A 67,748-nucleotide genomic window follows, 5' to 3' on the forward strand; every position below is an offset into this window, starting at 1 on the left:
AATCCAGTTAGTATCATCAGGGAATCCCAGAGACCAGACGATTCTGGTACTTGTTCTTTGCCTGATGCTGAGGTGTTACTGGGAGGGGGTGAGAGGATTCTGTCCTACCAGAGTCATCCTCTCGCCAGGACACAAGAACAGACGGGCAATGGAGTTACGCTGACTGATGAAGATAAAGGAGCTGGTAGCAGAAGGGAGGAAAGGGACCCTAACCTTCTGTCCGGTGGTACTGGCTGTCTGCTTGGAGGGGGATTATGTGGGAATCTGCCTGATGGGCCAGAAGTGATCCTGGGTGTAGGTGAAACCCAGGAGCTGGTTGTAGCTCAAGGGAGCAGTGCCCCTGTGGAGCCAGACAGGGGTGAGTTATTGTTTGGGGGAGCTCTTGAGGAAGAGAATTTCCCTGAAACTTATCCTGACCCGTCTGTGGGGCCTGCAGAAAATGGGAGTGAGGTGAAGGAAAGTGAACAGGAAAGGTGCTTGTCTGTAAGAGCCAGAGCAGCCCTTTGCCTGCGGAGAAGTTTGTTTCAGCTCCTGATGGCCAGGACCTGCCTGAGTGTGAAACCACTGGCTGTGCTCTGCAAGGGTCCAAAGCAGGCAGTGTAAAAGTTTCTCAGGAATTGGAAGCTGGTGCAAGTAAAGTAAAAACTATCAGGGAATGTGAGCAGCCCTGTGAGAACCAAGTAAAACAGCTGCACAGCCAATCTCTGTAGGATGCAGGAGAGCGCCAGCAATTCCCCATCTCCAGATGGTGGAAACACTTATATTCTCATACTGGATTCGACTTCTGATTCCATAGGGAGGCAGTAGTTGGAGGTGGAAGGACGAAGGAGCTGTGGGCCTGGTGGGCCAGTAAGGGATAAACAGGGATTCCTTCATGTGGATTCTGCGTCTGGGACTCACAAAACAACTCTCAGAAAGCCGTTTGGTTTGTCTCCCTGAGATCATCAATGGCCCAGCTCTTGTTAGAAGGGAGGGCACAGCCAGAGAGATCAGATTTCCACCCCAGGGGGCAAGGGAGAAGATTAGAACTTGATGGTGCTAAGAAAGGCCTCAGCCATTTATCCCCAAAATACCAGATTCTCAAGGAGGTTACACAAAAGTTGTGGTCTACCAAAGAGCAACGTAAATGTGCAGTTGCAATGGGTTTGTTCTGTTACTCACGCTGACTGCTGTAACCAAGGGGTGCTGCTACCAAAGCTGTAGAATTGTACCATGCACTGAATGTTTGAAAAGAGCCATGTGACATGATGACATTGATGTAGAAGCATAAATTGTATGCTAAAGGAGTCTGTAACTCTGAAATGTCACCATTGTTCCCTGTAACTAGTCTTGCAACCTCTCACATGAGACGGAACATTCCAAACCTATTGTGTGGCATGGAAGGGGAAACTGAGGCACACAACCATTGTGGTGGTCTGGCTAAATGCCAAGGACGGAAGCATTTGTACCTTCCGTTACTGGACTGTAACTGAATTCCAGACATTGGCTGGAGCAGCTGTATGGACTGGTGGTCAGATGGGGCAGGACCCAGACCACAAAAGACCTGTTTGATCTGTTGGTGCTGCAGCATCTGTATGGGCTCTGCCCGCCCGACTTGAGAACGTCGCTGACGGACCGGGGCCGAAGCAGCGAGACCAACCAACCCAAGGGAACTAAAGGAACTTGCCTGGCTGCATCACATGAAAAGGGCCAAGACCAAGCTCCTGACTTGGAGCCTCCCCCAGCAGGACTATGACGTGGAGGTGGTGCACATCGAGGGGAGAACAGAGGGTACAGCTGATGCCCTGTCACAAGGGGAGAGTCCCGAACTTCCCCAGGTCACCAGTTGAGTGACCCCGCTCAGTTCGGTCTGGAAGGGGGGAGAGATGTGATGGAGTGGGGGATACCTGTGTGTGTGTGGGGCTCACACAGGGTGTGGGGCTCCTGCTGAGGGTAACCTTGATGACCAGGTAACACCTTTGTACTGCAGACAAAGGAGGAGGTGGAGCCTGAGGGGTTTGAATTGGAACTGGGAGTTGGAAGCAGTTAGTCTGGGCTGAGGGAGAGAGACAAAGGAGGGGGCCAGGCCCCAGCTCTGGGGGCCCCTCGGGGCCTCCTCTCCCCAACATGGATTGGACTGGCTGTCTCTGCCTGCTGCACTAACTCCTCTGTACGATGCTGTGTCCTGTCGGCTAATAAACCTGCTGTTTTCCTGCTGAGTGAGAGACTCTCCTGCCTGCGGACAGGGTGCAGAGCTTGGGAGACCCCAGAACCCCATCACACAGGCCCAGGCTTCTGAGCACGCACGCGATGGCGAGGCACCCGCTCCGGTCGCCCGACCCCTTTTGGGGCAGTCTGCCTTCGGCACATTCCCACATGACGCCCAACCTCCTGGCGTGCGGATTGGACTCGGGTGGGGCTGATCCTTTGTTCAGCCCATGGCCACCTGGCTGGGGGGTGACCACACCTCGTCCTGTGGCTCCCAGCACGACAACCTGCCTCATGCAAGCCCAGGACCATGCTCAGAGTGTCACACACCGGTACCGCAATCCCTCCACATGCACCACCACGAGTTGTGCTTAACTTGCATCAACCTGAGGTCAAATCCCGCCCCCCCCGCCCCCTGGCTCGTCCTCCCTCCATGGCCTGCCCCCCAGGTCAGCACCCCCTGCTCCGGTTCATTCACTCTCTCTCTCACTCTCACACACACACACACACACACACACACACACACACAGCCCCAGCTCAGCTCCGCAGACACACACACACACAGAGCCCCAGCCCCAGCCCCAGCCCAGCTCCACACACACACACACACACACACACAGAGCCCCAGCGCCAGCCCAGCTCAGCTCCACACACACAAAGCCCCAGCTCAGCTACACACACACACACAGAGCCCCAGCGCCAGCCCAGCTCAGCTCCACACACACACAGAGCCCCAGCGCCAGCCCAGCTCAGCTCCACACACACAGAGCCCCAGCGCCAGCCCAGCTCCACACACACAGAGCCCCAGCGCCAGCCCAGCTCCACACACACACACACACACACACACAGAGCCCCAGCCCCAGCCCCAGCCCAGCTCAGCTCCACACACACAGAGCCCCAGCTCAGCTCAGCTCCACACACACACACACACACACACACAGAGCCCCAGCTCAGCTCAGCTCAGCTCCACACACACACACACACACGGCTCTGTCTCAACTCCACCCGACTCTTCAGACCCAGCCCCGCCCCAGCTCCAGGCCATACTTGTGGACAGGCGCTCCAGGTGCTCCTACTGCCTCCCCGGCTACAGACCGTGTGTTCCACCGGGGAGAAAAGTCCCCCCCCCCCCCCCCCCCGAGTGACACAAGGGTGCGTTGGAAGACACCCCTTGCATAACTCGAGGGACTAGTGCATCCCAGCAGCACAAACAAAGTCAGTGAACCACCAGCCGTCATGAGACACCTCACCTGGCCCGCCCGGCGCAAGGGTTGGTGCCCATTCAGGCCAGAAGTTACAGCCGGGTCTTGGAAGTTCCTGTAACAAGCCAATAACACCACATACACCCCTGCAAAAAACTGACGCAGGAAGGGAAGCCAGTAACACCACTGAGTGCATCTCAGGGCCCCCCCAGAGCTGTAGTACCCGCTCTGGGGTACTACAGACTAAGCCAATATCAGTGTTAAACTGGAACGGGTTATGAAACAGGCTTCACCGCTGCTCTAACGCTATCAGTGCTGCCCGTCACACAGCCAACACAACCCTCGGCTAGAACAATAGCAGACTGGCTCTGCTTTGGCAGCACGGTTGCCACGTCTTAGGGGACTACGCCTGCAGGTCTGGGTGTTTATTCTTAAAGCAAACAGTTACGGCTTGGCCCCCGTCGCATTTCGCTGCCCTTCCATATGGCATTAGCCTGTGCAGGCTGCATGGGGCTCAGAATAGGGCTTCCCCCTCTTGCACACATGCAGCACCCGGTGCAACAGGGCCCTGATCCTGGCCAGGGCTACTAAAAGCTGAAGGAGAGGGACGTCTAGTAACAGCGGCAGAGCCGGCCTGGAAGACAGGACCTCTCATCGCTGCTGCGACTCACCTACATGAAGCACAGGCCCAGCTGCTGTCTGGGTGGGGAGGGTCAGTGCTCAGCCACAGCACGGCTGTGGGGCAGGGGTGATCTTCCACTGCTGGAGAAAGAGGCTCCTTCTCCCCTGACCTGCATTCCCTGCAAGCTGAGCACTTGGGTGCCCACCCCGGAAAGAGTCAAATTCTGCCCAGATGAATGGCAGAGCGTCCACAGCCAGCAGCGCGCACGTGTGTGGGTGGGTGGTGCACATCCACACAGGCCTTGGTGCATGTAACAAAATTTATTCTCCCCATGGAACAGGAAAAAAAATAGAGGGGATGCTGCCCCTGACCCACCACCGCTGCAGGGTGGAGAAGGAGCGGGCCAGAGGGCCCTGTTACACAGCACCACAGTAGGGGTTAGCAAATCAGACAAGAGCTTGTGCCCCAAGGCCAGTGTCCTGCACCCCGCACAGCCAGCTGCCAGGAACCGTGAGCCTCCATCGCCATCTGGCGGATGAAGGTCACATTGCTGCACCCGAGGAAAACCTCTTCCTGCATCCATGCCCACTGTACCCCAGCTGGGAGCCCTGGCACCTTGGTCTTTGGCGGTAACAGCCGGACCTCGACAACTTACGAGCGGGTGCTTCTCCGGGACGGGCTGCTGCTATTGGCTCCCCGGCCGCAACTCCAGACACCAGCCAGCTCCAAAAGCAGCCTTCTGAGCCACAAGGAGATGGACACAGACCCGGCCTCCGCTGGCCGGGGGCTGAGCCAAGGCATGGCGACTCCCTCTACAAGGGCAAAGGGCCGTGGAGCCAGCCAGAGCAGGGCTGCAGTTAAACGCACCCAGAGAGACGCGCTTTCTGCCAGCAGCATGTTTTACTACTGGTGGTGTACAGCTGCACACACCCGGATGGACGTAACAAAATTTATTCTGCACTTGGAAGGGGAAAAAAGGGGCAGGTAACGCCGCCCTGACCACCACCACTGCAGAGCGGAGAAGGAGACAGCCAAGGAAGCAGCACAGTAGGGGGTTAGCAAGGGCAGTTGCCAGGCTCGCTGCGTGATTAACTGGCTGGTCCTCCTCCCAGGCTACCCCCTCCCCGGTCACTGCCTTGTCACAGGAAAAGGGGGCACTGTGGGGCAGGTGGCACGGCTTGCCAGGGCTCTGGGCAGTACCTGCTGTGCCCTGTGACTCCCCAGAGGAAGTGCCATTAAGGCTACTAGGTGCTTTTGGCAGCCAAGTATTTCAGTTGGTTGATCTCCCGGCGCTCTGGCTCAGCCGCTAAGCTGGGACCGGCTCCCCCGTTAACGCCTGGCTGGCCCCTGCCCAGGAACGCGTCAAAGGCAGAACTGGCCCCAGTGCTAGCCAGGTGGCACCAGGCACTCGCCTGCTTCCAGGGGAGACAGACTTCTTGCCACAGCCGCTGGTGTGGTCGTGCTCCCCTGACTGTGCCTCACCGCCTCCCCTGGCCTCGCAGTGCCAGGCCCTGAGCCTGGCCTCCGACGCAGCCAGGTGGGCGGTGACGGCACCGGGCACGCCTGGAGCCGTGGTACCCAGAGGTCCAGGGACCCACACAACTGCTGGATGCACTTGATCGTCAGCTGCAGTGTATCTTCTTTGGGGAAGACGTCTCTCACGCTGGTTCACCTCCAGCTGCCACCCTGTCGCCTGCGGGCTGCTGTTGCCCGACTCACAGCTGGGTCTGCAGGACGGAGCTTTCCTGAGGGCAACAGACTGGTCCATCCGCTCTGCTACCTCAGGCTCTCCCTTGGGGCGCTGCTCAGGGATGCAGCCACCGGGAGGGACTGAGCCCTGGGGGAGAGCGTACTCCCCCACAGGCCACACACGCAACCGGGCCAGCCAGCCCCGGAACATGGCCCCGAGCTCAGCCCCCAGCAGCTCCAGCCCAGGGACTGCTCCCTCCTGTGCCCAGCACACAGCCAGGTATCCACTGCCATGAGGCTCCCTGCTAAGCAGCCGCCAGGCCTGGTCCTTTGCTGGATTGGGGGGCACCATGCCCCCCTTCCCCCTTCTGCATCCTAGCACCCACGCGTAGCCCATTCTGCCTTGGGTGGTTCCCTAGGGTTGAGCCTACAGCCTCCCTGCTCCTCCAGCAGCCTGAGGTCCTGGGGCTTCATAGCCACTCACCCCTTCAGACCAGCCTGCAGCTTCAGGCCCACCCATGCCCTGCCTCGAGGCTGGGGCCTCCCCGGCCACATTCCAGCACAGCCCCGAAGCAGGCAGCACCGGGGAAACTGGTCTCAGCACCCCGACAGCATTTCTGGAGGCCGCCTTTGCTCCAGCCACCAGCATGCGGCAGGCTGGACAGCACCACTGGCTTTGGGCCTCCGGGTGAGCCCCGCACCACACGAGCTCTGCAACAGGTGCAGCTCTGCCGGGGGACAGGACAGGACTTGGCCAGGGCTGTGGCTGTGGCCTGCCAGGTGGGGCAGCAGCTGGACTGCAACACCTCACGCTCCCTGTGCGGGGAAGGGGAGCAGCTGAAGGAGACCTTACGTCTGCAGGGGGGTGGGGAGGGGACATGGGGAGTTACAGGAGAGACTCTGCCGTGTACCCAGGTGCAGCTCCAGGGGGCTGGGCCACCCCCCCCCCCCATGCATTCGCCAGCCTTGGCTTGCCTGGAGTGGAGGTGGCAGAGCCGGCTGGATGCACTCCCTGCTCAGGAGGGAGGAACTGGGAGCAGCGCTGCTGTAACCAGGGGGGCAGCCTGGTCCCCTTGTGCCGCATGGAGAGCGCCTGGGTCTGGCTGCACTCACTGGCTGAGGTTCAAGGTCCAGGGCTGCAGGACCAGGCTGCTTCCAGGGGCACAGAGGGAAGGCTCAGCACACGGGGGACCCTGCTCCAGCCACCCAAAGTCTCTGACCCAGCTGCCCGGCCCTGCTGGCGAGGGGCGGGAGGGGAGAACTTCCTGCCCCCTTGGGATGCATTTAGGACAGACGCGTACTCCCCCACAGGCCACACACGCAACCGGGCCGGCCAGCAGCCCCGGAACATGGCCCCCAGCTCAGCCCCCAGCAGCTCCAGCCCGGGGATTGCTCCCTCCTGTGCCCAGCACAGCCTGCCAGGGCACACAGCCAGGTATCCACTGCCCTGCCCGGCTGGGCCACGAGGCTCCCTGCTGGGCCCAGCACAGAGCAGGCTGGCGGGAGGGTTGCGCAGGGAAGGGGCTCAGAGCTGTATCACAGGGCAGCAAACTTGGGCCCTGCTGAGTGACTGCGGGGGGGCGCGAAGCTGCTCAGCCCCTATGCAGCACATTCCAGCCCCCACTACCCGCCCCAGGCTGGGCTAGGGAGAGTTCCTTAAAGCTGGCAGACATGTGCGCAGGGCTCAGCCCAGCCTGGGCCGGGGTTAGGACCACCAGGCACCAGCGTCTTGAGGGCAGTCCACTTCCCTGCAGCCCCAGCCTGCCCACACCAGCCGCTCCCCCTCCCCTGGACTAGCCAGGACCCTGCCCAACCTCCCCTGCTGCCTGACACCCCCGAGCCGGCTCAGGGAAGGCACTGGGTGAAGGGAACAGTGGGGGCAGGAAGATAACTGGCCTCAGCTCCAGCCCCAAGCCTGCCGTGCCCAGGAGCTGAGTCAGAGGGGCTAATTCCCACCCCAGTGGGGGGCAGCCAGAGGGGCGTGTGCTGGTGGTACATCCAACTGCAGGGGAGGGTCTGGGCCCTTTCCAAGGGGGTCCCAGGCCTCAGCTGGCTGCCCAGCTCTGCCCCGGGGAGCTGGCACTGCTCAGGGGCACCAGCACCAGCCCTTCCTTGGCCACGAGAGCTGCCCTGCCTTTGGGCCTGGCTCACTCAGGCTGCGACGGGGCCCCACCCTTCCACTGCTCTTACCCCTCCAAACCCCTTCATGTCTTATCCCTCCCTCCCCCCCGACAGCAGTTCCCACGCCCCACCCAGCTACTAACCAGCTCCATAAGGGTTCAGAGCCTGCCCCACACTAGTCCACGATCCCTCCGGCCCCCGGACCAGCAGCAAGGTCTCCACAGCCAGCGGGGGGGGCCACACCAAACCCCACCCAGCCAGGGACAAGCCCTCATAGCTCAACGTCACACGAGTACAAAACCCCAGCTGGCAGTACTCTCCCTCCAAGACCCTGGGCTCCACAGCCCCAGCCAGGTGGTCAAGCACCAGTATCCCCTACAGGGGAAGAACCCTAGGGCCCAGGCCACAGCCCATACCTTGCCCCCCCACCAGCAAGCCCCCCACTCTCTCCCCACTGCCCAAGTGCACACACCAGCCAGGGTAACAGCCGGAGGCAGCTGCCCAGGACAGCAATCCCACACGGCTCCCTGGGACTGCCACCACTGCCAAGGAAGGGGCTTTGCTCAGCTGTCCAGAGGTTCAGCCTCCCCCCACACAACATCCCCCAGAGGCCTCCAGCCACACCAGGCTTTGCCTCACCCAGAGCTCACCAGCCCAGACCGCCCCAGGGCTCTGAAGGCCATAGCAGAGACCCAGGAAACCCCACACATTGAATGAGTGAGGCCCTCTGTGCTGAACGGGAGTGGGGTGGACAGCCACCACCAGGCCCCACAGGCAGTGCCCCCCGCCTCCCCAGGCAGCAGGGGGTGGAGGGCCCAGAGCCAGCAAAGGCCCTGGGCCCAAGACAGGCAGCTTGGGGGTGAGATTTAATGCCCAGTGTTACGCCAGGTCAGCCTAGATGTCCACGCGCCCATTCCAGGCTGTACACTCAACCTCTCATCACCCCAGCCCTCACACAGAGCCGTGGCAGCCCAGTGGGTCAAGCCCCCTCCCCACGGCTGGTGAAGCTTCCTGCCCCCTAGTAAAAACAGCAGCCAGTCCTTTGGGGAGCCCGGCTTCCCCAGGGCGGCGTCCGCCCCACAGCCTTTAGTCTTCACTGCACTTCTGAGCCACGGTCAGGTCCCGGATCTCCCTGCAGCCCAGGTCCACAAGTGCCTCTCTTCGGACTCCTGCCAGCACCGCTGACAGCTTGGGATCCTTCGGCCCCGAGCAGAGCGACGGTTAGGGGGCCGCAGCAGAGCCTTCACCCAACAGCACCAGCCCCAGGCGGCCTGTCACTCGCCCAGTCCTAGCCAGCCCGGAAGCACCGAGCCTGGAGCCACTCGCAGGGCCAGGATCCGAGAGGGGTACACGCGGTGTTATTTACCAATGTTCTTTTATTTCCAGTTTAAGGTGAAAAGATGCCTTTAAATCTTCAATTAAATACTCCATAAAGAAAAGCAAAAAAAAAAAAAAAAAAAAATTATTTACAAATTCACGTGACCGGTAATTGAATCCTTGTTTTAATAATTATGCGTGCGGCTCGTTAACATCCGGCGCTCTATAAATACAGGGGATGCAGATGAAGCCACCGCTCATTAGCTCGCACAATTGTGGCCTTAAACGGGGGGAGGGGGAAGGGGGGGAACAAAAGAGCTGCATAGCCACCCCGGCGCAGAGGGGGCTGGAAGCCCAGCCCGGAACGGCCCTGGCAGCTCCCCAGCCGATCTCAGAGATGGGAGGTTTGGGGGGCGGGGAGGAGGGGGCTGAAATGATTTTTTGGAAAATAAAAAACCATCCGGCAGGTTTGTGGTGCAGGCGGTGATCCGGGGACGGGGGGCGGGAGAGCAGAGTCCTGTCCCCAAACCAAATGTAGAAGTTTATATATATATAATCTCTCTATATTTCAGCAATAAATGGGGGGGGGGGAGACGGCCCCCCCACAGACACAAGTTTCTGGTGCTTTGCACCCTGCAGAGTTTGGCCCCGTCACTGCCATCAATCCGGGCGTCCCTGCGCTGGGGCTGAGCAGAGCCCTGGCAGCTGTGCCTGCCTCCTTCAGCATCAATTTATTATCAGACACAAACCAATACAGGCCTCGAAAAACAAACAGAAGGAAAGGAAGGAGTCCAGGAGGCAGGGCGGCTCCCCGCAGCCTCTTAGCACGAGTCCGGGCCTCAGGGCGGCCGGCGGGGCCTGGCCCTGCCGCTCAGTTGTTGTCCGACTCGTCCTCGGCTTCCCGCAGCCAGGTGAAGAAGGCTGTCACTGACTTGAGGGCCACGCCCTTGCCCTGCTGCTCGGCCGGGTCCTTGCTTGACTCCCACTTGTAGAAGGCTTCCTCCTTGATGACGTCCTCGTCGTACAAGGCATCGAAGAACATTCGGAGCAGGTCTGCGGGGAGGGCGAGAGAGGGGATCAGGGGGACGCAGGAATGGCCGTCTCCGCCCCCAGCTGCCCGACCCCTCTCCCCCAGCCCTGCCACCTCCCTGGAGACCCCAGCCCCCACCGGGCCAGCAGCCGGGCCCCGGACACTCACTGGGTGGCTGATCCAGCTTCACCACCAGGGCCTGTAGGGCGTACAGCGCCTGCAGCTCCTTCTGCTCCTCGCTCACGTACTTCTGCAGCAGCTTGGCCCTGTTCTTGATCACTCCCGTGTCCACCCGGAAAGGGTTCTCGACTGTGGGGGAGGGCAGCGAGTGAGAGAGGCAGGGGGCGGGGCCCCAGACTGCCTCCTCCCACCCCGCGGACGCAACAGGCGGAAAATGGCCAAGGAGTGGGATTCCCCACTGCATATGGCACCAGTCCCTCGCCTCCCAGCTGCCAGAGTTCTGGCAGGCTCAGGCTACCCCGGGGGACCAGGCTGGGTCCCAGAAGAGCCTCTCCCCTCCCACTAGGCAGGACTGCCTCCTCCCCCACTTACAGACAATGGCCGAATGGCACACTGAGGTCATCAGGGCTCTGACGAAGACATTGGAGGAGACCTGCTGCTCGCTCAGGTTGGCCTGGTGGGGAGAGAACACTTCAGACCCTCCGCAGGAGGAGACACCTGCCCCCACCCCAAACAGCAGCAGTGACCCTGGAACAGCAGGAACCCTGCCCCGCTCCCCTGGTCTCCCACTGGCAGAGACTGCATCTGGAGTACCCTGGGGCATCCCACCCTGCTCCCCTGCTGGAAGAACCTGGGCCTGGAGTACCCTGGAGCCCCCTGCACTGTCCCCCACACTGGCAGCCTGGGCCTGAAGCAAGACGCCTGCTAATATTTCTAGCCCCCAGGCAGAATAAGTTTTGTGGTGTGCACCACCACAGACACGCTGGCGGCGGCAGGGGCTCTGCTAATCTGGGCAGCACCTGACTCCCTCCTGGGTGGCCGCCCGCGTGCTCAGCTTCCAGGGAATCCTGGCCAGAAGTACCCAGAGGCTCCCCCTGGCCTTCCTCCCCCGGATAGTCTGTCCCAGCGTAGCCCTGGCCAATGGTCCTGCCACCAATCTCCTGGGACAGAGACCCGGGGGCAACTGGCTCACCTCGATCCAGTCGTATATTCTTTGGTTGTTAGAGTTCTCCTTCAGCAGCTTCTCCAGCTGCTTGCACAGCTCCTCGGCCGTCAGCTCCTTGCGGCTGGGCGTGTCCGAGCTGTCCCCCATCGTGTACTCCACTTTCTGGGGTGGGAGAAGGCAGTGAGGGGGTGCTGCACCCCGAGAAGCAAGGCTGGGGGATCCGGCCTGCAATGGGGCACCCTGGACCGCTCCCTGCCGGACCCACAGGCAGCCGGTGCCCCTGCCCACAGCCCTTCCCCTCCTCAGGCCCACAGGGGCTTCAGTCCCACTCACCTGCTCTGTGACAAACTTGTTCACATCCTGGTCCTCGGGCAGGAACTCTTTCCAGCTCAGGCCACCCTCTCGCCACAGTGTCCCGGCCTTCTTGTGGCTCTGCAAGGGAACGGGTGGGGGGCGCTCGCTTGTCATCAGGCTTCCCAGGCAGGGAGGAGATGGGCGCAGACCCTCAGCTCCTTCTGTGCCCACAGCCGGACGCGTCCCTGTGTGATGCAGCCGGGGGCTGCGCGGCAGAGGCCTGCTGGGGAGGGCCCAGAGCCAGGACCCATTCGTCCAGCGGTGCAGCCTCCGGGCCGAATGGCCCCACAGCAGCACGGAGCAGGGAACCAGGGCCGGGGCGGGGGGGAGACTGGATGAAGGCCCCGTCCCAGTGCTGAGGGATGGGGAATCAAAGCCACACCCCAACGCCAGATGGGAGGTGCCAAGCTGGGGTTGGGGTCAAGGCCGCACACTGGAGCCCCACAGGAGACGGGGGCTGGGGGGGTGCTGCGCCACAGCCCACGAGTAACACACAGACCCAACCCTCCCTGCCTGGGGCATGGCCCAGGGCCCAGCTGGCCATCACTCACCATTCCCTTGCATAGCAAGCCCAGGATCTCCAGCAGGAGGGTGCTGGCCTTGCCAATGGGCACCAGGGGCTTGGCGACCTCTCTGCAGGGCACAAAGACAGGGGTCAGCCCTCCGAGGCAGCCAGCCCTGCACCGGGGGCAGGGCCCCGCAGCTAGCGGCACAGGGACAGCTCACCTGAAGAGCTCCTCCATGGGGATGCCCCCCTCCCGCAGGATGGGGGTGATCAGCTCAGCCAGGTAGAGCCAGATGTGCGGGATGTCAATCTCCATGTCCTCAGCAATCTCCAGAATCTCCTGCACCCTGCGGGTGGCAGAGGCCGGGCAGCTCAGAGCTGGCAGCCCCAGGGCGCTGCCAGCTCAAGGGGGCAAACCCCACCTCCACCTCCACCCCGGGACCAGCCAGGCTCCCAGCCCAGGGGTCAGTAACCAAAGAGCAAGAGCAGCCGTTTCTTTTCTGCATTCAAACGCAATATGCGCCAGTGCCGCGCCGCAGGCGAATACAAAAGGGTCCTTCACAGAGAACCTCAAACCAGGCTTTGGGTAACCCCTGGTTTCTGAACTGAGCACGCCCCCAGTGCACTGCCCGCGTTAAAGGGGAGCTCGCCAACGCTGCGAGATCACCTCGCGTTCGCCATTTAGAGGAGCTGTTCATCGCCAGGCTTTTAGATGTGCCCGTTTACCAAAAATAATCCGAAGCCCCTCCCCCACTTTGCAATTGTAGCGTCGGGAGCCACAAAGAAGCCCTTAAAGAGCTGGGTGCTGCTCCGAGCTCCAGGCTGCAGACCCCTTTCCCAGCCCCAGGGGTGGGCAGGAAGTTTGGTCGAGGGCCCCACTAGTACGGTACTGATGGAGGAGGTGCGGGGTCTGGATGAGGCTGGGTGTGGGGACAGGGAGGAAGCTCGGGTGAGGGAGGTGGTTATGGCCTGGGATGCAGGAGGGGGGTTAGGACCGGGAGGGGTGCGGTGGGGGGTGCAGGGGCTGGAAGAGGGACATGAACCAAGTTGGGGTGCAGAGGATTTGGGCTGCGACTGGAGGCCGGTGCTTCTGGCCAACAGGAGCTGCCAGGGTTGTGCTGGGGGCGTGGCCAGGATGGACACGCCCCCACCTCCACTGCCAATGGGCACGTGCGGCGCAGCCAAGCGCTGGCCCCAGAGCAACGTGTGGGGCACGGCAGGCTGGGCCCAGAGTCTAGTGATGGGCCAGCTCTAGCCTGGGGGCAGGGCCGGGGCTCCAAGCCACCTGGGCACGGCCAGACTTCTCCCCAGCCGGGGCCGGGGCCCCGTACCCTTTGTAGTACTGCTCCTTGGCCAGGCTGCCGGCCTTCACCAGCTGGTACAGCAGCAGCCCCATGTGCTCACGGGCGATCATGCTCCTCTCCAGGGTCGACTCGATGCCGTTCCGCACGAAGAGGTGGAGCTGGGAGGGGCAGCCCAGCTCCTGCACGCACTGCAGCGCCTCCTGTGGGGCGAGAGAGGGCTCAGCCCGGCCCTGGCCCCAGCCTGCCCGCCCCCCCCCACCGCAGCACCCCCTGGAGGGGGCTCAGCACCACCCCAGTCCCGTCTCCCCCCAGCAGCGCCTCCTGCCGGGCCCCAGTTCTCACCTTCATGTCGTTGATATGCAGGTACTCCTCAATGATGGCCTTGGACTTCTTCTCCAGCTCCTCCTCCGTCAGCGCTGGCTTCGGCGGGGCAGCGGCAGGGGGCACCGGCTCTCGCTTAGCTGCGGGGAGGGAGAGACCCCATGGGCATGGCTGGGCGGGGGTGGAGGGCACCGCCCAGCCCGGCCCCACGGCTCACCTGGCTCCCTGCTCCTGTCCCGCTCCTCCGTCATACTGGCCACCTTCCGGACGGCCTCCTGGGCTCCCTGCCTCTCGCGCTCCCGGCTCCTGTCCTCCGGCTCCTTGCTGTAGCTCCTCTTGGTGACAGGGGGCCTGTTCCTGTCCACTCGCTCCCCCCTGTCGGGGCGCTCCAAGCGCTCGCCCCTCTCCGGCCGCTCCCCTCGCTCGCCGGCCTTCTCCGACCGGTCCCGGCTGGAGCTGCTCCTGCGGGCGGGGCCCAGGTGACGCACCCCCGTACCCGAGCACCCCCTGCGGGTGACTGCACGAGCCACGGCCCCCCCACGGCCCCATCCCCTGCAGCTCTAGCGCCTCCGGGGAGCCAGCTGGAAGACCCCCGCCTCTGCAGCTTGGATTGTCTGAGACGCCCGGACCCTGAGAACAGCACTCCCCGCCCATCCCGCCCGGCTTCACCCAGGAGCCGCTCGCACCCCAAGGCTGAGGGAGTGGCACCAGCAGGGGGCAGAGTCTCCAGCCAGCACCCCCCGGCTCTAGGCCTCTCCAGAGCACAGCGCCGGCCTGGGACTGCAGGCCAAGCGCATCCCCCTCGCTGGGCGTTGGGGCGGGGGCTGCCCCCGGGGCTGAGCACAGCCAGGGCAGATCACCTGGAACTTGCAGCCGAACGGGCTCGGGGGCGGGAGGGACTCACCTCTGCACCACGCGCCGGGAATCCAGGCTCTCTGCTGGCGTCGACTGCTGCAGGGCTGAGAAGCGATTCAAGGTGCTGGTGGCTGGCCGGGCAGCATCAGCAGCTGGGTGGAGAGCAGAGGAGTCAGCGCCAGGGCACGGCCGGCATCACCCCCCTACCCCCGTCCGATGCAGGCCGCCCAAGCACCAACCCCTCGCTGCCCCCCCAGCCCGGAGCCAGCAGGCTCTGCCTGCGTACCTGAGTCAGCAGGCTTGGCACCAGAGCCCCCGCTGCTGCCCTTCCCCCAGCTCAGACGCCCGCCAGGCGCGAAGAGCTGATTATTGGAGTCAATGGAGCCAGGCTGCAAAGAGAGAAACCAAGATGGAGTTGGCTTAAGTTGTTCCTTGGCTAGTCTCCCACCGCGGGCGAGAGCCGGCAGACGCCGGGGCCGAGGAGGCCCACAACAGGGCTCAGACCTCCGCAGGCAACGGCCTCGCCAGACAGACAGTGTCTACCCGGAGCCGGGCTTGCAGAACCACGCTGCTCGTCCAGGATCTGCTGCTGCTGCTGCCGCCGACGGGCAGGAACCCGTGCCTCCGAATCAAGCCAGCCTTAGATCCCGAGGCAAAGCCGCTGCATTGAGCCCTGCTCTAATCCCTTGGCGGCAGCAGCTTGCTAAGAGTGGAATAGCCCAGCCAATGCTGCAGCTGGCTCACTATTCTTTTACCGGCAGGAGCCTAGACAGGGCACAGGACCCAGGCCTGGCTCTCAAGGCGCTCCCTAGCAGGGCAGGTAATGCCAACACTCAGAGTTGCAGAGCTAACACCCGTTGGGCTGAGTAGGGCAATTGACCGGTCTCCTGGCCTGCAATTCCAGCTGTCTGCAGACATCTGCGTTGGTTATCCATGAACAGCTTTTCAAAGCTCTACAACGGTTAAGGACAAGGGCCGTTCACAGGAACCCAGGGCAACACCCACGTCCCCCTCACACGCACTTACCTTTGTGATCTTGGTTATCCGGCTGGTGTCAATGGGTCGGTTGCCCTTGCTGATCGGGACAGTGTTCCAGCCGTCATCTGCAACTTGGCTCGCTCGCCCACCTGCATGGTACACGGACAGGTAAGACGTCTCCGGCTGCCCACCTCCAGCACCACGGAGAGATAAAGACCCACTACACAGGGCAGAGCCACGACCTTCAGGTACCTCCCGGACCAAGTACACAGATGTCCCACACACAGGACCGTGCTTCTCAGTGGGTGCGTGGCTTGCTGGGGTGAGGCCTGTTAGCCACCGCCCAGAGCTTCAGCTGGGTGTGCGGAGATGGGGAACCCTTCAAACTGGCCCACAAATGCGACAGGCCTGGGGCTGCTGGGTCAGAAGCGCCCCCGCCATCCCAGCCTTCAGCACAGTTTGCCCACAGCCCCGGCCAGGTCTGGTCACTCTGCAAGGTGCTCCCAGGCCTCACCTCCTGAAGAGGAGCCAGGCGGCCCTCGCCTCTTGTCCTGCTTCGACATTAGCTGCTGCACTTTGATGTGCTCCCGGTGCTCCTCCATCTCCGCCTCCTTGTGGATCTGGTCGATGGTCTTAGGGCCCTGGTCCCCTCGTCGCGGCACCCAGCTATTCTGCAAAGCACGTGGGGGATGGAGACCAGGGTTACAGTTGCTGCGTGAGGGACCGTCGGTCAGGCTGTCTACTCACTGCCTTACTCACCCAAGCAGGACTGGCAAGGCCCAGCAGGGCACAAATCTCCAGTATCCTGCTTCCCCACCAGGGGCTCGCCCAGCACAGACACAGCCCCACCCACATCCTGCCTGGGCTCCCTGTCTTCAGGGCCAGGGCCCACTGCCCAGCACTGATTTCCCAAACCTCCAAGCTCTGCTCTCCTGCCCAGGCAGCCTCCTGCCCTCCTCCCAGCCTGGGTACCGGGGGCAAACTGCTCACACATTCCCGAGGGGGGCTACTTGGTGTGGCCTCGGGGAGACCAGCCATCAGCGACCAAGGGGGCTCAGGTCTGTGTGCTCGAGGGCCACAGCGCTGCTCTCGCACCAAGCCCGACTGTCAGGGTCTGCAGCAGCCTTTGGCGCAGAGAGGTTCAGAATCAGGAGCCTCCCTGCATCGAGCAGCTGCCAGAAGGAACCACAGCCCAGGCTCAGCCCAGGGCAGAGGCCACAGAGCTGGCTACGCCCAACCATGTTGGAACCCCGACGACAGGGGATCAGAGGTCCCGGGACGGACCTGGATTCCAAAGTATACCAGGAAGAGGGCGGGGCACACCCCTTACCCGGCAGCGGCATGCGTCTCTCCAAGGGGCAGGGCTAGATCTTGGAGCAGGGATGCGGGGACGTTCTCTACCCACTAGGGCCTTGCCCCCATCTATCCTTAGCACACAGCGGTGGGGCTGGCACCCCCTGCCCAGGGCCACAGGTATTTTACCCCACCAGGTCCCACCTGCCTATCCGGGGCGAAGCCGGCACCTTACCCGCCTGAGATCTATCACATCCTGCAGCATGAAGCGAATTCGAGAGGATGTTTTCTTCTCCTTAATGATCTTCTCCATCTGGTTGAAGTACTGATCCATCCTGGGCTGCAGGAGGGGAGGCAGTCACCGTCACCGTCACCACCACGCACTCCCCACGCCAGGCACAGAAGCCTCTCAGGGCCTCACCGCGCCGCGCCCCGCCCATGCCTGCCAGGGCACCGATTGCCTGGGCGGTTGCTCACCCCCCTCCTGGGGAGCAGGAGTGAATGGGAAGCAGGGAAACATTCAGGCTGGACAGGCCCCACTGCTCACAGACTCCCCCCACACAAACCCCCTAACCCTTTCCAACACCGCTGCAGGCAGCAGCTGCACCCTCCCTGCAACCGGGCGCTGGATAAGCATGGCACAGGAGAGCAACTCCCGATGTCCTACAGCCCTAGGGGCTCCTGGTCCCCGACCTACAGGGCACAGAGCGGCTGCTACCTTGGCCTTCTCGAAGTCCAGGTCCTTGCCGATGGTGGTGAGCAGGCGGCACAGGCACTCGAGCGACTCCTCGTCGTGGTTTTTGAGCAGCTTCACCACGCAGTCGTGCATGATGGCCTCCGTCAGCATCTTCAGCTTGAAGAGCTCCCCAATGAACTTGATGTTCCCCAGGGAACGCCGCCGGGCCTTGTCTCGGGCCTCGTCCAGCTCCTCCTTCAGGCGGGTCTTCTCCTCCGGCTGCGGGGAGGGGAGGAGGGTTTACACAGGGCAGCCCAACCTCAGTCACCCCTCCCAGCGAGACGGGGCGCTGACCTCGGCCCCTGCCCCTGGGAACAGCCCCACTCACAGTAGCAGCCTCGTCCATCTCCTTCTGCTTCTTCTCAAAGATCTCATCGTCATCCTTGTCCTTCTCAAACTCCTTCTGGCAGCGGTTCAGCAGCAGCTTGCGGAAGTTCACAGTCACTGTCGGCTTGTCAGTCGTGGGGACTTTCAGCTGCAGGGAGGGACGGGCGCAAAGATGAGGGGGAGACACTGGCCTGGCACCCACTGCTAGCACGGCCCCAGGCCAACACAGGGAGGGGCACCAGCTCCGCCCTACACATGGGCCTGGCACCTGAGCCATTAGCGCTGGGAGCCAGGACTCGTGGGGTCCATCCACAGCGCGGCCGCCTCACAACCCCACCCCGGCGCCTCTGTTCCCCCTGCAGGTTAGAGCAAATCCCTGCTCGCAGTGGCGGGGAGGTGCCCAGGCCCTCAGGGCACTCACCCCCATAAGGCAACGGCACATGTTGGCATAGGCGACGGAGAAGTTGGGCTCGGAGATGGCCTTCTCGAAGATGAGGTCAATGACTCCCTTGAGGCGCTCCTCTGTGTCGATGGACAGCTCGGTGACCTGCTTCATCAGCTGCTGGAACATCTGTGGCGTCAGCTTGTTCAGGATGCTGCGCACGCGCCGGAAGAGGTCCTGCAGGGACGCCCCAGACAGTCAGAGAGAGCCGACGCCGTCCGCCCCAGAGCCCCTGCAGCCAGGGGCCGCCTCGCTCCCCACGTGAAGCCCAGCCGTCCCCTACAGACGCCCCCTGCAAAGCCCGGCAGCCCCACACGGCCGCATGCTGCGCCCTTCCCTCCACAAGGCACCTGCACTCCAGACTGCCTCCCTCCCCCCACAGAGGCCCCACCCATGGCCACCTTCCGCAAAGCCCAGCAGCCCCTGGCAGCCCACAAGCCCAGCCCAGCGAGGGGGCTCAGCCCACGCTCCTCCCTACCTGCGTCTTGATATTGTCGGGGTCCTCCTCCTCGGCGGCCCGCTTGCTGCTAGGCTTCCAGGCCTTCTCCGCCTTGTTGAGTTTGATGTCCTCGTTCAGGGAGACGGTAGCAATGATTTTCCGGGGCTCCTTCCTCTGGCTCTGCTGCGAGCGGCGGGGCCCCAACCCGGCGGGCTAAGGAGGAAGGAGGGGAGACGTCAACGTTTTCCTTCCCTTCGGCCCCAGCCCGCTCTCCGGCGGCCCCAGGGCTTACACCCCCGGCAGCAGGGCCATATCCAGCCCGCAAGCTGGGGCTCCCCAGGGGAGAACAAGCCAGCTGGGCCAACGGCAGCACTGCCATAGGCTCCTGGGCCTGCTCAGATCCTCAGTTCCATCAGGGAGCATCAGTGGCCCAGACACGATGGCACTAACAGGAGCTCATCATGCAGGCGGGTGGGGAGGCAGCCGAGGTGGGCGACCCTCGAAGCACTTACGGGTCCCCGGCTGCCCATGGCTGGCCGGCCCAGGTTGGCAAAGGAAGGGGTGAAGTCAGGGCCACAGTTCATCCCGCTCAGGCGGATCGGGTCGAGCGGCCGCAGCGGCGTTTTGTTCACCTACAACGAGAAGCGGGGAAAAGCCACTGAGGATTCCCAGACTGCAGGGCTAAGGCAGAGTCAGGCCCCGCCCACCGCAGCTCTGGCCTCAGCGTGTCCCAGGGGAGCAGGGTCGCTGTGTGCCAGGATGGGCGCCGACGCGAGCTCATGCGCCCAACAGGCTCAAGGACACAGGCTCTGGCTGGGCCCTGTGGCAGGTAGCTGCATCCAGCCAGGGAAATGACCAGATCGCACTGCCCAGAGAATGGCCTGTCTGGGTGGGGCCCAACGCCCAGCGTCGTCTTCCGACAGCGGCTGGTGCCGGGGCCCCCGAGGGAGTGAACAGAACTACAGGGTGAGCGGGAGAAGAACTTCCTTTTGCTTTAAGCCTGCTGCCTATCAACACCGTTTGGTGGCTCCGAGCTTTTGAGCTCACATATGGGGAGATACACATCTCACAGAACTGGAAGGGACCCTCAGGAGGTCATCAAGTCCACTCCCCTGCCTTCTTGGCAGAACCAAGTGCCCACACCCCCTTTTTAAAGCCATTTGCCCCAGAGCCCTAAATGGCCCCCCCAAGGATTGAACTCACAACTCTGGGTTTAGCAGGCCAATGCCGGAACCACTGCGCTATCCCTCCCGGGCCAGTTTATTTGCTCTAGGCCCTTACAAAACCTCCTCAAAAGACTGAACTCACAACACGGGGTTTAGCAGGCCAGTGTTCAAACCACTCAGCTAGCCCTCACGAGCAGATTACTTTCTCCACCTCATTCAGTTTTATAGCTCAATAACATTTGACACCCCCCGCCGCCACCGTCTCTTTCACGCCAAAAAGCCTCAGTCTTCACAGCCAAACCACCCCCAACACCAGTGGTTCCCAACCTTTTCACTCCCCTCAACCATTCACGGACACCACCACGCAAAGCCAATTCCAGCTGCTACGTACGCTTCGTCACATGAAAAAGGAAAGCGCAATGCAGATTTGCAGACAGCCATCAACAGCATTGTCGGAAGAGACTGAATTTAAAAATAAGGGATTGCAACTTTGCCAATTATCAAAAGCTTACTTTCTACGGCCTCTCCTTTCGCGGACCCCCTGCAATGCCCTCACAGGCCCCCAGCACAGGAACCGCTGCCCTAGATAATTTTTGTTGCTCTTTTCTAATTCCCCTCTATCTCCGAGAGGAGCTGATCCCATCTGCACACAAGACCCAAGCTGCAGGGATACCAGGGGTGTATACAGAGGCCACATGAAATTTTCTGCCTTATCTATCCCTTTCTTGACGATTCCTGACATGGTGCGTTTTGACTGCTGCTGTATGTTGAGCGGATGTTTTCAGAATATTATCCAGTGACTCCAAAATCTCTTGATTTGATAACTAATTGAGGCCTGGTCATTTTATACGTACAGCTGGGATTGTCTTCCCCATGGTGCATTGCTGTGCATTTAACAGACAACAGACAGAGCGTTGCTGTGCTTTACACACAGTGCCCCAGAGAGGGTCAGAAGCAGCAAGGCTCTGCCCGCTCCAGAGCTGGCACTCTTCCCAGCTGCGCAGCACCACGTGCCAGGCATGAGCCAGATGACAGCTCCTTGGTTATCTGGTCTGTGCCACTCCCAGTGCCCACCCACCTCCCAAATTACTTGGGTCTCCTGCTCTGGCCTAGCAGAGCCCCCAGAGCAGGGATTCCCAACCTATGGGTCAGGACCCAAACATGGGTCACCATTAGATTTTCTAAGGGTCGCCAGCTGGGCAGCTCCAAGCTGCACGTGGCTCCTGCCACTGCTCATTCATCCAGCTCTCAGGTCCCTGCCCTGCCGTGCTGAAACGGAACTCAGTTGAATTGGTTTAACAGCTGGCAGGAGGGAGACGGCCATTGAACCAGCTAAACTGAAGCCCGTTTCAGCAGGGAACTGCCCTGCTGCAGGCAGGAAAAGGGATCGGCCTGGCAAAGGAGCAGGAGCAGCAGCGGCAGTGTGCGGTGCTTGTGTGAGGTAGGTGGGGGGGGGGGTGGCTTGGGGCTGAGGGGGTTTAAGCTAGGGGGCGGGGTCGTGCATTTTTCACAGGAGAGAACCTCCCCTTGCCCCCATTTTGAATGGCCTTGGGGCACAAAGTCTTACCAACTTGTCAGACCGGGGCCCCGTCTCGAAAAGGTCGGGAACTGCTGCCCCAGGGAGACCAGGCACGAACAAGGAGCTTCCAGAAGCCCTTACCCACCCGACAACACACCGCCGCCGCCAGAAACGCCCACAGAGCCCAGGTCCTCACCAGTCTGGTGGTGGCACTGACCTTGTCCAGCACCACATCGCTGATCTGTGGCAGCCCCTCGGGTTTCTGCATGCTGGCAAAGATGAACTGGAAGCCCAGCAGGAATTCCCGGTCATATCTCTTCTTCTCCTCGGGGTTCAGGGGCTTCCATTGGTCTGGGCGGGGGAAAGAAGGGCGCCCTGAAAACCACGTCCCCCCTCCCGCCACCCGTGGGACAGACAAGGCCAGACAGCAGAGCAGGACAAGGAGGGAAGAGCAGCTCCCCATGCAGGCACTGAGGGGTACCAGCCCCAGGGGATCTCTAGGGTGGGAAAGGCGCTGCCAGCCTCTGCCCACCACCCGGCTGCCAGGGCATGTGGCGAGTCCCGCCCAACGTTGCAGGCACAGACCTCGCGCTCTGGCACTGGCCCAGCCTAGCTGGGGGCTCGACCACGGGGCAGCGGAGGGGCAGCTAACGGGCAACGGGTGCGGGCCCCACGGCATGCTGGGACCCGCCGCCTACGAAAGGCGCAGGCAGCTGCACGCTTAGCTCCTGGCGAGTGGTCACCAAGGCTGCCGAATGGCCCAACCTGCAGCACCTGCTGGGCTAGGGGGACACGAGTGGACCTGCCCCATCCCCCTCCGGTCTGTGCAAGGGGGAGTCTCTGCAGAGGCCGCAAGCCAGGACGGTGACCGAAGGGAAGCGAAAGCCAAGAGCAGAGAGAACGTGGGCTCCCAGCCCCCCGCCCGCTCAGACCCTCAGTGCCACCACCGAGTGCCCGGGGCGGGACTCATCACAGAAGGCTGGGCCAGCCCGAGCGTGAGGAGGAAGCAATGAAGACAACACCTACTTTGGCTGAAGGAAGGCTCACCTTCCTTGTACTGGTACTTCTGATCTGCGGCCTTGACCTTCTCTGGATCCAGCTTGTCCTCCTTCTCCTCCCAGGTCTCGTCTGGCTCCTCCGGGGCCGCCTCCTTGGGCTCAGGGACCGGGGCGGAGGCTGGGGGCTTGTTCTCCACCTCAGAGGTGCCATCGCTGACCTGCGGCTGCCAAGGAAAGGAGGCAGTGAGAAGACACGAGCGAGGAGCCCAGTTCCAGCCCAAGGCCCCGTACCCGTACACACAGGGTACCCCAGTGCAGAGGGAGAGCCCGGCATGTAACTACCCCATGCCCTGAGCCCCAGCCCTAGAAACCACCCACCCTGCTGCAACTCAGATCCTCAGTTCCATCAGGGAGCATCAGTGGCCCAGACACGATGGCACTAACAGGAGCTCATCACAGTGGGCTGCAGCACGGGGCGGGGGGCGCAGGCAGCAGCACGGGGCGGGGGGCGCAGGCAGCAGCACGGGGCGGGGGGCGCAGGCAGCAGCACGGGGCGGGGGGCGCAGGCTGCACACCCACCTCCTTAAAGGCATCCAGCAGGTCGCCCACGGCTTCCTTCTTGTTGAGCTCCTTCATCTTCCGCTTCCTCTTTGGCACCTGCACAGGCACTGGAGGGAAGCGGCAGAAAGTGAGAGCCCAGGCCTCCAAAGGGGGAAAAGGACACGGGCCTCGCCCATCTTACGCCCGGGGCCACGGCGGCTACTCCCCCCCCCCGCCCGCCATCAGCAGGGCGCAGGGGTCTCTCGCGCCTCCTCCCGCAGCCCCCAGCCTCGCCCTCCCCACTCCCACACCTTGCGGGGCCATCCCCGAGCTCTGGGACAGAGGTGCGTCCAGCGGGGAACTCTGCTCCTGCGCCTCCAGGGGCTCCTCGGCCTCCTCCTCTTCCTCCTGCTCCTGCTCTGGCTCCGGCTCCTCCTCTTCCTCCTCCTCCTCCTCCTCCTCCGCAGGCGGGGAGGCCAGCAGAGGCAGCTCCTCTGCCTTAACCTCCTCAGGTTCTGAGATGGGGCTGATGTCCGAAGCCAGCTGCTCCTCTGGCTCAGCCTCCTGCCAGCCGGGTGCCCCCGGCCCGTTGGGCAGCGCCAGCTCCTTGGGCTGGGCAATGGGAGACTCCACAACCGGCTCTGGCCGGCACGCGGGCGGCTCGGCCGCTGGCTCCGGCGCTTCCTCCAAGATGCCGTTGGATTCAAGAACGGCTTCGCTGGAGGCCTCTTCCTGGGGCGGCGGCGGGGGGCTGGGGGAGGCGGCAGGCTTGGCTGGCAGCTCCTCCTCCAGGGGCGCCTCCTCTGGGAGTACCAGCTCCACCGGCATCACCTCCACGGGCACCGCAACCTCCTGTGTTTCTATCAACTCCGCCTGGGCTAGCGGTGCCAGGACCGGGCTGGCAGCTGGCTCCTCCTGGGGCTCTGTGTCCAAGGCAGGGGCTTCCTTGGGCTGCTCCATGCCCCCCAGCACTGTAGTGGTGGCTCTAAGAGGTTCATGTGCATCTGTGGGAGCCTCGTCCAGCTCCTCTTTAGTGTCCACTTCCACCGGGCTCTCCATCGGCACCAGCGTCACCGTGGCCAGCAGCATCGGCTCCCCCTCGGCAATCAGGGGAGGCGGGGGAGAGGGGGACGCAGATTTACTTGGCTCTAGGAAGGCGGGTTTACTTACAGCCGGGACGGACTTTGAGCGGTCATCTGCAAAGGCAGGAGACAGGGCGTTAGTGGTGCCCAGGGAAAGGGCGAAGTTGAGGTCAGGGGGTGGGATTGGGTACCAGCTGGCTGCCACAGAGAAGGGAAGGGCACGAGGCCACAGGCAGCGTTCCCCATCAGCTGAGTGCTTGGGCAGCCAGCCAGGAGAGAGTCAGGTGCCACCCAGCTGATTAGCAGAGCGCCCCCCCGCCGGGAGCCTGTGTGCACATGCCTTGGCGCACATAAAATTTATTCCACCCATGGATGGACTAAAGTAGAGGGAACAGGGGAAGCCAAGGCTGCTTCACCTGGCCGTGCTTCCAACGAAGGCGCCCGCAAGAGAAGCGGAAAGAGTGTGGAGGACATGGCACCACGAGATGGGGCAGGAGAGCAGAGGGCAAAGGATGGGGCTGCTCCCACTGGAGCAAGGAGGCTTCAGCACACAAAGCTGAGCTGCTAACGAATACACCCTACGCTGGGGCGCAGCACACCAGAGACCCAGCACCGGAGCGTAGCTGGGAATCCCCAGTACGGCGGCAGGACCAGGTCACCACACAAGAACCGCCAAGCTGGGTCCCACCAGGGCCTGATGTCCTGTCTCCAACAGTCACCCACACGGCAGCCTCAGGGGAGCTCTCCTGCCTCTGATGATCATACCCGCAGCCTGGGACCACATCTCTCACCATCCTGGCTAAAACCAGCAATGGGTCTACCCTCCGGTTCCTTACTGAACCAGTTACACCCTTGGCCATCACAACATCCCCTGGCAATGAGTTCCCCAGGTTAACAGTCCAAAGTGGGACACACTGCCTCTTGCCCGTATCGAACCTGCTGCTGTGTAGCCGTTTCAGCAGGTGATCCCTTGGTTTTCTTGCAGTGCGTGGAAGGGCAAGTAATCCTTCCCTACCTAGCTCCTCCAGCCACGATTTTATAAACCTCGGGCTCATCATCCCCTCCTCCTCTTCACCATCTTTCTCTCCGAGGTCCAAGCCTTTTAGTCTCCCCTCGAATGAATCCTGTTCCATACCCTCTGCATTTTTCCCTTCCACTCTGCCCTGTGGGGACAGCACTCCAGGGAATTACACTTTCTGCCTCACTGTCGAGCCCTCTCCTAAAAGTTCCCAACTCTTCTCCTTTTTCACACCCTGCTGCGCACTGCGCAGCCATTCAAAAGAACCGTCTCGGGTGACCCCAAGATCTCTCTCTAATGGGAGCACCAAGGGCACCGGCTCCCTTTGAAAAGCAGAACAGCACTGTGGTGCAGGAGCACAGGCACGGCTGGGGCTGTTTTTTCAATGGGCGTTAGCTGACACGTACGCATTTTAATCGGACATTTTGTGGCCCAGTCACCCACTTTTGTGAGCTCCTCCTATTCCTTCCCCATTAGTTTTGGGCTTAACTCTTTGGGACCATTTCGCAGGGTCTGGAAAGTTTGCTGTTTCCCTCTTTGTGCCTGTTTCCAAATCATTATAGGTCCTGGGGTCCCTGCTGTTCACCCCCACCCACTGTGAACATGGACCGTTTACTTCCATCATTTGCTTCCTATCTTCCAACCAGTTAATGATCCATGAGAGGACCCTCCCTCTTATCCCACTGCTAGCCTCCTTCAGAGCCTTTGGTGTGGGACTTTGACAAAGGCTCTCAAAATCCAGGTACCAACTGGGTCACCCATACCGCCACAAAGAATTCCAATAGATTGGAGAGGCATGATTTTCCTTCATAAAAGATATACTGCCTCTTCCCCCAACAAACCATGTTCATGTGTGTCAGGCAATTCCCAGCGACTTGGCCAAGTGGCTCTGGTAGGAAATGCAAATATGCTTGCTTGCCCCAGGTACTAAAACGCCTCGTTACAGCTGTGCACCCAAGGCTTCCACCGCTGAGAGTCACGACAAGCCTTGAACGTTTACAAGTCAAGATGGAGAGCGGCAGGCGTCAATGTTGTGATCCACTCCTGCCAACACACTCAAAGAACTGTAATAGATTAGCAAAGCACCCATGGTCCCTACAGCCTCTGGGCTGATTGTCTGCAGCACAACAGGATCAAGCAGGATTCTTCTATTTCTACCATTTCATTCCACTACTATACCCTCTCTTGGCGGTTGCTTGACAACACGTAGGACATCTTCATGTCACCTTGCTGTTTGCGAGTCCGTTGCTGGCTGATCAGCCCAGTATACCCACTAGGGATGTACAAGGATAACCAGCCACCCAGTAAGCGTTAGGGTTACAGGAATGCTTATCACGTAGATGACTAGCTGTGCCAGACTGGAGAAGCTCTTGCTACGCTGGGCCAGCCCGGCCCCGCCACACCAGAGCAGCACAAACAGGTAGGTAAAACTCTAGCCCTGGCTGCTACCTACTGGCCTGCCAACAGTTAAGCTATTAAAATTGTACGGGTTAGCTGGTTATGCACTTTACCAGATATTTACAACCCTAACACCCAAAGTAACGGCTGACTTTAAAACAGGACACTACACAGGACTGAGGATGAGCATTAGGAGATTAAAGAGCACTTGCAAGGGTAAAACGCCCACCAACAGCATGAAAGCTACTGCAAAACCACCTCAACAGACGCTCAGACTAAACGTACGTCCCAAGTGCAACACACACGAACCAGGAGGTGGCCCATAAGAATGCCATCATGGCCAAGCGGCGGAATGACAGAGGCCCATAAGGGACAAAATTATCCTTGAACAATTGGAAATCAAACCCTAATGAGAAAGAGAGTCTGGCAAGCCAGCTGGAAGCATATAAGTCATCCAGTGAAGGGGAAAAAAAAAAGTTAAGCAGCAGCTTGCTCAAGTTGCAAAACCTAAGCAGCGCGAGAGCAGTGGGAGCCCTGCCAAGCAGTCACCAAACAAGTTAAAGGGATAGTCGGGGAAGACTAGGTCACTGCAGAGAAGCTAAATGAATTCTTTGCTACAGAGAATACCGGGGGGTGGGAGATTCCCACATCAGAGCTGCTCTTTTGGGGCAACAAATCTAAAACACTGTCCCTAGCCGACACGCCAGAAGTTCAAGAACAGAGCGATAAACCAAACGGTCACGAGCCCCCAGGACCAGACAGGATTCAACCACACAACCCAAAGCACTCAAGAGATGTAACGGCAGAATTATCCAGATTATCACTGAAATCAGCCTCTGTGCCAGAGGACTGGAAAGTAGCCAACACCACGCTGATTTCAAAACCAGGATCCGGGGAGAACCCAGCAGTTACAGGCCAAGGAGCCAAACTTCAGCAAAGAGCAGGAGCTTCTGCCAGGGGGAGCTAGTTTGCGAATCTGATCAGCAATGACTCCCTTCCAGGTAACCGTCAATGAAACACTATCGCAGCTGCTCGGACCAGCGGGTCCCAAACACTTGGGCTCAGGACCTCAAGTGGGAAAAGTACCCCAAAAGTTACTTGAGTAAAAGCGAAGCCGCCTGCAACTTCTGGAGACTTGAATAAAATCCGGGTGTGATGTGTGCGCTTTTACTCAAGTAGTTTCCTGTAGGGGCACCGGTAACTTGTACTTAAGCATCCTCCCTTTTCCCCTCACAAAGCAGCTGCACTTTTACTCAAGTAGCTTTCTGTACCATTTAAAAAAAACAAGTAATTTTAATCAAGTAACTTTCTGCATCCCTCCCCCACCTCTACTCAGGACCCATACGAAAATGTTTATGGTTATCACAACCCAGTACACAGCCTGGGGCAGAGGGGTAACCAGGTATTTTAGCTGCAAGAGCCAGCACGTGTATTTGCGCTCCTGCCCAGGTGGCCTGGGTGGCCAGCTGGGGGTTGGAGGTATCATGTCCTGCCTGAGTCCCACCATGCAGGCCCAGCCCAAGCCAACTGACCTCATCAGCCCCCCAGCCGCGCCCATGGCTTTGTCTCGCAGGTGGCTGACCCAGTTGCTGCAGCCTGGGCTGGTTTCAGTTGGATCCAGCACCCTGGTCCTGCCCAGCACTCACCCCACAGCAGCGGCTCCTGCAGCCCCTGTGCCGCGGGGCTGGCTGGACGTGGCTCTCTACCCTCCTAGGTGGCAGCACCAAACAGGTTTGGTGCCGTCCTCCGACCAGACCTAATTTGCATGAGGAGTTACGACCCAGGCTTGCAGGGCCACTCACTCAAATTTGGCCTAATGCTGAGTGGTGCTGGCAGTGCCTGGAGCAGGGGCGTGAGCCCAGCTAGCCCCAGGGAGCAGGAGCTCCCATGCAAGCCTCATACATTCTGCAAAAGCAATGAGGGGTCCTGTGGTACCTTACAGACTAACAAATGTCTGAGCATAAGCTCTTATGAGCGGCTGAAGAAGTGGGTCTTTGCCCACGAAAGCTTACGCTCAGATTTCTGTTAGTCTATAAGGTGCCACAGGACCCCTCGTTGCTTTCGCAGATCCAGACTAACACGACTACCCCCCTCATACATTCTGGTGGCCCAGTTTTGGGTCCCGACCCACAGGCTGCAAAGCCTGCTGGAGATGAATGGAGAAGTCCTCCTGGCAGTGGCAGGACAAGGGGCAGGTGGGGAAATGGAAACAAGCGAGAATTGTCGGGGTAGGACTGGACCGCTCAGTGAAATCAAGGCTTATCGGCTTCTCCGGGGCAGAACAGTACAACAAACACGGCTTTCCTAATCACACAGCGAGAGGCCTCAGGCATGAAGGAGCAGCAGCAACAAGTCACAGACTCACATTCCAGCTACACTGCATTACAACCAGGCTGTTAGGAGACCTCATCGTAAAGGCACCCACTGCCAGCAGATGAGGAAAGCCAATCTCAGAATGGGTAAAGAAAGCTTAGTGACCAGCATTTCCGGTGGCAGGAAATTACTTACAAACAACAGAGGTTGTGGAATCCCCATGCTATGACGATTGTCTTCACTGTTCTACTCATTAACTCCGATCTGTATGATCACGGTCTGGTTTGTAATTGCTTCGCTCTTCTGGACAATTAATTTTGCCAGGTGTAAATCAATTAAGGTGGTGGGGGATGATTGGGCAGGTAGTTCTGTTCCAGTAGGTTACGACTGGTTAGTAAATTTACATATACAAAAACAACTAGTGAAGCTATAGCTAAGCAGGACTCAGGTTTCACGGCTTAACTTGGGGTCTAAGGAGGAAAACAGCAGGGGAAGAAAGAAGGAAAGTACAGTAGGAGGAGGAAGGAAAAATGTGAGAAGAACAAACCCCCAAGACACAGGCCAAGCCCAGAGCTGCCAGACTGACTTTATCTATCCAACAGGGGATGTTGGCCTGCCTCTCTCAGGATCGGTGAGCATGACGCTAAGTGCTTCGCGTGTATTCTGCTTGCTTGGGAATTGTCAATAAACAGAGAAGAATATTACTGTGTAAGGCTTTTTCGGTGGCACAGATCCCGCAGAGGCACCGGGAATTACGCCGAGCCCTAGGAATTGGGTAAAGGAGTGTGAGTCATCCCTGTAGTGCGGAAGGGATAAAGAAATCTGTGCAGGTAACGTTACGGAAAGGGGGGACCCAGCTGATGGAATGGGTGCTGCTGGCATATAGGTCTGCAGCAAGGGAGGTTTAGGTTGGACATTAGGAAAAAGTTCCTAACTGTCAGGGTGGCCAAACACTGGAATAAATTGCCAAGGGAGTTGTGGGACCTCCATCGCTGAAGATATTTAAGAGAAACGAACTGCGGACATCCACGGATGTGGACACCTGTGGATATAGAGCAGAAATCCACACATCTGCAGGGCCCCATGGACCCTGGCAGGCCCAAGCAAACAAGGGCTGGCTTTGGATGGACAAAGCAGGCTGCAAGATGGGAACTCAGAAGACTAGCTGAGCTTTGGGGAAGCGTTTAACACGCAGTACGTCTTGCCAAATTAGCTCGTGCAGTGTCTCAGGGAGGGGCACTGGCTACAAAGGACGGCCCTGAGCCAGGAGACCTGCCAAGCTCACCCAGGTCCAGAGCGACTGGAAAGAGGCCGACAGCCAGACTCAGCTCAGGAAGTCACAGGGTGAACAACCTGACCTGCAGCTCTGCAGCCAGCAGGGTTCCCCCTAATTTTTAACATCCGCGGGCAGAATAATATTTTTACGTGCACCAAGGCATGAGCAGATGAGCACCACCCATAGAAACACACGCTGCCAACTGTGGGTGCTCTGCTAATCAGCTGGGTGGCACCTGAATCTCTCCTGGGTGGCCACCAAAGCACTCAGGGTACAGGGAGCATTGGCAGCCAGGGTGAAGGAAAGCTGGAAGAGACCCAGCTTCCCAGCACAGCAGGGTCTGCCCTGGGACATGAGCAGGAAAAAGAGGGCGGAGGCCAGTTTAGGCTGTGCACCCCGAGCCCCCGGCCGGGCCTCTCCATGCCAGCCTGGAGCAAGCTCAGAGAAGAGCTGGCGCTGGAGCACGCTGACGGGCAGAACCCGAGGAGGCGGGAGGAGCAGTGACGGGAAGGATGGGGCTGAGCGGCCGCCCAGGAGCAAGGACTGCTCGGAGAAAGGACAAGAGCCTCAGCGCTTGGCATGCTGGAGCAGCGCGACTGCAGCGCTGCAGAGACCTGGGAGAGGAGCGGGCTCTACAGACGCCCAGCTGATACCACCCCCTCACCCCCATGGATTTACAGGAGCTTCTCCTACCCTCCCCCCACCACAGCTCCACTGAGTCCCAGCCAGAGCACAGGGCAAGAGGCTGCAAGTCCGGGGGGGGGTGGTGCCTGCTCGCCCCTCCCCCAGGGTGCTCACTGGCCCCAGGCACCTGATTCTCTACAAGCAGGGCAAGCAACTGAGCGCCCGCAGGCGCGCCCCACCCCCGTCTGGGGGACACACCTGGTGATCAAGCACCTGCAGGACTCACCCTCCCACCCCCCCCGGTGCGGGACACACCTGGCCGGACAATAACTGCTACATGGGGCATCTCGCCATTGGCCTGAGGCTCCAAACCACTTCCAGCCTGCAGAAGAGAAGCACGCGAAGGGTTAATGAGTGCCCCGCCCCCCGCCCCCCCCAAGGGGGACCCGCACGCCGGAGCCCCCAGCACATTGTCAACAAGGGGGCTTCTACCAGTCACACAGCCACGGGCCGCCTGCCTCCCCTGTAAGCTGGGCCCTCGGGGGCATGGGTGGGGGGCTGCCTTACCTGAGGAGGGGTGGGGGTGGAGGAGGTCCTTGCTCCGGACATGATTTCCTCGGTGATGTCTTTGCCGCCCTGGTTTGGGTCTCGTATCCGGATCTGCCCGCGTGCGAGAGGCAGAGCTGCAGTTAGTTGGGCGGGGGGGTACTCCCCTCCCACCCAGGCCCCAGCAGGATGAAGGGGCGCTCACTTCCCCCAGCAAGGGCCAGGCTGGCGGCACGGCCCCAACACCCGCTGGGCACGAGGGGCCGAGCTGCCGGTCCCCGCTCGGCCGGCCAGGCAGGAAGGGGAGGTTTGTTTAGCTTCCGGCAGGCGACTGCAGCCACGTGGAGGGCGGCGCTCACCCTGCCCCAGTGCGCGCGGCTGGGACCTCACACAGCCCATGGCAGGGGGCCAGTGGCGCTGCAGCCAGCTGCCATTTCGCTCCCGCTGGCTCGGCACATTCCCCGCCTCCCCCCTCCCAGAGGCCAGGCGGGGAGGAAACGGCTCCTCCTGCCCCACAGCAGCCAGGATGGGACTTTGGCCCCCGGAAGGGGGTGGCTGGGCCAAGGGGTGGGCGGGGGGAGAGGGCCCTCATCAGCAGCCTGTGAGGTCACAGAGGGTCCGTCTAGCAGCCAATGGCAGAGCAGCCCTGCCAGTGTGCTGGGCCCATGAGCTCAGCACCAGCTGGGCCAGGCAGAAGCCACCCCACACCCCCAGGGAAGGGGTGAGCCCCAGCCCCAGCAGCCAACCCCCATCCAAGCAGCCCCCCACTTGGGTGTGGGGACAGTCCAGGCCACTCTGCTTCTGCCCCGCCCCAGCTCCCCACCTGGGCAAGGGGCAGACCAAGCACCTTCCCCCTCCACACCCTACCGCCAGCAGGGAGCTGCGACGGTCCCACATGCCCCTCCCCAAGCTGGGCCATGGGACCGTCCCATCACTCCGACCCCAGGGGAGAGACGGGGGGTGTCTCAATGCTGGGGGAACCGAGTGTTCTGCATTGGCTGAGTGCCTGGCCCAGGACAGGCTGTCACCCAACCCAGGGCGAGGCCCCTTTGGGCAGGGGTGGGACCCCAGGCCTGCAGCCTGCCAGGCCCAAACCTGTCCTGGAATCTTGGTGGTTTGGGGGTGGGGGGGAAGCGCACCCCTAGCCGCCTGGCGGCAATCTACAGCAACCCCCGCCCTGCTGGTCCCGGCGCTGCGACAGCCCCCCCAGCGCAGCGTGCGCCAGGCTCGCTGCCCCCGGCCGCCAGCCTCAGAGGGGCGGAGAACACGGAGGTGGGGCAGAGCAGGCTGGCACCCGCTGTCTCTGCCGTGCTGCTCAGGGCAGGGCAGAAAGTGGGTCTCCCCTGCCCTTGCTGCTGGGAGACCCCCCTCACCCCCCCGCGCGCGCGCGCGCGCACACACACACACAGGGAAAGACCTAGTCCCCACAATGGTTCACACCCCCCACCATAGCGGGAATTCTGCCTCCCGCATCAGCCATGCCCCGTCGCTGCCCGCGCAACTCTGCCTCTGCCCATCCGCCCCGGGTGGCCAGGCAGCCCCCAGAGGAACAGCTGCCTCCCCCCTGCTTCCAGGCGGCCTGGTGTGCCAGGCCTCCTGCCCGAACACGGGCCCAACAGGAGCACGGCGGGGAGGCCAGAGCGCCGGGCAGCCCCAGCCCCGAAGGCCGGGAGAAACCGGGCGGCAGAGGGTTCACAGGGAGCCCACGTGAGCCAGGGCAGAGCCTGGCAGGATGCAGCCCCCCCCCCAGCGCAGGGGTCCTGGCAGAGCCACGCCGCAGCACTCCCGGAAAGCGGCTTCAGGCGAGCAGGAGCGCCTGTGCCAAGGCTGAGCAACAGCCCAGCTGCAGCGCCGGCAGGCAGCCCCCGCCCCCACCCTCCGCAGCCGTGACTCAGCAGGTTCTCCTCCCCACCAGGGCGCACAGGGAAGGTCGGGCCTGACTCGGCACCCAGAATCCAGCCGCTGCCCAACACTCTGGCCCCCGCCCCCGCCAGGCCATGGACCGAGTAGCCGCCTCCCCCAGCTCAGCCCTGCCCCACGTGCTCAGGGATGCGTCTCAGGTCTGGCCGTGTGGGGTCTGCCACCGGGCTGGGCTTCTCGCCCCTCGCTCCCTGCAGAGCCAGCGCATTCAGCTGGGGGGGCCAAGCAGCCCTGAGCCAGGCCCCCCCCCCCCCCCCCCGACAACAGCGCCCAGCCCTGGCAGCTAGCAACGGGGCAGCACCCGCCCAGGCACCAGGGCCCCTCCCCAGGCCTCCTTACCGTCTTGCGCTCTCGCTTGGTCGGGATGGGCGGCTGCTGGTTGATCATGACCTGGGCAGCGGGGACTCCAGCTGGGAACTGCTGCACCCCCTGAGCAGGGTAATAGGCACCAGCTGCGAAAGGGGAGAGCCAGTCAGCTAGCGGGTCTCATCCTCGCTGCACCCAGCACCAATGTCCCAGGCCCAGACCCCCCCGGGCCTTTGGGTAAGAACAACTCCCTTCCCCCCCACACACCCGGGAGGTATTTGTGGGAGTTTTGCCAGCAGCCCCGGCAGAGCAGAGACAGGCAGTTGCCGGAGGACAGAGCCCCACCCAGGAAGCTGCTGCACCCACTGGCGCAGGAAGCCCACGGGTGGGATCCTCACGCTGCACTCTACAGCCCTGGCCAGGAACACCCCAACCAGCCCTGGGAGGCAGCGGCCAGCCCCACGCCCATCCCGTGGCAAGACTCAGCTGCCAAGGCTGGGGGAAGCAGCCCTGGAGAGAACTCCCTGCTCCAGGCCCAGGCCTGTTTCCCAGAGAGCCACAGGCCAGCTCGTGCCCCGGCCCTCCACGGCCACCAGCGGGTGGCAAAGGAAGCTTCTGGGTAGGGTCCATTCCCCACCTGCACACGGGACGGCCCAAGTGAGCCCCGGGGCATAGGGGTCTCCTCCCAACAGCAGCCGTCCCCGGGCACAACTCCGCAGCAGCAGCTTGCCAGCCTTATCTCCCTCCCCACAGGCTACCCCCGCCCGCCCCAGCTCCACAGACGAGCGGCACAAAATAGATCCACCACTGCACTCTGCTCAGACCCCAGTCCCTCACCACGACGGCCGGGGCTCAGGACTCTCCAGGCCAGCCAATATCCCGGCTCCACGCAGCATGACCATCCCCTGTGGGATAAGCCGGCATCACAGCCTGGGAAACGTGTCTGGAGCTCCCCAGTTCCATGGCTGCTCCAAGGTCCCATGGTGCGGGGCGGCCTCAGCAAAGCCAGGAAAAAACAGGGCAATCAAGAGCCCCAGGGATGTGAGGCGAGGCGAGGCAAGGACCCAGCAGCATGAGCTAGGGTGGCCGACAGCTGAGCACCAGACGGGTACGCCCGCCCACCCATCCATCCACCCCATCTTGCTCGGCCTTCCCTGTTGGGTGCCACTCAGGGTTGCTGGGGGCCAGCTCAAGCCACACCTGGTTTGTCTCAGAATCAGCGCTCTGCAGAGACCCCGTCTCTGCCCAGATGAGGGACAAGGTCCCCATGGGGCACAGGAACAGGAGCTGGGCACAGGAGGGCGCCCCAGAGGAGCAGCCAACCATCCCTGAAGGATGGGCCAGACAGATCCCCTCTCGCTCCCTCAGCAGGGCAGGCGACCACAAGATGGATGCCAGCGCGGGGAGGGAGAGACAGTAACAGATGGGAGCCTGGCCTCCGCCCAACTCCAGCGCTTTCCTGGGCACCGAACACACAACCCAGAGGCAGCAGCATGAGCACGGAGCATCCGGGGCTCCATATTGCCACACCAGGGGCACGCCCCACTCACCTGCCCCCCTGTACAGCCCACTGGGGCACTGGCTGCCCAGGCCAGGAAGCAGCCACAGGCCAGGGAAATAACCCAGCAAAGTTCCTCCCTCCACAGGAGCACACAGCCCTTCCTAGGGCTCAGCAGCCAAGTGGGGAAATCAACACTGGGAGTGACTTGACCAAGGCCACCCAGCAAGTCAGTGGCAGGGCTGGTAACATACCACGTCTCCCAGGCCTCTGATGAGCCCCCAGGCTGCCCAGGGAGAGAGTACCCCCTCCCCCCCACAAAAGCATGAGACCACAGAGGCTCAGCAAGGGAACAAGAGCCCCTCCCATCTGAAGCTCCCAGCATCAGCTTGAAGCAGCAGGTTCATGGCAGCCCTGGGGCTCATAGGTCACTTGGAGCTTTCCCCCAGCCTTGCTGCTCAGGAGCCAGACCTCCCTGCCCTCATCTTTGCCAGGTTCAGCAGAGCCCCAGCACACAGCCCCAGGCAGCTCAGAACAAGATGGAGGGAGCGGTACAATTTAGCCAAGGAGAATGCTGGGAAATGTAGTTGGGCTCCTGGAACCCAGGCTCTGAATGGCTGGTGGACTACTCAGAGGGATCCCTGCCAGCATTGATGCTTTGACAAGGAGACGGAAGCAGCAAGGGACTCGGGCTGCTCGCAGCACCTGGGATCATGATGGTGCACTTGAGCACATGCCTGGGTGTACCTAATAAAATTTATTCCACCCATGGATAAAAAACGAGGGGGGAGACTGCTGAGCAGCCAGCGTGCCCCGTCCCTCCTCCGGCACAGGTCACCCACAGCCTCGTAGGACGGACATTTATTAGCGACTCGGCAGGCCTCGTGCCCTGGTGAGGAGCAGCCCCAGCCCCACAGGTCAGCCAATACCCTTCTGTATGTCCGTCCCAGGCCTCGGGCAGGGAGCTGCTGCTCCCACCCACCTGCTGCGGCAGGGAGATGAGGCACTGCTGAGTCACCTGCCCTGCATCACCAAGGGCCTCCGCACGCCCATCCCGCCCGGCCAGGCACGAGCCCCAGCGGCCCAGCCGGTCTGCCATGACTCATCGGCAGACGCCACTGCTGACTCGCTGCTGTCACACGAGGGCACGTGGTCCGGAGATGTGGGGATGGAGACCCACCCCGAGCCTGAGATGGGACAAGGCCCGGCCTGAGGTTCAAGGTGCTTCAGCAGCCGGCTCTCTCCAAGCTCGGGAGCCGGGCAGGGGCCGCACCTACCTCTCTCGGAGAGGGGGGGTCCATTTTGGTGCCGTGTTCGAAGGCGGCTGCTGCCGGCGATGGGCTGGGCCGGGACGCAGGCCCTGCAGCTCACATTGCTGCGTCTGCAGAGCCGCCCGGGATGGAGCCAGGCTAAATATAGTCACAGCCCTGCTGGCCATGTGAGCGCAGCACGGGGGAGGGGCGGCTGACTGTGCACACACACCCACACCCCCCCCCCCCAAGGCAGGCCAGCCTGGGGAGGGGGCCGAGGTAGCCAAGGCCATGGTGTGGGGGGGCTCCTTTCACACTACCCCTTAGGCCCATGGCCTGCCCACGCTCAGTGGGACAGGCCCCACTGACTCTGGGGCACACTTGTTCCCTTGTGTGGTAACCAAAGGCCAGGCCGGGGCTGAACTCTGCCCAGCAGCTCTGCTGGGACAGTTAAACATTAAGCTGCCCTGGTCAGGGGCGGGAGAGCAGGGGGCCCTGCCGGGCTGGAGGAGCCTCAAGGATCGGCCCCTATTGGGACCTCTCCAGCCCTATGGCAAAGCCCCCCTCCCTCCAGCAGGGAGGAGGGAACGCCACGTCGGGGTGCCAGGAGGTGAAATTCTAGGCTCAGCTCGCACCCTTCCTGCTGGGCAAGCAACGTGAGGCGCGAAACGTGCAGCCTTCGTGCAGGGCCCAGTAGGGGCCATAGGGAGGCCAGGGGCACAGGGAAAGCCCACAGGGTGGGACGCCTGGGGGTGGAGTAACAGCAGGACGGCTGGGCTGCACAGGGCCCAGGGTCAGAGCAGCAAGGGGGCTGCAGGTCAGGATTGAGGCGCATCAGCCTAGCTACGAGCCCCTGGCTTCAGGCACCCCAAGCTCCCACCCAGGCCGGAAGGGAAGAGGAACGGCGTCTGCGGGCAGCCTTACCGTAGGGACCGAACTCCGTGGGGCTGGCTCCGGGGTAAAAGCTGGGGGCACCCGGCTGGACGGGGTACTGCTGAGTTGGAACCACATACGTCGAGCGACCCTGGGTGGGCAGAGAACACCCCGGTTACTGCCACCTGCGCCAGGCGGACACATCCCCCAGCCAGAGAGATCAGAGGGGGCTCTCCCAGCAACAGCCCTGGAGGGTGGGCCCCATAGCATGGGGTAGGCAGGGAAGCAGAGCGGCGAGGAGCAGGAGAGGCAGACAGCCTGGTTCCAGGGCCCCATGAGAACTGGCTCAGCGGAGCAGGCGGTCAGCCCCTGACAGCCCAGCCGTGAGCGGGGCATGGGCCACACCTGGCCCTCGAGGCTGCCCGGGGCAGAAGGGACAGGTGGAGTCACAGAGCATCAGCCTTTCCACCCCAACGGCAGCACGAGAGGCTTCCTTCCAGAGGGCCTGGACCCCCTGCATGGGGCCGGTCCCTTGGACTGCACACGGGGGGAGCCCCGGAACCTCCCACGCCTAAGAGGAGGAGCTGGTGGCTTCGTCTGGCCTGCGGACACAACGCCCCCTCCCCTCGAGCCACTCTGAGCCCCATGCGGCAGGGTGCAGCCCTCACCTGTCCTGGGATGTAATAGGCTCCTTGCGAAGCAGGGTAGGATATCTGGGAGGGGATCATCATCACCGGGGAAGCAGCTGGATAGACATGAGCAGGCGGGCCAGACCGGGCCGACGCGTTACTCTGCACCCGGGAAGCGCTTGTCGGCGGCTGGGCCCTGCTCTGGTAGAAATGCTTTGGAGAGAAGGGACAGTGGCACCTGGTTAGTCCCAGCACGGGGCCAGGACCACCCAGCTCCATGCCCCACGGAGGCAGCTGCTTCCCGTCTCTCCGCATCCCCCCTCCAGAGGGCGGGACGGCAGCTACCAGGAGCTCCCGGGCTGGGACCGCGAGGGGGGAGCTAACCTTCTGCCCCCCCCCGCCCCCCCACTCAGCTCAGCTCCACTGACGCTGAGGCGAGGGAGTCCTGCTCCCTTCCCCGAGCAGAGTCCCAGCGTCCCTGGAAAACTACAACTCCCAGAAGGCACCTGTCGGGACACCTGGGAAATGGGGCCCGCCTGCCTCTGACTATTCACCTTAAGCACAAAGCTCAAGGCTCCACCCAGCCACCGGCCACAAGCCCAACACAGCTATTGCAGCCAGGCACGGCACCCTCAACCGCAGTGCTGTGGCTGGGGGAGACCGCAGGCCCCGCCAGGCAGCTAGGACAGCCACAGAGCAGTGAATTCTGGGACATGTAGTCTCCACAGCCTGCCCCCTCTGCACCAGCGATGGCGAGACAATTAGATGGAGCAGAGTGGAACTGCACCGCACGCTTTTTCAGGCCACGCTGCCTCCAGGGATGAACCTGCTCATTCACCAGCTGCCGTGAGGGGTGCTGAGGTGCACCAGACAAGCCCAGCCCAGCATCTTCTTCCAGGGAAGGGGAGGGGGCCTCATTTTAAATGGGAGCAGCCCTGGGCCTTAGCCAGACCTGTATAACATCACACCCACCCCCTTGGGCTTGGGAGGGAAGCCCTGATCCTGAGCCATTCTGGAACTGCCCCTACCCAGCTGACCCCAGAGCAGCAGCCAGCAGCACCCCCAGCCGAGTGAAGCATGGGGTGCCTGGGCTCCCACTCCCCCGCCGAGAGCAACACCTGAGCAGGGGCAAAGAAAAGGCGTTACCTGAAGAGACCTGAATCCTCCCTGTTAGCGAGCACACACGCAAGGGGAGAAGGAAGAGAAAAGAGACAGGCGTTACCCCACAAGGTCCCAGGCCCCAGGGACGGGACAGCACCGGGCCAGAGGCAAACGCTGCTGGGGGGGCGGAGCTGGGGCTCGAGCCCAGAGCCAAAGGGCTTTTGGGACGAGAGCTGCCCAGGTGCACAGGAAGGAAGGTCAGTGGGGAAAGCCAGGCAGGAGAGCAGCAAAGCGAGCATGTCTCGGGGGCTTGGAAGCCCCACACACTGGGGCTGTGCCTTAATGCTCCAGAAGGCAACAGCCAAGGGCCACAGCACATTGGGCCAGCAGGAGGCAGAGGGACCTGGCCCTGCCCCACACGCAAGAGCTGGACTCAGAAGCCTGAGCAGGCCCTCAATAGCCCAATCTACTCCTAAGATGCCCTGCACCAGAATGAGCCTTGCCAGTGCCCCAGACAGAGCAGAGGGTGGGGGACTCACGGCCCAGCCTGGAGTGCCCGTTCCTAGGGCCCCCCACCTTGACGGCAAAGCCGGGTGCAGCCACCGGCCGATCTGCGGTGGGCCTCAGCTTCAGGACCCCAGCAGCGTCAGAGCCCTTCCCGCCGAGCTGGGGCTCCCCTCAGATCCCACACCCTTCTCCATCTCAACAAGCCATGCCGGCCTTCGGGGCCCCCTGGGGCAGGGCAAGCACAGACCAGCCGACCGCTGGGGGGAGGGCATCCCACAACCCCTCCTCGCCCATCGAGAAGCAGCACTATTCAGAAGATGAATGGGCCTCACGTCCCTGCTAGGTCGGAGGCCAAGCTCGGTCTTAAGCAGGGAGCGCACCAGGGTCCGAGCCAGAGCAGGTGTACGGAGCTGGAATCACCTGATCCATCCAGCCCAGAGTTCAATCAGCACCTCCCGGCAGATGAATCAATGCTGGTGCAAAGGAAATGGCACCCGGCCACCCAGGCTCTGCAGCCAGCAAACTCCTCCACCCATCCAGAGGTGAAAGGCTGTGAGGGCCCCCACCAGCCCAAGGGGGCTCCTCACCGCAGGACCTCTTGGTCCCGCTGCAGGGTCCCTGCCCTGTGGGCTTTCCCCCGGCCCACATCCAGGTGCAACAGATCAGGTGTGGAGCCCAGTTCCCAGCCGGGGTGCAGAGGGGAGTGAAAGGTCAAGGGAGGGGCTGTAGTTTCTGACAAGCTGCCCCCCACGGCACTGGCAGCACAGCACAGCGCAGCCCCCCATCGCCTTGCAGCCGAGTCATCCCCACCCCTTGCTGGGCCAGAGGGGAGTCCTTTCAGCACAGGACAAGGTGACCAGCCCGAGGGTCGGACAGCAGTACAGGGTGCTGCCAGGGACCGTTCCATCTGCAGAGCAAGGGCCGGGCCAGACCATCCCGGGGGTCGGGCATGGGCAGAAGCAGCTTTGTGGGGCAGAGTGGGCTGGTAGCAGAGAAGCAGCCACATGCTGCAAGCTTCATGCAGGAGTCACATCGAGGGACAGACGCTGCAGTGAAAGTCCCACGGCCTCCTACCCGAGGGCACCTTTCCTCCTCCCGCCGCCCCCTGCCCAGCAGAGGGAGCTGTTAGCAGCAGCAGCCCAGCCACGCTCCAGGCTGCCTCTCCCGCTGCCTGCGTGGCCCTGCAGGGCTCCGGTGTTGGCTCCTTGCTCAGGCACTCAAGTTTGGCAGGACTCAAGCACCGCTTGGGACCTGAGGTTTTGGTGTAACAAGTTCTCTGCCTCCAGCGACCTGCTCTCCCCAGTGTGGGACCACCCCAGCTCTGAGAACGTGGCAGGGGCCCTGGCACCCACGTGAGAATTGGTCAAGCCACCCTGCTCCTTGTGCGAGCCCAAAGCAGACACCCCCAGTGCTCAGGGCAGCAGCTGGCCCCCCAGCGGCTTCAGCCCCGCCATTTCCTTGCAGCGTCCATACAAACACCACGTGGCCGTGCCCCAGGCTCCGTGCTGCATGCGGGGGGCGGGGGCTGGTTAGTACCTGCTGGTGTAAAGCACGAGGCCCTGCTGGAAACTAAGACAAGAAAGAGCCAGGGGAGAGGAAAGAAGAAGCAAGGTCACATCAGGTTCAGACAAGGCTGCAGAGGAGATGCACACACGATGGCTCTGCCTTGCAGGCCCCTCCCCAAGGAAGAAAGGCGCAGGCCAGGAGCAAGGCCACAGATGGACGGACGGACGGCCATCCATCCAGCCCTGCTGGCTCCCTGCAGCCGGCCCTTCCTCCCCGAGCAAACAGCAGCCAGGCCCTCTTCCAGACACACGACGGGCCCTGCTCGGGGGGCTGGGTAGCTCTGCCTGGCACACTGGTGCCCTCCAACCTGACTCGGAGCTGGGGCCAGTTCAACACCGGCGAGCCTGCTCGGCAGCAGCTCCCAGGCCCCCGCTACGGCCAGGAGACAGCAGCTGCTCCCAGCTGCCCGAGAGCCGCCACCGGCCCCCGGAGAGCCGCCACCGGCCCCCGGAGAGCCGCCACCGGCCCCACTCCAGTGCCCCCTTACCTGTCGAGGCTGGGAAGGCGTATTCATTTGTGTAGCTTGTGACGGGTTAAAAACCACAGGTGCCGTCTGACCAGGGGGAAACGCCGACTGCAAACAGACCAACAAGGAGAGGTCGGCACAGCAGCTACAAAGGCTCCCCAGAACCACCCCCCGGGACTGTGCACAGAGCCAGCGCTCTCCCCCACCCCCGGGCCAGGCCGGGCCACTCACTGCCATGCCAATAACTCAGCACTACAGCCAGGGGGCCCAATCCTGGCTGGCCAAACTGGGTCCTAAGCATGCAGCAGGCGCCTCACCTCGGATCTCAGCGGAGGGTAGCACGGCTGGGAGGGTGCAACCAAGCATCCAAAAGGCTCCCAGGGGCCACACTCCATTCAATGAAGCCTCAGAGAAGGGCGGGGGGCTGCAGAGGGGCCCTACCTGTGGAAGGCCAGGAGAAGGGGCAGGGAGCGGGGCTGTCGGGGCTCCTCCTGTGGGCTGTGGAGCTTTGTTCATTTCATGTGGTGCTGCATAAGGATCCCGTTGCTATCTGCGGACAGAGAAACAAAGGGCAGGTGCTCAGTGCGGGAGCAAGGACCCAGGGCGAGTGGCCTCAGAGCAGCAGGAAGCTCCCTAAAGGCTAGGAGAAGGCCTCATGCCCAGGTCGCTCCAGCAGAGCAGTGGGGTGTCAGCAGAGAATGAGCATCGCAGCCCTGGGGCAGCTCGAACAACTGTAGCCAGGTGCAGCGCGAGGTCCTGCTAGCGATGTCTGCAGGAGGGTTTGGGGCGAGAGCACATAGGCAGGACCTGGGGGTCTAGAAATGCAGGGCCCAGCCTAAGGCTCGTCCCCAGGCTAGCGATGCTGAACCCCGATTAGCTTCTTCCCCCACCTTTCCCCCGGCCGCCAGCCATCACGGCTGCATGCCCAGAGCGGGCCAGTCTGGCCTATCTCTAGCAGCGAGCTTCTGAAGCTCTGCATCCCTGGGAGGACACCACACCCCACGTCTTCCTGAGATAATGGCAAACGGAGTGTCTCAGAGCTGCCTGTACCCCTGGCAGCCTCACCACCCCCACTCCCCTCAGAAACAGCAACACGTTGCAGGAACTAGGGGGTGCCACACAGCTCCCCAAAGCAGAGTCCCAGAAGGCAGTTCCCAGGGCGAGTGTAAACAGGCCCCAAGGCTGCAAGAATCCAGCCATGTGCCCAACCCCCCACAAACACCCCAGCCGCCACGGCTGCTTACAAGGGGAAGCACAGTGCGCCCTGTGCTTGGAGGGCCTTAAGATCTGGGGGAGGTTCCTCTCCTGGCAGACATGGAACCTGGGTAAAATAGCACTCGGGTCATACGCCACGCAGGCCAAGCACTGTCGGGGCCGCTCCATAGCGCACCCAAGGGCTAAGCCTGGTCCGGCTCCCCCAGACACGCAAAGGGCATGGCGGAGACAGCTTTTCTTGGGGGCCCAGCATGCCAACCCTCCCTCCCAGAGGCTCCCAGCCACAGCCACTCAGGCCTCCCCCGCTCAGCATGCGCCAAGAACCCACCGACCAAGGACTGGACCCGGATACACCATAGGCAGAGCCTTGCGCAGATACAGGAACGCGGAGAGGCTGTGCGTCCGAGCTGCAACCTGCTCCCCACTGTTGACGTACGTACATATCTCTGGAGCGGCCAGCAGGCTCAGGAAGAGCCTCTGGGCGGGTGAGTAGATGGGCGTGACCTACGGATGCTTGTCCCTTTCTGCCCTGCCAGGTGGGACCAGCTCCCTGGCCCGACCCCACTCCTTGACAGGAGCACCCCAGCCCCACTTCCCAGGGAGCAACCACCGGGCAGAGCAGGACAAACCCCCTGTAAAACCCTTTCTGTGTTACAGGCTGAACCTCTCTAGCCCGGCACCACCCAGCAGCACTCTAGTTAGCCAGACGTCCGCTTCTCCTGGGCCTGGTCATTTTTCCTGGTCCCGTAAAGTTTGTTTCCCGCCCCCAGCCCTGGCTCTCAGGGTTCTGAGCTGCTATTTCGCTGTAATTTACCCTATATGTCATCTAATAGCCCAGTAAGCCGCAGACGTGTCGGTAACGTGCTAGATGATACTGACCTCCCGTAACCCAGAGAATTGTCTGGCCCAGGACCAGTCAGGTCCTGAGGGTGCCGGATGCAAGCGCTTCAATCTCCATCTGCCCCACCATCGGCAAAAGTGAACCCCAACCATGCTGCAGCCATCTGCGGATTTTCAGCGCTCTAACCGCAGGGGCAAGGCAGGCCCCTGGATTCAGCTCCCAGCGAGCTCGTAACCTGCCCCAGCTGCCTGCAGCTTCCGCAGGCCAGACTGACAAGCTCGCAGGAGCAAGGAGACTCCACAGGGAATCGGCGCCCCAACGCAAGGCAGCACCACAATCCCGCTGGGAGCTGCCCCCCAGCCTGTCTACCCGCCTGGCGCCCTACTGCGCCCCACGCTGGGCAGGGCTGGGACCGGCTCCGGCACCACGAGCAAGGGCTGCTCGCACACCGGAGCAGGTGCTCTCCGCGCTGCCAGAGAGGGGTTGGCGGGAGGGATTCCCTGCCCCACCCCCGCAAGTGGCTGGGTGCCACATCACCCCCAGGCTGCTTGGCTCTGGAGAGCAGCAGACCCATCTCCGATGCTGACAGGCCCCTCGTCCCAGGGAGCTGCCTGGCTGCGTCCCGCCCCCCCAGGCTGCAGCGCAAAGGCAACAGCAACAGAGCTTGGCCCAGGCCGCCAGCCGCAGAGGAAATCACTGATCCCAGCTGGGGCGCGGCTCCGCCCCACAGAGATGCCCAGACCGAGGCAGCGGGCGGCTGGGCCAGCCCTGCAGGGAACCCTCCCCCCAGCCTTCCCAGCCAAAGAGACAGAGCCGGGCTCTGTAACCTGACGCTCAGGCCAGTCAGCATTCCAGCCAGGGGGGAGGCACAGCTAATGCAGATCGGGGTCGGCCATCTCCTGGCAGCAGAGCTCCGCCACTGCCAGCCTCCCGGAGCCCCAGGGTCCGCCCCGGACCCCATAGCGTCTGGGTCACGGGGGGAAAGAGCCGCAGGCCCAGGGCTTGGGCCCTGCCGCTTCCTGCGCCCTCTCAGCAGCCACGGGGGAGGCCGGAGCCTCTCACCTGCTGCAGCCCCGGAGCTCTTAACAGCAGCCAGGCCTCCGCCACGGATGGGATCAGCAGCAGCAGCACAGCACACGCCCCCATCGCCATGGGGCACACGGGGCAGCCCGTATGACAGCACCTGCCCAGGGCCCACCTCCCCACCATTTCCGAGGTGCAGAGGCGCCCGGGGAGGTCACACGCCGCCGTGCGCAGCCCAGTCCCACAGCCCCTTCCCAGCCAGCTCCAGCATTTCAGAGGTGCCTCCCAGGCGCTGCCGAATGCCCAGCACTGCCCAGTCCACCCGGCCCAAAGGCCAGGAAGAGCGCTGGCTGCAGCCCCCGGATGTGCCCAGAACCCGGAACTCTGCTGCTGCCAACCTGGACGAAGCCCCAGAAAACACGACGGAGCAGCACCCGAGACCACAGGAACGAAACCCGGACAGAACCCACAACCAACCAGCAACTCCCCTCCCGCTACCTATTGAGGACAGGGGAAGGCAGCCAAATGCCCAGGGCCTGGTGCTCTGCCCTGGGCCCCCCGCAGCCCGGCGGGGTCCCTTGGTGTGTATACCCAGGCTCCCAGCCCTGGCCGGGTAAACAGCGACCTTGGGGCAAATGCAACGTTATTTTGGAACAACGCAAGCAAGTTACTGAAGAAGGGGAGAGAGACGCAGAAGGTCCCGACTGTGCCCCCTCCCCTTGGCTGAGGAAGCCCAGGTCTGAGTCGTTCCCCGACACAGCTCTGATCCCTCTGCACCCAACCAGAGCTCCAACCACTCCCCGGAGCCCAGTCACTGCAAACACCCCACCCGGCCAGCCTGACGTGCGCGCGCACACAGCGAGCAGAGCAGTGCAGGGACACCCCCACCCCCCACGCAGGAGAGAGGATACTCACCCCTGCCCCGGAGACGCCTGGGCAGGCCAAGCAGGTCTGCAGAGACCTTTCATCCGACTGACTCCAAGAGAGGGAAATTAGCCTGCAAACCTGCCCGCGGGCAGCGGGGAGGGCTGGGCAAGCCAAACATGGGCAAGGCAGGGGCCGGCCCCCTGCCCCCAGCCCGGGCGGCAGAGGAACATGAGTGCCACGTGCTGGCAGTGTCAGATCGCAGAGTCTGCTGCAGTGCAGAGACACAGAAAGGGAGAGACAGACAGAGGAGCCAGGGAGCACCCGAAACCCCACCCACAGGCAGAGCCATGCGGCCTCAGCGCTGCCCCAACCAGTCAGAGAAAGCCGTCTCGGCGCATGAGTCACTCACGCTGCACACCACGATCCGGCAGGCAGAGCCCCACGCCAGGCGTTCCCTGCCCTGCCTCTTCCCCAGCCGTGCAAAGCAGCCAGACACCCACCTGTGCCAAGGGCGCTCACGCAGGCTGGCGGCAGGGAGGTGCAGGGCGAGTGATTTCGCCACAGCCCCACCCAGGCGTCCCCCCCCACCAAGGGCACGCTGGCACCCCTAAGGTGGGGGGCGGGGGAGGAGGGAACGACAGCCCAGCACTGAAATAAGCAGGTGACACTAAATGGGGTAGCTGCAAACTGCAGCCAGGAGGGCAGGAAATAATGGCACCGATTCCCCCGGGGGGCTGGCGGCCGAGGCTGGGGGGAGGGGCCCAGCACAGCCAGGCGGAGGCTGCAGTGGGACGCAGCTGCCCAAGGCAGTCTGGGGCTGGATGGAAGAGGGCGGGGGGGGGGGGGCGCTGACCCATTCCACAGCATGCTGGGGAGCCAACCCCCTCCCCCGACGCCAGATCCCTGCACCCAGATCCAGGCCCAGGCCAGCCGAAGATCCGCCGGGGCCGTGGGCACACCGGGCTGCCGGAGGAGGGCAGGGTCTAGCCTGCAGGGATCTGCCAGCTGCAAACACCCAAGAAGAATCGTTTAGGGCGGCCCCGGCAGGAGGCAAGAAATCACTGACTGGGCCTGCCCTGCCCCCGCCCAGCAGGCCCTCCCCCTGCAGATGCAGGGACACTTAACCCTTCAGTAGCCACGGCCTTTCCCTGCCTCGGGCGCTGCTTCCATTTCGCAGGCGGGGACACGGGGCAAGAGCGAAAGCCTGGACGTACGTCCCACCACACGCAGGCCTGGGTGCAAGATCCTCGGCCTCACCAAGTCGTGGCTCAGGTATTTATGGAACGTGGGGCACCTCCACCCCACCTCCCCCCAACCCCAGGAGGCTCCCGGGACCCCGAAAGCCCACATTCAGTGAAGGACCATATCCCCGAGGTCAAAAGCCACCCTGGAACCCTCAGCCACCCCGCCTTTGCTGGGGCCGCTCACTGTACCAGCCAGCGGCCGTCCCCTGCAGCTGGCGACAGGAGATGGCGTAATGGTGCTGTGCTGCTTAGCCAGGCTGGAGGCCCATGTCCAGCTTAGGGTACCAGGAGCTCGGCACTTGGGGACCCCCCCCTCCTGCCTGCCCAGAGAACCGCGTGAAAGTCAAGCTGCAGGCTGGAGCTGGCCCTGCCATATGCAAGGGAGACACCAGCAGGGAGCACAGGCGCCTCCTCCCCATCAGGTTCTCAAGCACCAGCTGCAGCTTTAACCACTCAGGGTCCCCATCAGCCCAACAAGCTCTAGGCCGTCCAACCAACACCTCCAAGGTTACAGCCGGGTACGCAGCCGCAAGGGCCCGAGCCCTAACGCTGCCCGCTCGCGCTCGCAGACCCCAAAGGCAGCTCTGCGCCCAGGGCCGCATCCCTCAGCCTAACCCCCATCCAGAGGAGCAGACAAAGGGCAGCGTGGAGACGGAACTGAGCGGCAGCCCAAGGACAGGCCAGCTTAGGGATCAGCTCCAGCAGCCAAACCCTGGCCCCCCCGGCGCAGAGACCAAACATCACCCCTCATCCACAGACATCCAAGGCAGTGAGGGGAGCCCAGCTCAATGGCTGCATGTCACCTCCCCCACCCTGGGGCGTGGGACTGTTCATGAGCCCTGGGGTTTATGACCAGGCAAGCGTCTCTGGGCAAGGACAGCCAGCGTCCTTTTGCCTGTGAAACACACTGCCCAACAGGCCACGCCGGCTTCAGGCTGACAAAGGCCTAATGACACAACCCTGCTGACCCAGCCACACGTACCTGGGCTGAGCCAGAGCCAGCAGCAGGGATGAGGCACCACTGGGGTATTAGAGGGCAATGAACCTCCCCACCTTCCTAGCAGGATCAGGGCACCACTGGGCACACACTGGACAGACAGCAAAATAGTCACAAACTAGCTAGATCCTGGCTCATCCCAGCACTTTGTCAGTGTCCCTCAAGTCTTGGCTGACTGGGGGGCTCCCCGGCTCTGATTCAACTACTCAGGCGGAGCGGGGAGAAGTTCTCCCCAATGCGGGAACCTCCTGCCCCTTGGCAGATTTGAGATTTAAGCCATGTGCTAAAAGACCTTCAAACCACCCCCGACTCTACCCAGGATCCCCCGAGGCAAGAGGGGATCATGGGGAACAGCAATGGGTTCTCATTTCCACTGATGCCAACGCTGGAGCATCACTGCGTTCTAGAGGCCCCGGAGGGGAGGATGGGGCAAGGCAGCTGCAGCTACAGCACTCCTCTCTCGGCCAGGGGAACGCCGCCTCGCCGCAGGTGCCCCATCCCTGTTCGCATTTGGAAAGCCCTGTCAGTAGGTAGCTTCCAGGGTGCTATGCGCATCGCCCAGACTTATTTCCTACATGACAATCCTTGATTCGCTCCCCTGCTAAGCCAAACCCGTCTACAAGCCTATCCACCCCAGCACCTGCTCCCATCTCCAGATGGCAACACCGAACTCTTTGCTCCCCAGTACCTCCCGGCTACCTGGCACATGCTGTATCACTCAGACCCAACACCCCTGGCGGCCCATACCACACCAAACCCACCAGCAGCTCTAAACAAGCCAAACCCCACCCTGACCAGAGCCAGGCCAGCCAGGCATTTCAGAAAGCAACTGGGGGCTTGGGATCAATAGCTAGTGTGCGGCCTTGGCCTGACGCTTCCTAAGGGGAAAAACATCCGGTTCCTTAGGCAGTTATTTTAATAGTCTGCTAGGTTCACCTGAAAATAGCTCTGCTGCAGCATGGATGAGAGGGAAGGCGTTGCCAGTCTTTGTAACAACCGCCCAATATGCAATTAGTATCTAGGCAAATGGCTTGCTTTCCAGTTTACAGCCCAGCTGTTTGAAGTGGCTAATATATGGCCCCAACGTCTGAAATATAATGGAAGAGAGGCCGAGTATTAACCAAGACAACAGGTTAATTGCTGACATTGCATCAAATCCAGCAGTAGGCAGAGTCAGGCCCAGCTGCAGACCGAGGAAAAGCCGGAGGAGGGTGGGGGAGAGCACAGGCCCTACACTCAGCACCCTAGAAGCTGCTGGAGGTGCTGACTCTAAGCAGAACAACTGAGGCTCATGGCACTTTCGAGGAGAGGTAGGTTTGCCCAGAGTCCTGTCCATGTTCTGCCCACCCCCACGTCCACCAGAGAGCTGTTGGGAATGACCCTTCCTGTGCTTATCCCATATTGGGGGCTGGCGTGGGAACACGGGCTCCCGTCCCTCACCCCCAAAGACGGCCACCAAGGATGATGGCTGCCTCTGGGCCCTGCTTCTGCTTCCTGGAGCAACACAGCCAAACTAGCATGAACACAGCGAACCTCCGCTTGCAGGAACCAGGCAGCAGGAGCTTCTGTCGGGACTGCGGAGGGAAAGAAAGAGGAAGCAGTGCGTGGCTCCACCCTGTGCTCCCAGCACAGAGGATGGCACCTGGGCTGCTCTTACAGGTAGCATGGCCCTGGTACTGCGGCACTCACTGAGGAGGAACGAGAGTCACCATCTTACAGGAGAAGAAGTTCTTCAGGGATGGCAGAGAGGGAGAATATTCTGGATGAAAAGGGGATGTGAGCACTGTTCACCCTGGTTCCTCCCTGCAGCCGAGCCAAGCACAGCTAGTCAGGAACCAGCCTATGGAACAACGGTCCCGGCCTACTCCACAGCGCCGCCCCTTGAGTACAGCAGAGTCAGAGACAACCACCTTAGCGACCAACTTTCTCCTCATGCCTTTGTCTCCTGCAAGCCCCCCAGAGCCAGACCAACTATAGAAGAAAGCTGATTCCAGTCTGGCAGTACCAGAATGGTTATCAAAATCCAACAAGTGGTGCGGGGCAGCACAGGTGCTAAAGCCTCCAGGAGGGTAAACCCACCACCTCTCGGCCCCAAGGTGAAAGGTCCAGTTCTGGTCTCAGACGCCAAACAAACAGCTGCAAGGCTGCGACTTTGCTTGCGAATGGACCACTTTGGAGCAGGAGTCAGGGAGAGGTGAAACAAGGAACCTTCAATGGCACTTTTACATTAAATCCCCTTCACGGTGCAAGTGCTTGGGGCAGTCACCACACTGTTCTCATGAGAGGTCACAGAATAAATGAGCAGCTACTACGCGGCACACCTATTGCAGAAATCAGAGCAGAGAGGATGCCCCACTCTGGGTTTCTGACCATGCAGCAGGTTGCTGGCCCCAGAACCCACACAGCCCACCTCCTTCCCCCGGATTGGGACTCGGGCAGCAAGAGCCCCTATTATTTTCTCCTGGTTCTGAGCGTGCGCCCCGAAAAATGTCTGGCAACTGGGTTTATGGAGCTGACAGACAGGAGAAGGGTCAATACCCCCCCCAGGGGAGGCCAGCATAGGGGGCCCCCTCAGCTTTAAAGGAGCAGGCTGCTGCATGGCCCAGGGATACTGACTGGCCACCATCCAGCATCCCCAGCAAAGAGATGGCAGAACTGCCCATAGGGACACCTCACCAGCCACCACCCCAACCGGGGGTCCCAGAAGCTGCCTTGGAACAGGCAGACGAGAGGATCCCACCCGCAGCCGAGGACACCAGCCGGGGGGGGGGGGGCAGAGCCCCCCCCACCGGAGACCCCACCCGAGGCGCCCTTCCCCAGCAGGCGCTGGCGAGCGGCTCCCTGTCCCCCCCGCCGGCGGCGCCCGGAACCGAGGGAAGGCCCCGGCGGCGGCCTCTGCCAAGGACACGTGTCACTCCCGGCGGCGGCCATCGCTTCCCGGGAGAGGCCGGAGCAGCTGCCGGCGCTTCCGCACTACGTACCGCGGGGAGGGAGCCCGGCCGGGCGGGAGCCGGGGACACGTGGGGGCCGGGCCTGGGCCTAGGGCCGGGAGGGGGAGCCGAGAGCACGTGGGGGCACTGGATAAAGGCAGTGGGGAGGGGCCAGGCTGCAGAGCCGGCGCCGGGGAGAGGGAGGGGGCTGGGGAGCCCCACGCAGGCCCCTAGGGAGGCTGGATGTTCAGGGGAGGGGTCAGGAGGCGGGCGCTCAGGCCCCTGCAGCCCAGCCGGGGGGGGGCATTACACACCCCGGGCATTGGCGCAGGGGAGACACGGACGTGGCACGCAGCCGCGCCCCGCAGGGGCAGGAACGGGATGTACCCGCCCGACAGGCCCCGGGCGCGGGGGAGGGGCGGGAGCGCTGAGACCCTCTGGGCACCATAATGAGCCATCGCGGGCGGGCGGGCTCCGCGTTAGGCACCCAGGGGGCCGGGCCGGGCCGACACTGGGCGGGGGGGGCGGGCTCTGGGGCACGCGGCCCCACGGGCGGCGGAGCCCAGACGGGAGGGGCGGGGAGGGGACCGCGGCCTGTGCGTGTGGACGGTGGGACGGGAGCTCGCGGCCCCCACCGCCCCTGCGCGCTCCCGCCGGCCCCATAGGATGCGTGGGGGGCACATCCGGGCACGGGGCGGGCGGATCAGCCGCAGACAGCGGCCGGGGCGGAAGGAGCGGGAGCCCGGTCCCTGCCCGGCTAGGCCGAGCCCTAGGCCCGCCCAGGGCGCCGGGGGAAGGGGCGCGGCCAAGGCCGGGGCCCCCCAGGCGCGCGCGGGCTCCACGCGGCCGACGCGGCCTGGGCAGCGACCCCCTCCCCACGTGGTGGCCGGGCCGGCGCACATGGGCCGGGCGGGCGGGCGCGGGGCCGGGGCGGGCGGCCCGGGGCCCGGGGCGGCGGGGCCGGGCTCCCCCGGGGGCGGATGGCGGCGGATTGCTCGGGCCCCCCGGCCCGGCATGGCGGAGGGAGGCGGCGCCGCCCGGCCGGCCCGCCCCGGCCCCCGTTACCTTCAATCTCCTTCAGTCCGAGCGGCCCGACGCAGCCGCAGCGCAGCCCAGCACGACCATTTCCGGAGCCGCTCCGCGGGGAGGGGCGGGGCCTAGCCGGTCACGGGGCGGAGGAGGGGGCGGGGCCGGCTGAGGCCGAGCTGCGCCCCTCCCCGCCGGCTGCCCGGTCCGGGTCATGTGACCTCCAGTCCGCCCCTTCCGGAGAGCCCGGCGTTGGGTCATGTGACTCATCCCGCAGCACAGCCCTTATCATGTGACCCGCCGTCGGCCCGTGCGGTTGGGCAATGGGAGCGCTCACGTGATACAACCCGCTTCCGGTTTGTGCCTTCGCGCTTCCATGTGACAAGCGCGTGTCGGGTGTGGGAGGTAGGAGTGTCCCGGCTGGTCCCCCCCGGCCATAGCCCTGACACGTACTCCCTCCTCGCCCCCTGGCCTGACCCTGCACCGACTCCCCCTCCCCCTCCCTCGGGCTGGGCTTAGCGCTGCATCTAGCGCCCGCGACGCGTCCTTCCGTGCCGAGCACCATTCCTCGCCCTGCGCCTGCCCCTGCTCCCCCCGCGCAGCTCCCCCCAGACTTTACAGGCTTCCAGGCCTTGCACCTCCGTCTGCGCTTAGCCCCCTCCACCCAGCCCCGCCACATGCATGTCCTTTCCCTGGTGCTCTGTTCCCGCCCTGGAGCTGGCACCCTGGACACCACACCGCACGCCCACGTTCCGCAGCATGAGCCTGCTTACCCCCAACCCTCAAAACACCCCATCCATCCAGGTCTGGCGCTGTGCCCCTCCACCACAATTGCAACCCATGCCACTCAAGCCCAGCACCCCATCTTCCCACGAACACGCCTGTCCAGGCAAGGTGCTCTGTCTGCTCCCATCCATTCATCCAGGCCTGACACCTCCGTGGCCAGGTACATCTGCCCCCTCTGACCTCATGCAGAGAGGATAGAGCTACATTGGTTGCTGTGCTCGCAGGTGAATGCTCTCAAAAAGGTGCCTGTATGGAACAACTGACAAAGGTGAGGTGGAGGAAGTCAGATCTTTTATGAGAGCAACTTCTGTGGGCAAAAGACATGAGCTTTTGAACTCCACAGAGTTCTTCAAGGTGGGGAAAGGTGATCACAGATAAATACAAGGTGGAACAGGCTTGGCAGGAGCTGCCAGTGTTGTGCCATGGCTGCTTTTCCTCTCAATCCTTGTCTAGCTCTTCCTTAAACTTGCAAAGTCATGATGGTATTTACAGTTGCTCTTATGGAAAAGTAACATTTAAGGAGCTACTTATGTAACTGCTGCAGCTTCTATGGGGATTCAGCAGGTGGAAGTCAACAGCCAAGACCCAGCTGGTCCACTGGTGAGCCACAGCCTTTGGTCTGACTGAGCACCACTGATCTGATGTGAGAAGGAGGGAGAGAACAGCCGTGATGGGTGTGGGTGGGACCAGACCAAATTGAATCTTTAATATTGGGCTTCATTTATAGGACAGCATCAGAGAGCAAGGGAGGGGTGGAAAAGGAGCATGGGTCATAGATTCAGCCCCATTCAAGCTTTAAGAAGCTTTCCAGAGGCCCTCACAGACCTTCTGAAGACAGTATTATTGGCCCATTTAACAGAGGCAGAAACACAGCATTAGAGCAGTATTTCTCAGCCTTGTTTTATAAGTACCATTTAAAAAAAATAAGTACCCCCAGACTTCTCTCGTGTACCCCTGAGGGAACATGTACCACTGGTTTAGAAACATGGTCCTACAGTAATCTGAGGTCTTGAAACAAGTGCCATTCAACCTTTCCAGATAACCGCACTCTTTTCAGGAGTCAGATTTGTCTTGCATCCCACCACGTTACGCTTCACTTAAAAATGACGTACTTACAAAAACATACAATACTATCACAGAAGACGACTCCTGAAAACTTGCTTTCTACTATCTTAACAAATAAATGAATTGGAATAGAACTAGTGTGCTTATATTTCAGCGCCAGGCGTACAAAGCAGTCGAAACCAGTCGTTGTCTGAATCAACTTTTAGGTTGCATTGTCTTTACTAGATTTTTCTTACATAGCCTGCTGTAAAATTAGGCAAATACCTAGATGAGGTGATGTACCCCTGGAAGACCTTGGTGTGCTCACGAGGGGACATGTACCCCTGGTTGAGAAACACTGAACTAAAAGAAGTTTCCCATCTCATCTATGACTAGAATGCCGGAGGCCTGACTGCCCTACCCACATCACCTCACAGGGTGGTTCAGCTCCTACCCAAACGTTTCCTTGTTGGGGGAGGGGCCTAACGCTGGCAGTTGGTCAATGCCTAATCTGCCTAAAATAAAGCAGATGGCAGCCACCCTGTAACATGGAGGGGCAGAGAGTGAAACTACCAGTCCCAGCATGCAATGCAGGACTCGCTTGTCCCAGCATACAAAGGCCCCCTTCGGGTCACATTGGTGTATTGCATAGGGGGAGCAGGAGGCTGGGATTATGACTGTACTCCCTAAAAACACTAGTCAGTTACCGGCTGTGGTGGGTGCTGTACAAATACCAACCCAAATGATTCCAGACAGTTACCTGCCTGGCATTGTTCCCTCTAATGTTTTTCCATTCAGAGGAGGAATAAATTTTATGTGCCCCAATGGCTGTGTGGATGCGCACCACCAATAGGAACATGCTGCCGACTGCAGGCCCTCTGCTGAATCTCTTCTGGGTGCCCATCCAAGGGCTCAGCATACAGTTTACAGTTGGTGTGCGCCTGCCCTGAAATAGCAGTGCCCACTCGTGGAGGGACAGTGGCTTGTGAATTGAAACCAATCCAGTCCCCAGTAATCTCTCCTACTCTTCTTACATGAGCCTCCTGCTTGGTGTATCTGGGTTGGAGCGGAGAAGAGCCGGACTGGGTCAGAGCAAAGGTGCATCTAGCCCAGAATCCTGTCTGCTGACAGTGGCCAATCCCAGGTGCCCCGGAGGGAGTGAACCGAACCGGTAACAATCTCTCCCCTGCCATCCACCTCCACCCTCTGACAGCCAGAGGCGAGGGCCACCCTTCCTTCCCCATCCCGGCTAGTAACCAGGAATGGACCTAATCTCCATGCATTTAGGAGCAGCACCCAGTTTATTTGACCCAGAGGACTAATTGACCTGTCTTAGCTGTATGGAGGCTGAGCAGTGCCACATCAACTCACCCCACCCGGAGCTCAGCCTGGGGGTGTCCCCTTAGCACTGCAGGGGCTGCTCCAGGGCAGCATTGTCCTAAGGCTACACCCCAACCCTTGCCTGCCCTCCTAGCATGTCAGACGCCACTCCCTGGGCTGCCAAGCCTGGCGCCTGACTGCTGGCACCGTCCCCAGCTGGTATCACTAGTGCCCTGCGCCTCACTTCCATCCCCTGCAGCACTCCCCTCGGACCCAGAGCCAGCGCCCTTGGTAGGGGGCCGATCCTTACAACACTTTTTCAGGCGAGCTCCTTCTCCACGCTCTGCAACCTATGGCTCTCGCTGGACAGCTCCGCTCCCATCAGCGCTGCCTGCGCCGGCTCGTGCTGATTGATTCGCCCTCTCTCCAGCCAGGCAGCTACCCGAGAGCGATGGCAAGGTGCGGGATTAGCACTCGCTTCCAGTTTAGCGCAGGGCTTTGCAGTAGACAAAAGACCCGGACCCCTCAGATCCAGGGGCCTTGCAGTCCCAAATCAGAGCAAAGGGGCAGGAGGGAAAAGGTTCTGACAAACTCTGGAATTGCCTGTTCTGCGGCTTGGGAGGGGGCAGTGGGTGCCCAGCATTCCTGGGATCAGCTGGATTTTCAGATGTCTTTACCACTGCGATGAACTGGTTTGGAGAACTACTGAGGGCCAGGAGCACCGGAGCCATGGAGCTAGGGCAGCAGGCAGGGTGGGGACAGGGCTGAGCCAAGAATGATTTACCAGAGCGAAACCAAGCGGCCATCGCACCATGGGAGCAGTGGCTGAGCTCACCCAGGGGCCACATCCCCAGCAGCTGGTGCCGAGAGCCAGGAGACCGGCTGGCTGCACTGGTCAGACAGCACAACTTAGCAAATTGTACCAAAGCAGCCACAATGGCACACGGTGGGTGAGTTAGCCAAGTGCCAGCCAGGCTCAGAGCCACCTGCAGCAGGAGGCAGCAGAGCTGGGGTGCTTTGAGCTACACTGGAAGTGAGTGCTCATCCCGCACCTCGTGTCGCTCTCGGGTAGCTGCCTGGCTGGAGAGAGGGCGAATCAATCAGCACGAGCCGGTGCAGGCAGCACTGATGGGAGCGGAGCCGTCCAGCGAGAGCCATAGATTGCCCAGTGTGGAGAAGGAGCTCGCCTGAAAAAGTGTTGTAAGGATCGGCCCCCTAGCAAGGGCGCTGGCTCTGGGGCCAGACAGGAATGCTGCAGGGGACAGAAATGAGGCACAGGGCTATAGTGATACGAGCCGGGGAAGGTGCCAGTGGTCGGCCGCCAGCCCAGGGAGCAGGTGTCTGACATGCTAGGAGGGCAGACGAGGATTGGGGTGTAAGCTTAGGACAATGCTGCCCTGGAGCAGCCCCTGCAGTGCTGAGGGGGACACCCCCAGGCTGAGCTCTGGGTGGGGTGAGTTGTGGCACCACTCAGCCCCGCTTTAAGGCTAGCGCTGTGCTGGGGGCAGGGGTACTGTCAGTCTGAGATGCGCAGCTGCGTGCTCGGCTCAAGGCCATGGCAAGTCACTGGGAACCCAAGGGCTGCACCTCATTTGCACTTCACCCTAGAGCCGAGTCCAGGCTGCAAGAGGTGCTGGCTCTGGTTCAGTCCCTGGCCAGACGCCCTTGTGGGTGGCACCCCCCAGCAAGCCCACCACCTTGGGCTGGAGCCTGACACCAGCCATGCAGGGAGCAGCCAGGGCTCTGCCAGTGCCAGCTGAGTGCCACCCTAGCCCAGGTGCCCTGCGGACATGGGGGCAGCTGCCTGCTGTCACAGCTGGGGAGAGCAAGGCTTGGCCTGGGACCCAGATAACTGAGCCAGCCCTGCACCCAGCAGAGACTAGGTACATTGTGGAGCCCACATCAGGGTCTCCCGTGGCTCCCCTGCCACTGCCTGCCCATATAACAGGATGGGGGGTACGCCCTGCCCCTAGCTGGAAGGGGCATCAAGGACACAATGAGTGGTGGGTGCCCACCTCACCCTCCCCAGCTTTCTAACAGCAGCTGGGAATGAGCTGCTGCAGAGCCCTGACTTCCAGCACAGCTAACCAGGGGGCTCCTCTCGCTGCTCCTGGGCAGGGGAAGCACTGTGAGCCCAGCCAGGGAGAGCATGTCTTTGCACCCCCATTGCAGCCCCCACCCCTGCCCCCCCCATTCATTTCAGGCCATGCAGACTGAAGAGACTTTTTCAGGGGGTGTTGCACTGGGATTGGCTGAGGGCAGCCCAGCTGTGCACTGCAAGGGGACAGGAAAGCACACAGGGGCCCTGTGCCCCTCCCCTGCACTGCCAGGTGCAGTCAGATGAAGGCCTAGCTAACGACGGACACGGCAGAGCTACCGTAAAGCAAAGCCAAGCGGTGAGCGAGAGGAAGGCCCCTGCTAGCACAGCTTGGCACAAACAGGGCTGAATGCACAAATCACTTCTTGGTAATCAGCCCCAGCACCGAACGATGGGTGGTACCGGTCAGAAGCTGAAATTACATGGTACCACCAGCTCATGTACCCACTCCTCAGAGCTGGCACCAGGTTCAGGGTGATGAGCTGATCAAACCCGAGCCGGGGGCTTTGGAGCCAAGGAGTGTCAGAGGGCAGCGACCGGCTACGGCTGCAGTGAGGTGAGATTTGTTTGTACCTCTCATGGGGGGGACGGTCTTTGCCTGACCTAGGGGCAGTGCAAATTTCCCACTGACCGAGCCATTTCCCAGCGCAGCAGCTCAGCAGAGGCGACTGCCAGCTGTTACTGTATGTCGCTTAACACTAAATCTGGCTGAACACCTTCCATCCTTATCTGGGCTGCGAACTTTGGGGGCCTTCTTGGGATCTGCCGCAGGCACAGGGCCACATCCCTGAGCACGCACGCAAGCAGCCTTCAGCCTATCATTGACGGAGCCGCAGACCTGAGAGGACATCACGGCAGTAAATCCTCCTAACTACACCAAGCAGCAACAGCTCCGGGGCACCCACTGCCCCTGCCCCTCCTGCGAGGCCAGCAAGCAGCTGAGGGAAAGGCCAGGAGGGCCAGCGCCTGCAACCAGCATAGACTGAGAGGTGCACGTCTCAGAGGTCCAGGAAGGGGACAGATGAGAAAACTGCAGCTCAGGCCCCTGCTCTCGACTCCGCAGCCCCCTGCAGCAGCTCGAAGTGACTCTGGGACCGGGAGGGGAGGGTGTCTGTCTGCGTGCACCAGAGTCCTGAGTGTGCGGCATGGCTAGAATTAACCAAGCGCCGTGGCCCTCTCCTCTGAGTCTGACACCCATGCACCAGAGCCCAGCAGAAAGGGACCAGCGCTCCTGCAAAGACTCCGAACACAGGACAATCCACCCACCCCTCTGCGAGCTGGTCTAGTGGTTCCCCCCTTGGCGTTTGTCCAGCTTGGAAAGGGGAGAGCCCCTGTGCCATCACATCTGTGGCTTTCTGCCCCTCACAAGGGGCACAGCTAGAGAGATCCCATGGGCCTCTGGCAAGGCACCTGCCCCCGTTCAGCCCCCTGCCCCTAATCAGCCCAGCCCCCTGCTGGTACATGCTGCTCCCAGAGACAAGGGGCAGCACCGCACTTTCCAATTTATTTTTTAATCAGCTCTTTCAGTAACAAAACCACCTCGTGGGGGTTGGGTCCCCCTCCCCCAGTGCAATGCCCTGTGCCTACCCCCCCGCCCCCCACAGCACTGCCCAGCGCCCTCTGCCCCCAACCCGGCCCGGCCTGACCCAGCTCAGGCATCGTAGTTGGGGTTCTTGCGCAGGATGACAAAACCCTCCAGAATGGGGGTGACTGGCACGTGCTCCTCTGTGGCCAGCTCTGCCCGCTCGCCGTGCGCCAGCAGCACTGGCGTTGTGTGCGTCTGGAAGCCGGTGATGGTCTTCGGTTTGCCCGCCTGGCCCACCACGTCAACAGCCTGGGGGAGAGGCGAGAGATTAGGGGCAAGAGCCTGTTCACTGCCAGCAGCTGAGCTCGGGGACCCGTGACAGGTGCCGGCAAGACACAGCAGGGTCTGGGGGGAGACAGACTTTTGCCCCCTCCAGCCCGGAGACCCCAGACCGGCCCCACTCACTCTGCTGCCCCAGGCAGCTCAGCAAGCTCGCCTGCCACATCACCCTCTCGGTCAGGGCCGGACGCAGCCGCCTGCCACCAGCCCATACACTCCCTGCCTCCCCGGCCTGCCTCTCAAAGCAGCCAGCTGCAGGGGCCATGAGCGCTGTGTACCGCCTGCCCTGGAGCAGGGGGTGGGCTTCAAATGCTGCCCCACCCGCAGCACAATACCACAGCTCCCACTGGCTGGAGGGTGGCCAATGGGAGCTATCTGGGCAGTACAGATGGTGGGTGGTATCTCCCCCCAAAAGAGGGAGAGGAGGGCGCAGTGGGGACCAGTGGGCTGCCAGCCAGGAGCTGCTTAAGTGACTCCCAGCCAGAGCCTGCCCCTGGCGCCCCACCTCCACCCTCCCCACCAACACCGCCCCACTCCTGCCTCAGGTCACAGCCCAACTTTCTGCCCTCACACTCCTCCCGGAGTTTGCACCCTGCTCCCCTGCCCTAGAGAACAATCCAGGCCACCCCCCCCGGCCCTCCTTCATCCACACCTCCTCCTCCCTTCCCGAGCTCCCACCCCAGCTCCCTTCTGCAGCCCCCATCCACCCTGCACCTCCCAGCAGCAGAGCGTTTGACCACGTACTAAATGCTTGGCGTAGCTTCCCCCGGCGCCGCTCGCTGCCCGGCCCTGCTCTAGCCGGACCCCCATCGACAAAACGGCCCCACGCTGCTCCTCCGGCCCCCTCCCCAGCCTGACGGGCCGCCTCCTTACCTGCCCCACCCTGACCGACACCGGCAGAGGCCGCAGCTCCTCGTCAAAGGTCACCAGCATGCGGGGCTGCGTGGCAGCCACCAGCCCGTAGAGGACGTAGTGGGATTTGCCCAGGATGACTAGGGGAGAGAAGGTGCATCAGGCCCCTCCGGGGTTCAGCCCTAAGCGAGTTCTTAGTCATCCGGCTGCAGCCCCCTGCCATGGCAACGCAGCCCCACAGCCCAGAATAACTCAATCATGGCCCTGGCCCTGCCCAGGCCCCTCTCTGGGGGAAAAGTGGGGCACCTGCCTTCTGCATGCCACTGGAGCACCATCCCTCTAGCTCCCAGGAGCCAGCCTGCGGGACCAGCGGCAGGCAGGGGGTCAGACACCCAGGTACTCACTGTTGCGCACGTCCAGGAAGGACACCAGGACGGTTAGCAGCCCTGCGACAGCCACCTGGCTCATCAGCTGGCGGTCGCTGTGATAGGGACACAGGGTGAGCGTCCCCTTGCCCAGGTGGGTCAGACCCTGCACAGCAAGCAGACAACGTGTGACCAGACATGCTACCAGCTCTCACGCCACCCAGGCCAGGAGCAACACCCTGGTGCGTCTCCCTAAGCCAGCGCAATCCCCCAGCAACTCAGTCCAGTTGACCACCGGGAGAGGATGCAGCTGGGGAGCACTCAGAGCCCCCCCGGCCACCCCAGAGAACAAGGGCTGGGCACCGGGAGTTACCTGCGCCAACCGCACCATGAAGAGGTTGTTTGGGTCCTTGGCGTGGTACTGAGCCAGCTGCCTCAGCATGGCAGCCAGCCGGGCGTTGTTGGTGCCTGCAGTCAGGAGAAACGAGGTGAGCAGGAAGGCCTTGCAACAAGTACAAACCCTAGCCTGGGGACAAGCAGCCAACCCCCTCCGCTTCTTACCCAGCCAGTGCAAGGTCCCAGTCTCCCCCCAAAGGTGCCCTGCCCCTAGGAGCATAACCCACATGCTGCACCTACCAGCCTTGGAGCACAACAGCCCAGCAGCCACACCACAGAGATCCTTCCCCCCCTGCAGCAAACACGCCTCTTCCAGCAGGTCCAGCACCCCTGTAACCACAGGTCCTTCCCAGCAAGGATCAGGGACCAGAAGTATTTGACCCATGGCCCAGCTGGCACCAGGGCAACTGCTGGCAAGGAACCGGTGGACAGCCGAGGGCAGCCAGGTCCACGCAGCTGCTGGAAGAGGGCACGGATGCCATCAGCCCCACCCCCAGCCCGCTGGCGCCTGTATCCAAGACACCCACTGCTGCGCTCAGACAAGGCAAGCCTGGAACGCCGTCGAGACAATGCAAACTCGGCCCCCAGCCCACCTCCCTCTTGCTGGCCCAGGCCCTGACCACCCTTACCGCTGCCCACCATGCCCATGGCGAAGATGGAATTGTAGGAGACCTCCGGGTCGGCATCGTGGGAAAACTTGCTGAGGGTGTCGAGGATGTTGAGGCGTGGGTTAGAGACGGAGATGAGGGCCAGGGCCAGGGGCACGGCGCGGCGCAGGGTGGGCTCCCCATACCTCAGCTGCACAGAAGGAAGGAGTCAGATGCCCACCAGGGGACTGTGCCCAGGACCGCGCACCCCCACGTGGCCTGGCCCAGGCCGCTCTCCTGCTCCCCAGGTCGGGACTTTGTGGAATCGTGCCCAAGGCTGCAGCCGATGAAAAGCCCATTGGGGCCTCTGCTGCACAGCATCAGGATGGGGGGGTTGACAGGCGCCGGCCAGATCTGGGGAAGCAGAGGAAGCCGGAGCCTCCCCCGACACCCCAGCCTGCCAGGAGTGGGGCAGAGAGGTTGATTACCAGGCTTGGTGCTCCTCGCACAGTTCTGTGCCAACTCTTGTCTCTCCTTCCCAGCCCGGATCCAGCTGCAGGCCCCTCCCTCGCCTTGCCACAGAGCAGCCCGCCCCGCAGCCCTCCAGCTCCCAGCGTCACTCACCAGGTGGCCAAAGGTGCGCAGAGCCATCTCAGCGCCGATCTCCTCCCCCATGGCAATGAGCGCGATCCCCAGCACGGCCACGCCCTGCAGGAGGAGACAGCGACCTGGCAGGGCAGCTCCGTCACCCCCACGTGGGGCCAACCCACAGCAGGGAAGTGCCCCACTTCCCCCGGGGGACAGGCAGATGGTTCATCTCCCAATACGAGCAGCTGAACACTGGGCCCTTGGCAGCCTTCAAGCCGACTGCTGGTTTGGCAGCCTTCAGCGAGCAGGCGTCCCAGTCATGCAGAGACTCCTCCCAGCAGGCTCACCTCCAGGCCCAGCCCCTGCATGGTGGGTAGTTCTGCTGCAGGCCCATCACCCGTGCCCAGTCCACTTGGGCCAAAGACACCCCAGCAGAGGCCCCCCCCACCCCGCCAGGGAAGAGTCCAAGCACCGGAGATTTGTCCGGCCCCCCCGAGCTCCCTCCCACCTGGTGGGCGCCCATGTCGGCTGAGCTCTCTTTCTTCTCCTTCTCCTTCTTGTCCTTCTTCTCCTTGTCCTCCTCCTTCTCCTTGGAGTCGAAGTGCTCGCTGCAGATGTGGAGCAGCTGCTGCACCTTCAGCACGTTCCCCGAGCCTGGGGGCGGGAGGCAGCAGGATGACTCTGGGCACCAGCACCGGCCTGGCCCACCCCCGTCAAGCCGGCCAGAGACTCACCTGCGTAGGCGCAGATGTCCACCAGCGTGTTGGCAAAGCTGCGGAAAGGCTCCGACACCACCTCCAGCGCCGCCAGGATCGCCTCGATGGCCTCCCCCTTCCCTGCCGAGGCAAGTACAGGGCAGCCCCTTAGCATGGCATGGCCCTGGGCCCCCAAGAGCCCCCCCCGCTGAGAGGCACCCAGCTGGGGGCTCGCACTAGCAACTCCCAAGCTCCTCAGCAGCGAACGTCCTTAACCTGAGCACCAGCGTTCCTGCAGCAGGGGCCACCGGGGCACGGCTGGAACAAATCAGATCCCTCCAGATCCTGCCGTAAACAGGATCCCCGCCCCCCACCCCCCCAGGAACCAGCTCCCCACAGCACCAGTCAGCGCTGGGTGCATCAGCTCAGCACCCTAAGCCCCCTGTAACCTAACACCAGGCCTCGGCGGCTGCAGAGGATTGTGAGATACAGCAGGCCACAGAGCAATGGTTTAGTTCCTGGTTCTGCATGGCTGCCCCTCATGCCAGCCAGGGGCCCCGGGCCCCATCCATCCACGTGCTGAGCCGCACGCATGGCTCGGAGAGTGGCGGGGCCGTGGGGAGGAGGCCAAGATCGCTCCCTTCTTACCATCCCCCCCAAGCCACCCCAGCCTCACAAAACCGCAGGGGCGCGGGGCTGCTTTCACCCCCCCACTGCACGCCCCTCGTCCGAGCCCAGTCTTACCCAGGTGGTTCAGGCCCAGGCCGAGCGGCAGCCACCTGGCGTAGGTGTCCTTCAGCTCCGTCTCCGACTTCTCCATGATGGTCTGGAGGATGGTGGAGGTGACGTCCCCATTGCACGAGCCCACAGCAATCATGCCACAGGCCAGGGCAGTCACGCCAGCCACCTGGCAGGGGGAAGAGGGGAGAGTTGAGCCGGCTGTGTAAGAGCCCTGCCTGCACCCCGGAGCCTCTGGGGGAGAGAGCACAGAGAGAAGCCCCTGTGCTCTGTGGAGGCAGGAACAGCTGGAGCGGCAGCAACCTGTGCACTCGGGTCCCTGGAGAGCTGCCTGGGGCACATGCTGCTCCTATAGGGAGCTCCCACAACGGCCCATTTCCCAGGGTATCCTGAGGCAGAGCAGCTCAGGCCCACTGCTCCCACCCCTCTGTTAGCACCGCTGAGCTCTGTCAGTGCAGGGGAACGGCTGAGAGGCGAGGCCGGGGCTCGGTCAGCTACTGCCACCTCCACGCAGGAGACGGGCGATCCTCTCCCGCCCCGAGAGCCGCGCGCTGGCCCGGCTGGAGCCCTCACCTCCATGCTGGACTTGGAGTCGCCCATCACAGGCAGCAGCAGAGTCAAAACATCCTCCCGGTTGGACCCCGCGTAGGCCAGCCCCAGCCTGCAAGAGAAGCCCAAAGGCGCGTAAGCCGCAGGGGCGGCCCTGGGCGGGGAGCAGGGGCGGGGGCAGGCCCTTACCCAAAGATGGCGCCGATCCGCATGGTGTTGCTGTTGTGGAGGACGTAGTCGGACAGCAGTGCAAGGGCGGGGTCGCACTCGTTTCTCACCCCCGAGTTCACGATGCCACAGGCCAGCAGCGCTCCCGACTGCAGGGGACAGGCACCATCAGCAGAGCCTGGCGGGGCTGCCTTGGGCACAGCTGGGACATGCAGCGCAGAGGCACTCGCCGCAGGGGGTGCCCCAGGCCTGCCCACAGGCTACGCCCGCTCGCATGGAAGGGACAGATTGCATCACTCGGACCTAAGGCTGCGCCTCTGTCCTGGCAGCCACAGATTCCAGGACGTCTGCAGAGGCCCTGGGACCACCTAAGCAGTTCAGACAGCCCCTGGGCCACTGTCTGCTGCTGGGCCAGTCCGGGGTCACTGCAACCGCCTCCTACAGCAGCTGCGGGAGTTTAGGTGTGGGAGGGGACGAGGGCTGCGGGTTGCAGTTTGAGGGGTGTTCCTTGTGGGGAACCATGTCCCACTCTCAGTTCCTAGCTCTGCAGGCTGCCTCCACCCGCAGGAACCTGCCCCACAGCTCCCATTGGCCAGTGCCCAGCCAATGGGAGCTGTGGAGGCAGCACATGGAGCTAAGAGAGGGACTCACCACTACTGGGGAGCTGGGCAGGGAACGTGCCTGCCCCATCTATCCCCCACCACCACCTGAGGGACTTCTCAGTGACCGCCCCCACACCTCCATGGTACCTGCCCCCGGGCTGCCCATCACAAGCACCTGTAGCGCGAATGCCCCAGGCCTCCCCCTCTCCCAGGAGTCAGTCAGGTAGCTTGTGACATTCATCACCTGCAGAGACATGCAGCCTGTGGGAACTTCAAGCCCCATCATGCAATGCTCCACAGGAGGGGACCAGCTCAGGCGCATTGCCTGCTGGGATTTGTAGTTTCCAAAGGTCTCAACTCAGATTTAAGGGGGCACCAAGAGTCAATGAGTGACGCCGCCCTCAGACTCGTACCATGAGCCCCACCCCCAAGCCCAGCCAGGGAGCCAATCACCATTGCGACCCAGGAGAACTGGCGGGCCCTTCTCAGAGGGCGTGAGGCACTCAGCTGGGAAGGCCGAGGTTGGTACATGCATCCCCGGCAGGCCAAGCCCGTAGACCCACAGCTCCATGGCCGGAGGGGCTGCACCCTAGCCCAGGCCCAGAGCAGCGCTGCCCACCTTAATGTAGTCCTCAGAGGAGTAGAGGTATTTGTCTATCTGTGTGAGCCCCCCGTCTACGTCCCAGAGCAGGATCATCCCCAGCGAGGCTGCGGCACTCAGCATGCCTGCCACAAGGAGAGGTCCGCACGTCACACTTGGAACCCAACCAGGCCTCACCCCCACCCTGATGGCTGCCTTCCCTCACCCACCCAGGCCCCACGCTGGCCATGGGCAAGCTCTTCAGAACACTGGGGCATGCAGGTCTTCATGGGGCCTCGGTTTCCCTCCGCTGCCTCGGGGAGCCCAACCAGAGAGCCACTCTAATGACGCAAGGGTGCAGCTCTCCAGCACATTTGCTGGCAGCTCCAGACTCCAAGACGGGCTGGTACTCCACCAGCGGCAATTCCTCCATCACACGCTGCTGGAGCAGCCAGCCTTGGCACGAGGTAAACAGCATTTCAGAGACCTCGCCGCAGGACCAGGAAAGATGTCCAGAGACAGGCACGTAAGACAGGCTGCCCCCATCTACAACCCAGAGAGGTGGCCTGCAAGGACTCCCAGTCCCAGCATGCAGCGCAGCCCAGCAAATCAGGGCCAACTGGAATGTTGCATGCTGGGATTTGTTGTCCACATGGGTTAGAGAAGGCAGCCCAGCTGCCCCGCTTTACATTGACGGATGGGTGGCTGTCATTTGACATGACCCCTGCAGGTGCTGTCCTCCTTCGGATCAGGGTCCCAGACACAAGCCAGCAGGGTTATTTAACCCATGGAAGTGAGGGCTTAGGGGCCCAATGCTAGACGGGGAGATCCTCATCTTCCCCGAGCCCTAGGCCTGGAACATCCCTTGGAAAGGCTGCCAGACCCCACCCGGTCCAAGCTGCCTTTAGGGAAACCCGCAGGGCGCAGTCCCTGCTGCAGTGAGCAGCCAACCACCCTGTCCTACAGGCAAGGGCCAGCCCACACCACGCCGCTCACCGTGATCCTTGTTTTTGTACAGCCACTTATTGCCGTCGTCTGTCAGCAGCTTGTCCTGCCCGAAGGCGGCGTTCACGAAACCGTTCACGAAGGACGAGGCCAAGTTCATCCGCGCGGAGTCCACCTGGGAGCCGCTGCCGCCGAACCCTGCGGGAGCCAACACCTCAGGGCGAGCCGGGCAGAGCGCTGGAATGCGGCTTTGCTAGGCTCCTTGCCTGGCCCCTCGGCAGGGCCAGAACATTCAAGCACCGGATCCTGGAGGATCTTTCACCAGCGCCACCCTCAGGCTTAGGCAGCACCGTACAGCACCGCGCTGGTTCCTCAAATTTAGTGGCGCCCTCTGCTGCACGTCCCATAGTAAGCAGCCGCATGCAGCGCTGGCTTCGGAGACCCCATCCCAGCTCGTGCGCCAGCTCTAGTAGCCCCCAGCGACCCCGGAGAGGCTCACTGCCAGGTCTCCAGCACACCTCCCCCACTCACTAAGCAGCGCTGAGCAGCGGGGGTGGGCCAGCGGACTCAGGAGGAGCAGAGAGCTGCTGCGCAGCTGGAGAGAAGCAGCCGTTTCCCCTTCAAAGCACGACCCCCAGGACGCAACTGCGGATGGGCCTGACCTGACGCACGCCGGGCCAGGTGCCTGCACCTCGAGGACAAGGCCGCTCACCAGGCTGTGGCCGTGCTCGGCCCAGTCCCAGCCCTGCCGCCCCACGCCCAAGCAGGAGACGCAGCTTTCGCTTACGGTTATTTTCCAGGTGGGTTTTGTAGATGTCGTCCGGCACTTTGGGCTCCATGATGTCCAGCTATGAAGGGTGGGAGAGAGGAGAAAAATCACCCCCCAGCCAAAACCAGCCACTCCCACAAGCGCTCCGGAGGTGAACGGCAGCCACATCGGAGCCCTCTCTAGCCTGCCCCATGCTGTGCACAGCCTCAGGCCACACAGGCTCTTCCCGATGTCACCGGGTTGGATGGGATGGGGAGCCCAGGTGCACTGACATCCTCCCTTGCACCTCCTCGGTGACAGTCTGCCACCCCCAGAAACTCCCATTTGAGGGCAGCCTGGCATCTCCGCCTGCAGCCAGCACCGTGGCGCTGGGGTGCAGCCCTGAGCTCTCGCCGTCCCATCAGAGCTCGCTGGAGGCCCCTCACCTCTCTGGCCAAGGCCAGGAAGTTGCTGTTGAGCTGGACGTTGGACATGATCTCGGTGAGGTCCTCGTACTCCTCCACATCCTCGTTCAGCTCCAGGAAGACGCCGTGGCGGCCCAGCATGAAGGCCATCTGCTTCTGGATGACCCTGTGCAAGCGCGGGGGGGCGGGGGGGAGTCAACACCAGGCAGTGAGGGCCTGGGCTCCCCTTGCCCAGCCCAGACCTGCAGCAGTCCTTCCCACGCAGCTGCTTTCTCCCCTCGGCCACTTCCAAGAGACCCGACCAGGCCTTGAGCAGACCCAGCCAGTAAGGCTGCCTGGGGCTCTCCCTCGCCACAGCTCCCAAGAGCGCTGTGATGGCACAAGCCGGGGCCCCGCACTGTGGGAAGACCTTGCTCTAGAGGTCAAAGGGAACTGCCCAGTTGGCTTCATGTTTGGCCCAGAGACAGGGCCTGCAGCCGGAACTCCTCTCTGATGCTTCCGCCCACGTATCACAGAGACCCGGCCGCCACGTGGCCCGCAGGGAAGGCTCCTATTTCAGGGGCGCCCAGGGACCAGCTGCTGCCCCTCCCAGAACAAACGCAGAGCTTAGCCCCTCAGATCCGGCTCAGCACAGGCAGGGGCCGGGGCAGAGTACCAGAGAGATGGGCAACCCTGAGCCAGCCCACGATGGTACGGCCAACCCTGCCAGGCACTGCACAGCCCCCTGGATGAGGAATCGGGTGCTGCCTCCTCTGGTCCATCCCATCCTTGGCCCATCTGCCAAGGGACTAGTTACTGCCAGCTGAGATGC

General features: G+C 62.3%; 2 protein-coding genes and 2 non-coding genes across 16 annotated transcripts in view; all 4 read right to left on the bottom strand.

Moving 5' to 3' along the window:
• Positions 1 to 9,173: 9,173 nt before the first annotated feature.
• Positions 9,174 to 51,759, bottom strand: EIF4G1 (eukaryotic translation initiation factor 4 gamma 1). 13 transcript variants are annotated; one of them, XM_075004660.1, is made up of 34 exons: positions 51,627 to 51,759; positions 41,886 to 41,994; positions 41,466 to 41,552; positions 40,949 to 40,981; positions 38,951 to 38,971; positions 37,844 to 38,017; positions 37,227 to 37,326; positions 33,588 to 33,700; positions 31,350 to 31,442; positions 31,098 to 31,164; positions 23,383 to 24,267; positions 23,111 to 23,199; positions 22,560 to 22,749; positions 21,730 to 21,884; positions 19,361 to 19,480; positions 18,888 to 19,061; positions 18,389 to 18,586; positions 17,969 to 18,115; positions 17,623 to 17,859; positions 17,140 to 17,244; positions 16,126 to 16,282; positions 15,660 to 15,760; positions 14,920 to 15,022; positions 14,683 to 14,785; positions 13,996 to 14,240; positions 13,800 to 13,918; positions 13,485 to 13,657; positions 12,375 to 12,500; positions 12,200 to 12,281; positions 11,628 to 11,726; positions 11,322 to 11,456; positions 10,721 to 10,802; positions 10,337 to 10,477; positions 9,174 to 10,191 (listed from the first exon to the last, which is right to left on the bottom strand). In XM_075004660.1, the coding sequence occupies exons 2-34, from the start codon at positions 41,958 to 41,960 to the stop codon at positions 10,010 to 10,012; spliced, it is 4,911 nt and encodes a 1,636-aa protein (XP_074860761.1). In that variant the 5' UTR covers positions 41,961 to 41,994; positions 51,627 to 51,759; the 3' UTR covers positions 9,174 to 10,009. The 13 variants fall into 13 exon arrangements, with proteins under 13 accessions (XP_074860761.1, XP_074860762.1, XP_074860765.1 ...); XM_075004661.1 differs by having other exon boundaries at positions 13,996 to 14,234; positions 22,560 to 22,755; XM_075004664.1 differs by having other exon boundaries at positions 9,175 to 10,191; positions 21,751 to 21,884; positions 22,560 to 22,755.
• LOC142018744 (small nucleolar RNA SNORD66) lies at positions 19,240 to 19,315 on the bottom strand. Its single transcript, XR_012646915.1, has one exon. It is a non-coding gene; the product is annotated as a small nucleolar RNA SNORD66 (small nucleolar RNA).
• LOC142018745 (small nucleolar RNA SNORD66) lies at positions 22,917 to 22,993 on the bottom strand. Its single transcript, XR_012646916.1, has one exon. It is a non-coding gene; the product is annotated as a small nucleolar RNA SNORD66 (small nucleolar RNA).
• A 6,666-nt stretch (positions 51,760 to 58,425) lies between the features above and the next one.
• The window catches only part of PSMD2 (proteasome 26S subunit ubiquitin receptor, non-ATPase 2), a 20,957-nt gene continuing 11,634 nt past the window's right edge, over positions 58,426 to 67,748 (bottom strand). Inside the window, exons 7-21 of the mRNA XM_075003691.1 lie at positions 66,959 to 67,103; positions 66,552 to 66,612; positions 65,816 to 65,962; positions 64,859 to 64,965; positions 63,659 to 63,786; positions 63,494 to 63,581; positions 62,927 to 63,089; positions 62,222 to 62,323; positions 61,996 to 62,141; positions 61,524 to 61,607; positions 60,942 to 61,110; positions 60,290 to 60,384; positions 59,956 to 60,082; positions 59,573 to 59,691; positions 58,426 to 58,669 (exon numbers count right to left, since the gene is read on the bottom strand). Of these exons, the coding sequence (XP_074859792.1) occupies positions 58,487 to 58,669; positions 59,573 to 59,691; positions 59,956 to 60,082; positions 60,290 to 60,384; positions 60,942 to 61,110; positions 61,524 to 61,607; positions 61,996 to 62,141; positions 62,222 to 62,323; positions 62,927 to 63,089; positions 63,494 to 63,581; positions 63,659 to 63,786; positions 64,859 to 64,965; positions 65,816 to 65,962; positions 66,552 to 66,612; positions 66,959 to 67,103 (1,864 nt within the window). The 3' untranslated portion in view covers positions 58,426 to 58,486. The remainder of the gene's footprint in view (positions 58,670 to 59,572; positions 59,692 to 59,955; positions 60,083 to 60,289; positions 60,385 to 60,941; positions 61,111 to 61,523; positions 61,608 to 61,995; positions 62,142 to 62,221; positions 62,324 to 62,926; positions 63,090 to 63,493; positions 63,582 to 63,658; positions 63,787 to 64,858; positions 64,966 to 65,815; positions 65,963 to 66,551; positions 66,613 to 66,958; positions 67,104 to 67,748) is intronic.

The sequence above is a fragment of the Carettochelys insculpta genome, chromosome 10 (assembly GCF_033958435.1).
Source record: "Carettochelys insculpta isolate YL-2023 chromosome 10, ASM3395843v1, whole genome shotgun sequence".
NCBI lineage: Eukaryota > Metazoa > Chordata > Testudines > Carettochelyidae > Carettochelys > Carettochelys insculpta.

Excerpts from the sequence above, each read along its gene's own strand:
- EIF4G1 (XM_075004658.1), bottom strand. The coding sequence starts at position 41,960 with ATGAACAAAGCTCCACAGCCCACAGGAGGAGCCCCGACAGCCCCGCTC. Across the intron at positions 15,761-16,125 it reads GCCTGGCTCCTCTTCAGGAG|GTGGGCGAGCGAGCCAAGTT; the intron begins GTGAGGCCTGGG and ends TGTACCATGCAG. Across the intron at positions 10,478-10,720 it reads GTGCCATTCGGCCATTGTCT|TCGAGAACCCTTTCCGGGTG; the intron begins GTAAGTGGGGGA and ends CCTCCCCCACAG.